Source organism: Triturus cristatus, chromosome 8, assembly GCF_964204655.1.
Source record: "Triturus cristatus chromosome 8, aTriCri1.1, whole genome shotgun sequence".
Taxonomy (NCBI): domain Eukaryota; kingdom Metazoa; phylum Chordata; class Amphibia; order Caudata; family Salamandridae; genus Triturus; species Triturus cristatus.
The window spans coordinates 1,075,056,915-1,075,129,003 of record NC_140591.1 but is presented as its reverse complement, the minus strand read 5'-3'; positions in this window follow the sequence as shown (position 1 = coordinate 1,075,129,003).

Here is a 72,089-nt window from a genome sequence, read left to right as displayed (position 1 = left end):
GGGCACTACCCAGGATCGCTCCATTATCACAGGTGAGTTCCAACGACACATCCTTTTAAGTGTTGCCGACGCGTTTCGGGCGGAGAGCGCCCTTCATCATGGCGGGATGTGAAAGAATGACGGCAAACAAAACCACACCGGCAAGATCCTTCTTTTATTTCAATCAACGCCCAAATGGATGATACCACTGCATTCTGGGACCGATAGTGATAATTACGAACCCCAATAGGTGCCGCCAATCCTCACCCTCAAAGATCATTTGCGATGGAATGTCAATGTCATGTACAATGTCCTGTGCACTCTTACTGGCATCTCCTGCTCCGCTCAAACTATAAATAATTAATACAGCAAGCAGATCCGCATGGCTCCAGCGGCGGGACTCCTCTGCACCAATTGCACAGTGAAATCACCTGCTCCGTGTGGCCGCCCAATCTTAGCAGTACACGGACACGCTGAAGCACACGCAGCGGTGCCACTCCGTGGCCAATGGAGCGATCCTGGGTAGTGCCCTCCATTTAGGAGTAACTTGTGTGAAATATATAAACCCATACCCACCCTAATCCCTAAAAATGCCCTAGCCACCCAAAAACCCATACCCACCCTAAACCGTTCAAAGTCCCTTTCCAACCAAAAACCCATACCCACCCTAAACCCTAAAATTACCCTTGCCACCCCAAAACCCATACCCACCCTAAACCCTAAAATTACCCTTGCCACCCCAAAACTCATACCCACCCCAAACCCTCAAATTACCCTTGTCACCCACAAATCCATATCCACTCAAAACCCTAAAATACCTCTTACCACCCAAAAACCCATACCCACCCTAAACCCTAAAAATCCCCTGCCACCCAAAAACCCATGCTCACCCTAAACCCTAAAAATGTCCTTGCGACCAAAAATCCCATACCTAGTCTAAACCCCAAAATTACCCTTGCTACCCAAAATCCCATACCCACCCTAAACCCTAAAAATACCTTTGCCATCCAAAAACCCATAACCACCCTGAAATTTCTCTTGTCACCCAAAAACCCATAACCACCCTAAACCCTAAAAACCCCTTACCACCCAAAAACACGTACCCAACCTAAATTCTAAACATCCCTTACAACGCAAAAGCCCATATTCTCTTACCCACTCTAAACCCTAAAAAAGACCTTTCCCAACGAGAAGGACCTATGGAATAAGAGAACATCTTATATGCAAGCATTATTTATGTGATTCAGTGCCAAAGCTGTAAAAAAACAATATGTAGGACAAACAGTGAATGACCTCCGTACACAATTCAGGATTCACAAATTGGCAATAATTAATAAGAAACTTGACCAGCCTGTAGTCAATAATTTAAACCTTGTGGATCATTTACTATGAGATTTGAAGGTTTTCCCTGTGGAACATGTCTTAAACGAAGAACTACTGGACTCCAGAGAAAACTTCTGGATGCACTATTTAAAATCACTGCATCCAGATGGACTGAACATCACTGAAAAAACCCATCTGATTACTGCATATCTCAAGAGATCTCAGGACTGCATTGATTCCACATTCCAAATGGAATCTTCACTCATGATTCTTCTTTGAAAATTCAGCAGTGTCGTCTGTGCAGCCACTGAGCAAACCATCTTGTACTACCTGAGGAAGGCAGAATCTGAAATCTTTTAGTGGAAATATATTTGTGTTCTTTGGTGAGTCTATCTGTTTGAGGAGGACCGCCAAGGCTGTGGTGCGCCATCCGCTGGCTTACAAATGTAATCCACAGTGGGTGGGTGTTGCAGTGACGGTCTGATTACGGTGTTCTGTTAGGCTCATGGGAGAGCCTACCATGCAGAACTCTGCTGTGAGAGTGCCAACTGCACGTTCCTACACAGTGCAGCATGCGGGAGCTGTGTGCAAATTTGGGGAGACATGTTGTGCTCCCCACATGCACCCCCATGCCCAGAAGTGACATGGGGCCCTGTTGCCTCTCAGTCACCCTTTTCATGGCAAGCTCAACGTCATTAACAGGGGATGGATAAGTAACTGGTAATATGCTCTGGCAGTGCCACAGCGGCACCAGCAGCATATTGCAGATTCCTGACCACTGTGTGACAACCGCGGAATCCTCGGTCATTGGCAGATGCAATGGTCTTGTGGCAGTCCGACCTCCACACTTGCAATACTGCGGGTGAGTCCCCAGTGTGGTGGTAGTCAGACCACCACCACAAGTACAGCAATCCACTAATACTTAAAATACTTAATACTCATCTGTACTTACCTTTCAAACTTTAACAACAAATATGCCTTTACCATTCATGCCTTTGCAACAAAATGGGTTGCCGTGGCATGCGTGGTAAAGACATATTTGTTGTAAAGACTTGCGTGGTAATGGCATGCGTAGTAGTGTTGCATGCGTGGTAAAGCCTCTGTGGTAAAGGCATTCAGGATTCCTGCTTCTTTGCAAAGGCTGTTTCCCAGTAATGATGCCAGATGCTCTCCTGGGCTATTTTGTACTTACTGCAGACCTCTAATGCTATAGTAATTTATAAAGCAATATGTAGGGAAATAAAGCTTGGATGATTACATCGGTGATAATTGCTGATCAACTATAAATGAAGTAGCTATAGTTTTATGTTTTAGTTGTTTATCCTGCACTACACAGCACTTATGATATATCCCATTTTTTTTACTGAATCTCACAGCCAAAAGCCCCTACAGTTCTTCAATTGGCTGGTGTAGAACTTAAATGGTCATGCCTCACTGATTGAGCCCACAGCTTGCATATAGAATGAAAAATACCAGGCAGTCTGATCTTCACAATTGCTGTAAACCATTAGAGTTCAATAATGAAGGATTCCATCAAGCAATATTTAACATACTCCTGGGATTAAAGCTAATTCAGCTGTAAATGGCAACAATTGGCTTAAGCCAGTAAGCTTTGCTGCAAAGGTAGGAGTTCAAAAAAATGTGCCAACATATACATTAAATTAACAAAGTGTTTAAAGTGAACCCTAAAAGAATCACTATATGGCCAAAAATTGCCTATCTAAAATCACTTTCCCATCTCTTCAAATATCTCCAAGGAGCTCTTAAGAGTCATATGGTTTGGCTTGATAGTGCATCAATTGCCAGACAATTGTTGTGATCATCACTAGAGATGTTGGGAGCCAGGAGAATTTTTTTTTGATTGGGCATAAGTTGTGGGATACTCATTGATCTTTTGAGGAAAAAATGTACAAATATTTCCTTGCTAAGTCTTGTTTAGTCTGATAATAGCAGTGAACCTGCCTTTAGATCTGTATGTGCTGTGTACTCCGAGCAAATAACCTTCCCCTTTTATTGTGTTGGATTTTTAATGTGAGATTAATTCAATAGTATCCCATTTGTTTGTCTTAATCATCTATTGCTTCCTGTTAGGTATAGTGTGATTCAAGTTGAAGTGAGCAATTGCCTCTAACCCACCTTAAGAAACTTATTTAACATCTATATGATTCAATTGATTTTCGATCCATTTCTCCATTGGAAAAGTCAAACTACCAACCTATTCTGAGGAAAACCGCATACCTGACAAAGGGGCTGTAGATAGATCAGGAAGGAGAACAAATAGGTAGTGCTATTACTGTTGGGTGATGTAGGAAGCTGGCTCTGTATATACTATACCAAAGTGAGGTATAGGGTGCACAGGAGCCACTAAACTGGGGTGGTGTAGTGGGCAAAAGAACGATGGATTTAACCCAGATTTTTTGACTGGGGGAGAATGTTTGCATTGTCAGCATTCCGTCCATCATTTGTTTGCTGCAACACTTTTTGCCCTAAGTGGGATGGGTATGCCCAGACGTGGGTCCCTTGCTCACTGCGCCACTGGATTCAAGCTAGCCTGGCGGAAGAAGGGTGACATACCCTGAAACCAGTCCTAGGATGCTTGTTCCGGTCCAGGGTGGACCTGGCCTGACAGTTCGGTCTGAACTGTTCCCATGGGGCACAGGGTCAAGACTGATTTGCATATGGTTGGGTCCAAACTGGGGTGGAGTAGTGGGCAAAAGAACGATGGATTTAACCCAGATCTTTTGACTGGGGAGAATGTTTGCATTGTCAGCATTCCGTCCATCATATGTTTGCTGCAACACTTTTCGCCCTAAATGGGATGGGCATGCCCAGACGTGGGTCTCTTGCTCACTGACCACTGGATTCAACCTTGCCTGGCTGAAGAAGGGTGACATACCCTGAAACTAGTCCCAGGATGCTTGCTTCCAGTCCAGGGAGGACCTGGCCTGGCAGTTTGGGCTGGGCTGGTCCCCAGGGGCACAGGGTCAAGAATGATTTGCATATGGCTGGGTCCAAAATGGGGTGGTGTAGTGGACAAAAGAACTGTGGATTTAACCCAGATCTTTTCACTGGGGGAGAATGTTTGCATTGTCAGCATTCCGTCCATCATTTGTTTGCTGTAACACTTTTCACCCTAAGTGGGATGGGTATGCCCAGATGTGGGTTCCTTGCTCCATGCGCCACTGGATTCAAGCTAGCCTGGCTGAAGAAGGGTGACATACCCTGAATCAGTTCCCAGGATGCTTGTTTCGGGTCCAGGGAGGACCTAGCCTGGCAGTTCGGTCTGGACTGTTCCCATTAGGCACAGGGTCAAGACTGATTTGCATATGGCTGGGTCCAAAATGGGGTGGTGTAGTGAGCAAAAGAACAATGGATTTAACCCAGATCTTTTGACTGGTGAAGAATGTTTACATTGTCAGCTTTCCGTCAGTCATTTGTTTGCTGTAACACTTTTCGCCCTAAGTGGGATGAGTATGTCCAGACGTGGGTCCCTTGATCACTGCGCCACTGGATTCAAGCTAGCCTGGCTGAAGAAGGGTGACATACCCTGAAACCAGTCCCAGGATGCTTGTTTGCGGTCCAGGGAGGACCTGGCAGTTTGGTCTGGACTGTTCCCATGGGGCACAGGGTCAAGACTGATTTGCATATGGCTGGGTCTAAACTGGGGTGGCGTAGTGGGCACAAGAACGATGGATTTAACCCAGATCTTATGACTGGGGGAGAATGTTTGCATTGTCAGCATTCCGTCCAACATTTGTTTGCTGTAACACTTTTCGCCCCAAGTGGGATGGGTATGCTCAGACGTGGGTCCCTTGCTCACTGCGGCACTGGATTCAAGCTAGCCTGGCTGAAGAAGGGTGACATACCATGAAACCAGTCCCAGGATGCTTGTTTCCGGTCCAGGGAGGACCTGGCCTGTCAGTTCAGTCTGGACTGTTCCCATGGGGCACAGGGTCAAGACTGATTTGCATATGGCTGGGTCCAAACTGGGGTGGCGTAGTGGGCAAAAGAACGATGGATTTAACCCAGATCTTTTGACTGGGGGAGAATATTTGCATTGTCAGCATTCCATTCATCATTTGTTTTCTGTAACACTTTTCGCCCTAAGTGCGATGGGTAAGCCCAGACGTGGGTCCCTTGCTCACTGCGCCACTGGATTCAAGCCAGCCTGGCTGAAGAAGGGTGACATACCCTGAAACCGGTCCCAGGATGCTTGTTTTTGGTCCAGGGAGGACCTGGCCTGGCAGTTCGGTCTGGACTGTCCCCATGGGGCACAGGGTCAAGACTGATTTGCGTATGGCTGGGTCCAAACTGGGGTGGCGTAATGGGCAAAAGAACAATGGATTTAACCTAGATCTTTTGACTGGGGGAGAATGATTGCATTGTCAGCATTCCGTCCATCATTTGTTTGCTGTAACACTTTTCGCCCTAAGTGGGATTGGTATGCCCAGACGTGGGTCACTTGCTCACTGCGCCACTGGATTCAACCTAGCCTGGCTGAAGAAGGGTGACCTACCCTTAAACCGGTCCTAGGATGCTTGATTCCGGTCCAGGGAGGACCTGGCCTGGCAGTTCGGGCTGGACTGTTCCCATGGGGCATAGGGTGAAGACTGGTTTGCATAGGGCTGGGTCCAAACTAGGGTGGCGTAGTGGGCAAAAGAATGATAGATTTAACCCAGATCTTTTGACTGGGGGAGAATGTTTGCATAGTCAGCATTCCGTCTATCATTTGTTTGCTGTAACACATTTCCCCCAAAGGTAGGCAGAGGTAAAAGTAGATAGTCCTTACTCTCTATTTGTGGTGGTGTGGGCAAGCAGTAAGGCTTTATCAGAGGGTAGTGTTAAGCATTTGTTGTACACACTCTATCAGCAAATGATTGTCACACACTCAAAGACTGAACTCAGACCAATTGGTTTTGTATAAAAATATTCTTTTAGTTATTTAATTTTCCTAGAACAAAGCAAGCCTGGCACAGGTAAGCGATTTATACTTTGCAGTAACAGTTTGAAGTGTAGTAATAATACAATACAGTTTGAATTGCCGTTGAATATATACTTTGGTTGGATTACAGTAGAACTACTAGTAATGCAATGCTTTGAAATATTGTACATATACTTCGTATTGGGTTTTCTATAGGATGGCAAGTAGATTACTTTACAAATTACTTTTCTCACACAGTATAGTATACCTGTATACTGCACTGGAACATTTCCTGTAAACAGGTAAGTAAAAGCATTTTTGTTATTTGGTTACAGTTTTAAAGACTTTTATAGATTTTCCAACTCCACACTTGGAAACTTTTCATAGAAAAACAGTCAATGTTATCCTATAAGAGGAAATAGAGTTATTAGCTAACAGGTAAGTACTTTTTTTGTGGGAGTTGGATTTCTGGGGTTAGGCCCAGGGATCCTCCAGAGTCAAGGATGCACTCTTGTTACACCCTCAGCGGCACTTGGGTGGCTGGGTGCAGAGTGCTGAGGCCCAATGTTATCCAATGTGGGTTAGGGGGCCTCCGGTTGGTGCCTGCTTACGAGCAGGCCACAAGGTTGTGGGAGCAAAGCTCCTGGACTTAAGCTCAGGGCAAATGGAGGTTCAAGTTGGCATAAAATGTGCACCCTCAGCGGCACTAGGTGCAGGGTGATGGTTTGTCGTTGGGTGCCCTGTTACTTTCAATGGGGAGTCTCCGGTTTGCAAACACACTGCAGGCTCGGGTACGAAGGTCTTCTGGGTGCGACCACCACTTGGAGAGGTAAGTTGGGATGCTGGGGGATGGTTAGACTCTGTCAGTTGGGTCACCCAAGGCAGTGGGGTGTCGGGTACAAGGGTGTCTTTTAGGGTCGGATCTTCTTACCTGCTCCTGGTCGCGGTTGTGGGAGCTTCTGGATTTAGGCGGCAGGCGTCGGCTGGACGCTGGAGGCAGGTCAGGGATCACTGGATCTCAGGTCTGGATTGCTGGGGAGACCTCCTCATGGTGTTTGGCCACTTTAACTCCGGCCGTGGGCGTTGGGAGCGGAGTGGTGTAGACTCGCGGATTTTGCTGCAGTCTGTTTGTGAACAAATCCGGTGTTCATCGGAGACAGAGTCTTTTCTTTTGAAGGCAGGGCAGGTCCTCTGGGTTCTTGAGGCTGCTGGCTGCTGACTGCAGGAGACACCGGAGTTTCGCTTCTGTGGGTTCGAGATGGGGACAAGCCAGTAGGGCTGCGGCCAAGTCAGTGGGCATCCTCCTCTTCTTATCTTCAGCACGTCTGTTCAGTCCTTCTTCTTTTCTTCTTGTGGTTTCTTGTCTGAGGAGGCAAGGTTCAGGGGTGCCCCTAGATACTAGATTTAGGGGCGCTGCAGGTAGATGAACAGGTAGGGACCAATGGGTCCCTTCCCTGGGGTGGGTATACCCCCGATTATGCCACCCTCCAGTGGGAGGGGAGCATATGCCTCACTCTGGTTGGCTGGGTCCCCCATCTACAAGATGGCAGGGAGTGAGAGTTGTGCTTCACCTCGCCTCCCCCACCTGAAGGGTGGAGTTGGCAGAGGTGGACACACCTTCTTTCCTCACTTGGTTTTCCTGCTGGTTTTCCTGCCAAAAGTGGGGGTCAGAACCGGTGGGGACCAGTTATTGGCAGCAGCAAAAGGCCTGGGGAAGCTGACAAAAGTGGCAAGCCTTTGAAGCTTCCCCTCTGTGGAACCTGCCCATCCTGGGGGAGGAGGCTTGGCACCTCTTCCCAGGATGTGCATTGTTTCAGGTCCCTGAGAGCTACAGGCTCTTGAACCAGGCATCCAGAAACATGTCTGGTGGTGGCAGCTGAAAGCAGCTACTCAGCCTGGACACTAGTGGTAGGTCGGTTTTCAGGGGGCATCTCTAAGATGCCCTCTGTGTGCATTTTTCATTAAATCCCATACTGGCATCAGTGTGGGTTCAATGTGCTGAGAAGTTTGATACCAAACTTCTCAGTTTTCAGTGCAGCCATTATGGCACTGCGGAGTTCATAATGACAAACTGCTAGCACCATATACTCTTAATGGCAGCACTGTACTTACAATGTCTAAGAATTGACTTAGATGCTGTAGTGGTTCAGGGCTCATGTACCTGTACCCTCACCACTGGTATAGTGCACCCAGCTAGAGGGGTGATTGAGCTGTGCCAGGGCAGTGGGCTGTAGGCATGGCACACAGGGATGTGTGCCATGTTGACTCTTCACTTTGTTCTGCACCACAACATGCAGCCTGCAAAGGCAGTGTGTGAGTGTAAAGGTACAGGACCTCTAAGGGTGGCACAATAAGTGCTGCAGCCCTTAGAGGCCTTCCCTGGTCACAGTGCCCTGGGAACCTGGGGTACCATTTACCAGGGGCTGACCTGTGGCCAGAGAGTGCCCATTGGTTTTGGTCTTCAATGCAGTTTTAGGGAAAGAACATAGGCCCTGGGTACCTGATTGGCAGGAGCCCAGGGCACACTCAGTCAAAGAACATCAGCGGTTCAGCTAAAAGTGGGGGCAACCATGCAGCAAGAGGGCACTTTCTCACAGGTGACATGTGAATGAATGTGAATATGGCTGTGCCAGAGACTTAAATCTTTTGAACCCTTTGGTGGCTTTTGACACAGTCGACCAGCCACTTCTACAGTAATACCAAACCCAGTTTGCCAACCAGAATTGAGCTTTGGAATGAGTTAAATCCTTTCTTATAGTGCTCAGGCAGTAGTACGGCCATCATGTGAATCCACCCCACAGCCCATAGAAAGGAGTATTCTTTAGTGACCAGTTTTACCCTCCTTCTTTTTGATTGGGACATTTACCCTCTGACACACTAGTTGTATGCATCAGGAGCACCTATTTCCATATACCTGGTTCACACCCAAAACATCAAGATCTTTCTTAGCTACTTCTAGGTTGTCTCAAAAATCATGGATATCTTTTCTGTGTCCTGTGGTGGATAAGCACAACGTGTTGAAGCTTAATCAGATCATGATGCTCATCCATCACAGAATGTATTCTGGACAGAGAGGCAGACAGGCATTTTTGGACAATGCAGAAGAATCCTGAAAAAAATCTTCAAGCAGTGGATGGTTAACAGAACGATTGTTACAAATTGGTTCAATACCATCAAGGGAGCGACATGCCCACCATCACCTTCATTACCAGGATGTTCTTAAGAGTCATCTTCCAAAGAGAGGATTTTGTTATACATCTTCAAATCCAAACAACAGAATGAAGGCACAGCTGCATCTTGCATTGACATGATTAAAGGTCTATATCCAGTGTATTACACAACCCATTTGTGTCAGGGGATGAAGAAAAGAAACAGAAGAGGAACCCACTAGTTTTTCCCCAACCCAGCAGCCACAGAAAACACAATCTACACTCTCAAGTACTCTGCAACACCCTCTCAGACTACTTCCACAGCAATATTGCCACCATCTCCTCTACCTTTGTCCTCTAACCCACTGCTCTTAACCTCAACAGTCTTGACCAATCAGCACCCACCATCCAAACGAACATCACTTTATCTCTGCTCACCACTCTGACCACCACAGCCATCATGTCATCAGCTCACTCCAGAGCACCCACCGACCCCTGCCCCCACCATCTTTGCAAACTCAGAACTGACCCTATCAGCGCAGAACTCACCAGCAACACCAACCCCTCCATCACACGGCAGCCTTCCTGGACAGATGGAAATGCACTAAGGTCAGACAAAGAAACCCTCTGCCAACCCCCAGCAAACTCTAAAATGATTGACTGATCTCCCTGCTGCTCCCCTGCCTGGCCAAAGTCCTCAATAAGGCCATCAACAAACAGCTTACCTTATACCTGGAACAAAACCACCTGCTTGACACCTCCTAATCAGGATTCTGTGCCTACCAAAGGGCTGAGACCAGCCTTATCCCTGCCACAGACAATATCAGAAACCTCCCTGATTGTAGATAGACTGTGGCCCTGATCCTCCTTGCCCTCTCTGCTGCTTTTGACACCATTTCCTACCACACCCTCATCAACAGACTACAACATCTGCATTCCGCAAAATGCCCTCATGTGCATCACCTGTTTCCTCATTAGACACACACGGAGCATTCGGCTGTCTCCCTTCACCTCCAAACCTAAAGACATTTTATGCAGCATACCCCAAGGATCATCCCTCAGCCCCACCTTGTCAAAACATCTACTTGACCCCTCTCGCAGACATCATTAGATCCACAACACTTAACTCATCTTTTCACTCACCGATGACCCCTCCACTACCAGAATCAACTTCTGCGACGCCATGACCAAAGTAATCAACTGGATGAGAGACAACTGAGTTAAACTCAACTCAGACAAGAGAGAAGTACTGATCTTTGGGAAGAATACAATATTATGGGACCAAAGCGAATGGCCAGCAGAAATTGGACAAACACCCACACCTAAATGGCATGCATGCATCCTAGGCATTATCCTCGACAGCATACTGACCATAAAACAAAAAGTCAACAAAGTCGCTTCCTCCTCATTTAACATCCTTCACACACTCTGTAGAATCAGATGGATCCCAGTCAACAACAGAAAGACCATCACCCAGACCCTCGTCACCAGCCGTGTAGTCAATGGCAACGCTCTCAACACCGGCATCTCCACCCAGCTCCTCAAAGGACTCCAGATCATACAAAATGCTGCAGCCAGACTCATTCTGGACTTCCCCAAATGGACCCACATCACCCCCTACCTCAGAAACCTCCACTGGCTCCCCATCCAGTAGAGATACCAGTTGAAGATCCTCACACACAGCTTCAAAGCTCTGCACAATTAAGGACCGGCCTACATCAACCAAAGATTGAACTTCCACCTACCCGTAAGACATCTCCACTCCTCCTCACTAACCCATGTGCACACTTCTCTGCATCCATCACTGCTACAGCGGGGACCGTTCCTACTCCTGCATCTTTGCCAAGACCTGGAAAAACCTACACCTCCATGTTCGAACAGCACCCTCCCTGCCAGACTTCAGGAAGAAACTTAAGACCTGGCTGTTTGAGAGAGACGACCCACAGTGCCCAGATACCCCTAGGGGTGATAGTGCTGCCCTATACAAATGCTGATTGAATGATTGATTTGATTGATTAGCAGCTGAGCATGCCAGTTCAACAGTATTATAACTCAATCCAGTGGCCAATTCCTCACCAGAAAATTATATTGTAAAGGTATAAATGACTGTGGGGCATATTCACAAGAAACCATTGCCAAGTCAATGGCACTTTATCACAGCCAAAGTTGAGATAAATCCATCACCCCATTCACAAGCTGGTGTTAACAGCCCACAACACCAGTTTACCCACGATAGCAGCTGCAAAAAACATCGCCACAGAGGACCCGCACAACTATCGCTAATGAGATGCAGAGTGGGCGTTCCCGTGCCAAAAGCTGCAGCCACATCACACCACAACATTCACAACGACCAGCCACATCGGCGATAAAAACACAAAACAGGCGCTAAGGTGCGTTAGCACCAGGAAATCTACACCTGCTCTGACCTGCTGTAAAGTCGGATGACAGCCTACACCACAAAAGGGAGACCAGCCCAGGGCCACACCTGAAGGGCAACAGAAGCCATGGAGACACCCAACATGCGGCCCAGACACCCAAGAGGGCCAAAACATCCACCGACACAACCCCCAGGACCACCCCTCCCTGGCACCCCCCGACCAAAGACATACCACATCAGCTACACCCAAACATGCACAAAATAATCCGCCTGACCTCGCACAATCACAACTGGTGACATGCATGTGTCGACACAGAAAAGAGCAGCACACATTCACTTTCGAAGCAACAAATGAAACTTTATTAAAATGAACACTGAAATGAAATGAAGACACATGGCGGCTCCCCTCGGGACAATCCATAGGTCCCAGCCTGCAAGACAAAAATCATGATGAGAAGGTGAGTCCTCTGCACATCAAAGGACAGAGAGAGAGAGAAGGGGAGAGAGAGGAAGAGAGGGGGAGAAAGAGAGAGAGAAGAAGAGAGGGGGAGAGAGAGAAGAAGAGAGGGAGAGAAAGAGAGAGAGAGAAGAAGAGAGGGGGAGAGAGAGAGAGAAGAAGGGAGGGGGAGAGAGAAGAAGAGAGGGGAGAGAGAGAGAAAAGAAGAGAGGGGGAGAGAGAGAAGAAGAGAGGGGGAGAGAGAGACAGTGCAGCCCCTGAGCACCGAGGCCACACTACTCACCTGCTGCCACTGGAGTGTCTCCAACCACATGCAGGTATGTATCGCAGTTCACCAGGTCACACATCTGAGTCAGAGCCGCCAGCTGAAACAAAGTCCAGATACATGACTGGAACAGAACACACCTGCACAAGACAACAGCGCCTGCCCGCCCATGCACACCCAGGCAGAGGTACCCCAACCCCTCCCGCCGCCCATCGGAGCATGCCCATCCATGCTCAACCAGGCAGAGGCACCCAACCCCTCCCGCCGCCCATCAGAGCATGCCCACCCATGCACACCCAGGCCTCTCTGCTCACCTTCTGCCACCGGCGTGTAGACCGGAGGTCCCACCAAGTGCCGCTGCAAGCCAGAGGCCTGGGGCCTGCGGACATGGCACCCTCCACACCATGCAGTCACGCTCTGCAGGCCACCAGGTCTCACGTCTGATGCTGGGTCTTGATTACTCCATGGCAGAGGACATACCAGTGCACCCTGCACCATCGCAGGCTGCACACCCGCTCAGCCCAATGGGTGCCACTAACTCTGTGATCCAGGAAGCGACGCCACGTGGCAGTAGGCCCGCTCTGCCCGCTGGCTCTGGCCTACACTGCGGTCCAGCAGGGCACACAAAACTTGAGCTGTCGGGACCGCCAGGACGGGGCATCATCGCAGGCTGCACACTTGCTCAACAGCTGAAGTTGCCACTGACTCAGTGCACCCAAAGTCACCGTCCCATGGCGGGGTGCCTGTGCCGGCCGCAATGCTCGAGTGCCACTAACCCTGTGCAACCCCAGTCAGCGCCACGTGGTGGCAGGCCTGTGCCGGCCGCAAGGCCTCGGGTGCCACTAACCCTGTGCAAGCCCAGTCAGTGCCACGTGGCGGTAGGCTTGTGTCGTGCGCCAGGCCTCAGATGCCACCAACCCTGTGCACAACGACTCATGGGCCCTTTATGAATGAGAAGCGTGGAGCGGCCGTCATCCAGTCACCACCGGAAGAGGGGAATGTGACGTCGTTGGCCCCTTATGTTGGTGGAGTCACATGGCCAGTGACGCCTGTGCTGGATGGGTTTTGTGTGTGTGCAAACCTGCCCTCAGGGAGTGGCTGTGACATGCTGACGACTAGACCAGTGACCTGCACACCACCAGCGAGTACGCCTGCGATGGGTAGCAATGATGGCCCCCCCTCAGTGCGTCATCGGAGTGGTCTGGCTTGCCGTACGCCGGACCAGTGCAGGGCTTGCCACAATGACTTGTGGGCTCAGGCGTGGTCCAGTCCATGTCCGGACAAGGAAGTGATTGATGCGTGTGTTCCTGTTGTAGTGTTCACGGGACCAGGTACACCAAATGCAATGCCGCACCCTCTGACTCGCATCCCACAGGATGAACATCATTGATGCAAGGGAAGGCACTGTCCCCACATTCATCCACACAGCCATACCTGAATGATGTAAGACATGACACAGCAGTGCGTCACTGGATGTTTATTTGCACATCCAGTGCAGTCCTGCAGCTGGAGCGGTACAGGTCAATGCTGAGCACACTACACAATATGGGCCCGTGGAGGGCCAGCCAGAGTCCATCCGGGATGACATGTACTGCGGAAGAGAAAGGGTACAGTCCGCTGTCTGTCTGCCGTGTCATTGGTCGTCGAACAGGATGTGGCTGTCCATGTCGCTATCCAAGGTGAGTGAATCGGAGTGTATTGGGGGTCAGTGGAAGGTCATGAGGCCATGTGCGGCACCAAGCAGAAACAGGCCAGGTGGCTGAAATGAATGCTAGTGCCTCCTGATCACAAACCCATCTACGTCCTTGTCCCCGGATGTGTGCCCTCCCCCCCCCTGTGGGTGTTGCAGTCCCGGCTGCAGCACTGTGTGCCACTGACACATCAGGGGCCTGGGTGAATACGTCTGCCGCACTGTGAGGCACTGACACACCAGGGGGCGGGGATGTGGATAGTGTGGGGGCAGCAACATTCATCAGCGCCACGCCTTGCGCCGGTAATGCCATGATGAGGTCTGCAGGGCATGATAGATCCCAGCTACATTCCGATGATGTGCAGTGGTGGCTGCCATCCTTTCTGCCTCCGTATGCACCATGTCCTCCATGAGCCACTGTATGTGTGGCAGCTCACGGCTGGTATCGCTGGAGCCACTCAGAGCAGACAGCTGTTCTACTCTCCGCGACATGACTCCAGCAATGTCAGTCAGGGCTCGTTGGAGATCATGGGCCGGACATAGACACCCAAGAATGGCGTCCAGTTTGGCAGCCATGAGTTCAAACCCCACCCACACCTGCTCAGCCGTCTCCCTCTGGCCCTCCAGCACACGGCGTTGGAAGGGCATTTGTGGTTCCTGGGGGACTTGGGAGGGTGTCGGGGCTGTGGGTGCCTCCTGCTGGGTGTTTTGGGTGGTGGGTGGGGTCTCCTCGATGTAGCTGAGCTGCCCTGATCCTGGAGGTGAGTCGCGGATGAGGTCAATGATGACTAGGATGGCTTGTGCGTCGAGGCTGGTGTTGTCCTCTTCATCATCAGTGAAGAGTGGCTGGGGCTGCTCTGCAGGAGGTGTTGACGATGCCCCTGCGATGTGAAGGGGAGATGGTGTAGTACAATGTGTCCACATGTATGTAGCCGCATGGTACAGGTTGGCATTCTGACAGCATGGCATTTTATATTGTGACAGTCTGTGGGTCTGTGCGAGTTGCCAGGGTCATTGTGGGTGTGTACTGTGCCCTGCTTGGTCATGCATGTGGGCCATTGTGGTCATCTCCACCCGTCCCCCCAGTAACTGGTGGTCACTCACTCTGTTGCGGTTGTGTTGTGTCCTGTCGAGCAGTGTCCGGTCCCCCGACTCCAGCCACAGTATCCACACTGATGACTGTTGCCACCAGTTCCTCCATGTTATCCAGCACGAGCTGTGGTGCTGGGCCCCCACCTCCGGTCTGCATTGCTGCCTTCTGTTTGGTGGAGAGTTTCTCCTTGGTCTTCTGCTTGATGTCATTCCATCGCCTCTTGACCTCGTCCATTGTCCTCTTGTTCTCTCCAACAGCAATCACCTTGTTGACAATGTCCTGCCATATTCCAGTTTTGGTGCCCAATGACATGTTGGAGGTGAGGAAGAGTTGTTGATAGTGTTCCATCACCTCCGTGACTATGATCCTGTTCGCCTGCGGACTGAACTTCGTCTTCCTTGTCTTCTTGTCCTTGCCCTTCCCTGTCCCCGATGTCCCGGGCTGGTCATCCGGGGTGCTTGCGGGGTTGCGCTCATCCTCTGCGCCTGCTCCAGCTGCCTCCATGGTGCCTGGGTGTAGGTCAGTTTGTGTGGGTGCTTTTTCTACTTTTATGGTGATTTTTTCGGCCTGCCAGGTGTGTGTTGCAGGCCTGCCGCTGCTTATCGCTAATTTCCTCATCGTGCTTTGGCCCATCACATGTTATTTGGTGTTGTGGTTTGTGTTTTTCTCTCCGTCGTGGTGGTTGTATTGCGCACATTGTCCACGGTGTCGGCGGACTATTGCATGGTACCGCCTTGTTGTGAATTCCACGTTGACACAGGGTTATTTTCCCGTGATGGGCAGCGATGTTGGAAGTTGCGTTGTGCTACTCTTGCGGTAGTTATCACACGTTCTTGTAAATATCCCCCTAAGATTTAGATTGATTGGTTGCATCCAGCCCTAAAGAAGCAATAGCTCAAAGTTTGCATATTTAAAGATGGGGACGGCTGGGTGTGTGCTTGCATGCATATCTCAACTGCAAAACAATCAAAAGCTCATTGAATCTTTATAAGACAATAAATGACAGCATGTACATCGAGATGCCAACATAATCAAAGTGTTCACACTGTACTACACAGAGCTATATATCAAGGATCTTACATAGCATCTGGACCATCTTTCACCAAGTACTGTTTGCAAACATGTAAGTTTCTGGTTAGTAACTTGGGGACCTAGTCACAATTTGAATTTTGTAGTACTTTTGCTGCTGTACAATTGTACTATTCAGTTAGAAAAATAAAAACTATTCACAAACCTAGCTGCAGAGGTCTGCATCTTCACTTTTCCTTTCTTTTCTGGATTGAGATCTCCGCCACGACTGTGGAGAACTCCACACACATTTGTAAACCTTTTAGTAGTAAAGGTAAAAGGGACAGGATGTGGCTGTAAAAAGGGGCTCTTGACTAAATAGATGGGATTTAAGAAAGAGGAAGGAGGGGTTTAGGGACAGCTCAGGATGGTTTAAGAGAGGGATATGCACCCACGCATGAAACAGTAAGCCCATTTCTATTCACAAACTGCACCTCTGAAAGCCACAGCTAAAAAGGTCCCAAAACAGTTGGAAATGACTCCAACTCATACCTGGAGCAAATCCAGCACTACATATGGCCAATCACTTGTATTGCAAAACCCTCCCATAGAATATAATGGAGACAGGGACCTCAAAACAGCCCTCATAGTAGCAAGTAATGTTAATATAAACAAAGTTTTTTCGATCCTTTTTAAAATAGGTATATATATATATATATTTATTGAGTTCAATACATGTACGCGGGTGTGTAAAAAAAAATATATATATGTATATAAATATATATATTTATATTTTCAGTATAATGGTATCAGCAATCAGTTTAATAAAAAATGGTAACACAATGAAAATAATTGACCTAATGTTTTTGTAGCTTTTAGTAGAGAAAAAAATCTAATTAATTGTACCCATTCTACACATAACTTTAAAGAATTTTCAAAACATAATAAGTAAATATAAACATTTGACTTTAGGTGGATTTTTAAAATAAATCAATAAAAATAAATGTAAATTAATATATTTAAATTAATTAAATATTAAGTTAATTGCATTGTAGCATTTATTTATTTTGCTCTACATTAAAAATAAATCTATAACATTAATTTATATTAATATTTTCCTCAAAAATGTTTTCACTAATTTTGTTTTTAACATTTAATACACTTTTAAAATGTTCCTTCTACATTACCATAGATAATCTAGTAGTATCTTTATACTTGTAACTTTGGCTCCTCCCTTTCTTCAGGAGGTAGAGACATGCAAGTTTACAAGTTGTAGTTAATTTACACTCAGAAATGATGAATAACCAATACATTAACTAGGAAGTGTAAGAATATATTTACACAACAATCAATCAATTTATTAAAATTGTTTTAGACCTCTAATGAGATCAACAATATAAACCTCTTATAAAAAGAACAATATTATAACAATAATTCCAATAATTCATAGGTTATATTTTATAATAGTTTCAGAAAACATTTGAAATTTAAAAAAAGATTATAACATGCATGTTCATTCAATGAAGACGTTATAAAAAAGCTAAATTCATCTACTCGTTATTTTGAACTGAGAGTATAGTAGATCTAGCTAGTGTTTATGAGGTTCTACAATTGCTGGGCAGATATATATTGTGTGTCTCATATCTCGCTTTCCTCCCCAAAATAAATGCCACATAGCTAAGGGGGTTTTTTTTGTCTGCCCATTTAGTTATGTGGGCATTCAGTGGTAAAAAGCCTAACCTTTCCTTTAGTATTAGTCCTCTTACACTGTACTCCAAGAATGGAAATTGGTATATTTGGGCTTGCCTTTAGCATACTATGTTTGGAAAGGTCTTATATATTTGCAGGTTTTATAAGGTCTTATATAATTGCAGATTAGTGAAGTGTTCGCTATCTGGGATTTAACTTAGTGTTGGGACTGTGCTTTAAAAAAATATTTGCTGTGTGGGAGATCATAGCTGCAGATATTACATTTTCATTCCTATCTTTCTAGTGCAAATTTGAGTTTTACTCTGAAGGTATAGTTTAAATTCCAATTTGGTAAAAGCTGTATAATGTTATATTTCCCTAAGAAAACCACCAAGTGTGTGAATTATGTAGTAAGATCAGCAAATATTTTATTTTTGCAATTGGTGGGGCACATAAACTGGCCAGTGCATGTTCCAGTGGCAAGGCCTGGGCTGAAACTGCTGGACTTCCTGTATAGAATTCTCAGAGGATCTTGCCTTCATATACATTTAAATAAGACAATTTGTCTATGGGGATTTATTCAAGTGCATAGGTAAGAGATGGTGGAATTTGTACTTTATAGGGGCCCTCTAAATGCATGAAAAGTCTCCGCCCTACAGAATTATCAAACTTATTTAGTGCACCAAGATGTGTTAATGTCTGGTTCCCTAGTTTCAAAGAATGTTGTTTATCACCATGGTTCTGAAAGATTGTTCTGCCCAAATAGGTGTATGCCATAGCCCTTTCTAATCTGGTACCACCTATATACCAACTATAGGATTTGCAATGCGTTCTACCCTTAAAAGCAACCATCTTAGTTTTGGAGATGTTCATTTTGAGAAAGTTATTCTTGATATATGTACTTAGTATGTTTAGTTGGCACTGCAATTGAATCAGAGTTATATCAAAGATGACTATGCTATCTGCAAACATCAATAGATGGGGAGCACAGGACGATATATTTAGAGGGATATTTTTGACTTGGGTAAATTGGGATAGCAGATCATATAGGAAAAGGGAGAACAAAAGGGGAGCTAGTATGCACCCCTGTTTCAAGCTATTCCTTGTCTTTTGGTGTAAGCCTTTACCACCACCCCCCTTCAGTACTCTGTACCACGTGGAAGGGTGTCAAGAAATTAGCAATCTTAAAAGATTCATGGGATGCAAAGCTTTACTCCTCAGCGTTGGCCCACCTTCTCAGTCGAATGCTGCACAAAAGGCGATAAAAGCAGTAAAAATTATTTGGGATTTCAAAATTTCATATTTGTGAATCAGTGTTTGTACGATCTCAATATTGTCTATTACTGAATGGTTGGATCTGAATCCAGATTGTTCAAGGAGAATTATTCCTTTTTCATGTGCCCAATCTTGCAAGTGTTCAAAGATGTATCTCGCAAAGATCTTTCCTTTTGTGTCAAGGAGGGCAATCTGCCTGTAGTTAAAGCAAAGACCTTTCTTATGCAATGGAATCACCTGGATCATCTTTCAAGACCTGCACTGGAATTTGGTATGAGCCAATTGGTCCGGGGTCTATTGATTTTTTTTTATATAGATCGCTCTTTGTTTACTTGTATTTGGCATATTCTCCTCAGACCATTGATTTAGGCCTTCATGGGGTAGCAAAGGGAGCTCCTTCTGTGTATACAACACTACTGCCAGCATATAGCTTAACAATATAGTCTATAAAAAAAATATAGTATAAAAACAATAATTTGCATATTTTGACCCACAATTTAATGCAAATAATCCCCAAAACTGCTTTTCACCAATTGTGCTCAACTATCTTTTTTTGGACATATTTCTATCTTTTCCCTTTTTTTCCTCAGATGTGGAGTTCCTTATTCCTGGCTGTAGCATGCTGTACAATTTGTTTCTGCATAAGCTTGTTTTTTTCTGCGTATAGTTACCACTGGCAATAATGACTTTAAATGTAGCATAAGAAGCCATCCAAGAACAGGGAGTAGGCAAGGTTTCTGGGACAGACAGAATATCTGATGAGGTGTACAAACTGTAGGCAGAAGTGCCTTCTCTTTGTTAAAGTGACTGAAGAAATCATTTCTAATGGCTGGGCCCCAGATACCTGAAAGGACCTTTGACATTTTTGTGTTTTTAAAGAAGGAGAAGGATCTTCTGGAATGCAAGTCCAAACACCAAATATCACTACTGAACGTATGCCAGTACATTTATTTGACGATATTGGCCCAGAGGTTGGCAAATGTTTCAGAGGAACTGATGTCTCAATTTCAACATGGATTTGTTGCATGATAAAACACTATCTCCCCCACACCCTTAGCCACATGCAGATTGATTGAGCTCAGAATTTAGAAGAGCCTATGGCGACTACTATTGAATGAATGAAAAACATTTGATTGAATATTTTTACAGTTTCTGTGGGATATAGTGCGGGCAATAAACCTTAGCTTGACATTTATCAATTGAATCAAATTGTAAAAATCGTAAGGCTCCTATTGAGATATTGTCACATCCTTTTTAGGTTCTGTGGGGCAACCCAAAGGGTAGAAATATCCGTGGAACATTTTATTTCAACATCACCAGCAGTCATCCCTCCAGTAAGAGGGCCTAATTAGTCAATCTAGATCTTTTCTTGTTGTGTTGGCAGTGACCTACAGAGTGTAAGATAAGACAGAAAAAACACAGAAATACAATCATGTTCATTTAAGGCACTAAATTTATCAAACATACTTTTACATTGGTTTGCTTTTTATTAACTTCCAATGGTGCGGATTGGCATCTTGTTGAAAGTGTTTCTGCATCACAACTGTGATTGAAATACTGTCCAACATATTCCTAGTGTATGGAATGTAAAACTTAATCAGGTGGTTCAGATATCCGTTACCTGGTGAGTATTGTTTTTTATATTATTGTTTTGAAAACTGTATGTTACTTTTTCTTTGGCCATCACTTAAATATGTGTGATGGAATTAAGATCCATAAGGAACATAGTTTTCTTTTTTTAGCCCAAATTACTCAATCCACTATAGTATAGACTCAGCCACTCTGGGGCCTGCGTGCCTCAATGAGACAAGGAGCTACCGGTGTAGATCGGAATCTGGTGGCTGAACAATCTGGGGCTAAGGTCCTGGCATGCCTCCGATGCTAAGCCTGAAGCAGGGTGGTGGAACTAGTGGTAATAGCCGCCTAACTTTTGAGGAGCAGCAGTTTGGACCTTGCTTGGGGTGCTCAAGTGGCTATTGAGAACTGTGGCAGTTGTTGTGCAGCCCACTGAGACCTAAAGGCAATGCTGCTGTGTCTGCACTTGCTGGTACCTGGCCAGTGGGCTGAAGAGCCCAGTCCATCTTGTGTATTGGCTCAGACCTTGACATTTTATTAGGCCTGGGTGGAGTTTGTAAAGTTCTGCTATGCAGAATGCTGCGAAGTGCTGAACAAACTCCGCCGTCCTACGCAAAGTTCCGCGAGCGGGGGAGTGCAGTAAAAGTCACGCTGCTTGCACTGATTTTTAGCACCTAGATTTGTCCCACACTGTAAAATCAATGCAAACGGCACCTCGTGCAACACAAGAGGGTGCTGCTTCTTTCAGCCACTTGAGAAGATGTTCTACTCAAGCAGTAGCTTCCTCAATGCGAGCAGCAGTATTCTCAACGTGAGCAGCAGCGACTTGCTGCAACTGCCCGCGTTGAGAAATCTCTCCTGGAGGTGGTCTAGCATTTGTTTTTTCTCACTAGCCAACTTCACATTGGTGAGCTGCGAGGGAAGACAAACTCTGCTCCGTGTCACTTTACTGAGTTTTTTGGAACTCAGCGCAGAGTGGGCATAACTCTGCAAACTCCACTGGCAAAGTGGAATTCGTCTCTCACACCTACTTTTTATATCTGCATCGATAAAAATGTGCCCGGAAAATATAAATATACTAACCACACCACAATGCTGCAGTCTCTTTTGGAAGGAGAGCAGAGGGGCGGACAGTGGAGCTCCCTGGTAGCGTGCTGTGAGCCTGGCACTGCCTGGCGCTATACACCCCTCAGTGATGGTCACTGAATAGCGCTGGATGTCCTATACCTCAAAGCAGTGCTATGGGTAATTCCAACCCTTCTCAACCCTCAGGTGACACAGCTGCAGGTGATAGTGATATGGATGATGTGGAGGAAAAAACTATTCTAGTAAACATCAAGCACAGCCTGCAGTCTATTGATAACAAGATAGACACTTGTTCACTCTCTTTAACCATATAAAAGAGAGGTTGAACAAGTTCACGGAGCACATAGATATGTAAAAGAGGTGTGTCTCAGACATAGAAGATGACCTTAATGGCGATGGAGGGAGTCGAACCAATAATGAAGACCTTGAGGAATGCTCGAGAAGGAATAATGTTCCCATCCTGGAGCTTGCGAATCAACGAACATGGGCCAAATGGAAAATTTAATTGAAAAGCTCCTCATGACCCTGTTTGAGGACAATACTTTTTCTCCCATTTTCGATGTGGAATGAGGTTATCAATCTGTGGCTCCGAAACTGCCTCCTGGGGTACCACCTTGCCTAGAGGTTTCACGGATGTTTACTACAGAGATCGTGATCCGACTTTGCAGCTGGCAAGAGAAAAAGTAGTTTGTAATTTGAGAGCTCAAAGATTGCTTTCTATCTGGACTTTATTATAGCAGTGCAGGAGCTGCAGAGGGTTTTTGCTACAATTAAAAAACAGTGCCAGCAGGCCAGTTTTGAATATGCCATGCTTTACCCTGCAAGCCTTAAGATGAAGGATAATGGCAAGCTCCGCTGTTTCACAGGATCTCAACATGCCAAACTTGTTCTTAAGACAGATATTTGTGGGCCGACCTCGTGGGTTGCAGATTCTCCAGATGACCAGCAGGATAGACCATTCCACAGCATCATATAACACTACAACATTATCATTTCATATTATATCCCCTAAGGAGGCCTCTGCAAAATTAACTATTCTTCTTTCTCTTGCGAGTAGGATCAGTGTGCCGAACATGGCACACGGCTGCGAGCTTGCCATGGATGTGCTAGTTCCGCATTCCCATGTAGGTATCTCGCCTCAATGACATACTATACCAACATCACCTCACTGATAGATGTGCCAGACCGCATGGATGCCCTTTCTAGGAGGGCTGACAGGCTATGTACATTAGCTGGACAACAGATGAGATGGCCTGGTGTCATCAGCTGCAATTTCTAGAGACCCCTAGTGGAACCAAAATGTAAAATGTTATATGGGCCTATTGCCCTTCATTCTTATGAGGATGATTGGTTGAGGATCTTTTGGAAAGGGGGTTTATTACACTGAGGACTGAAGTTTTCAGAGTAGGAGGAGAGGGAGAAATGGGAGGCTTATTTGCTTCACTCTCAATCAATCAATCAAGTTTCTTGTAAAGTGCGACTATTCACCCATTTGGGTTTCAAGGCGCTGAGTGGCGGGGGTTGGGTCTGTTGTTCATTCGAAGAGCTAGGTCTTGAGGTCCTTCCTGAATCCTTATCCAAGTTCACGATGAATTATATGACAAATTTCTTTCTACCTGTCATAATGTTTAAACACAGAGCATATAAAACAGCTGTCTCTTTTTTGTCCACTGATGGCTGTGATCACTCTCCTATAAGCATTTTATGAAGGAAGCCTGACCAGCACACACACTAAATCTTGATGATTGTATGGAATATCAGGGGGCTTAATAACCCGAGAAAGGCATGATACTTACATTCTTAAATAGACACAATGGTGACATTGCCTACTTGCAGGAAACTCATTTAGCAATGGAATTTGAAAAACGGTTTGCTGTTACCTAGGAATCCCACAGATACTTCTCTTTATTCAACTCCCGTTCCAGGCAGGTGGGGATGCTAACTAGACTCACTATAAACTTTTGTCATCTAAAAACAGTTGCAGATGAGGAGAACACATTTTTAGTTTCAAAAGAGAACTTTATTTAAAAGTAAAGAGGTGTCAGTATACAATATATGTGATTGATCATCAAACAATACATCACAAATATATTCCAGCATAAATACGTGAATGAAAATGAAGAATAATAAGCAGTACAATGAGAAAGTAAGGAAGAAAATTATATATATTTACATAATAGTTAGAGGAATAACTAGAGGATCTATGGAGGTTTGAGTACCTCTCGTTGGGAAGGATTTAGTAAGGAGTGTTGTTTGGCGCAAGTATCAAAGAATGGTAACCATAACTGAATTCTTTTAGTAACTATTAGTGTGGGTGAGTTGGAGAACGTATCCAATCTATGATTGTGGCATATATCATACCACCAGGCCTTATATGAAATTTTTGTGAAGTCTTTCCAATTTCTTGTTATTTGTTGAAAGGCGACTGCTATTAATAAATTAATCGCATTATTATCCCAAACTGGTGAAAGACTACCTAAAAAGATGTTTGTTACAGAAAGTGGGGCATGTGTGCCAAAAATTGAATTAATTTGAAACCAGACACGTTTCCAAAAATTATATACTGGTGAACATGAGAATAACATATGAAACAAATCGGCGTTTGGAGATGTGCAAGACCAGCAGGTGTCTGGTGTATTAGGAAATCGTTTGTTTAGGGCTTGTGGAGACAACAGAAGCCTATTATATATATAAAACAGTGTTTATGTCAAACTAGCTGCTCTTGAGGATTTGCGTATTTTAGTCCAAATATTATTCCACAATGTTAAAGGCCACACTGTATTGAAATCCCTCTCCCATGCCTCTTCAACGCTTGATTTCTGTCTCAATGTGTCAGTGGATTGGAAAAAGGCATATAAGGTTGATGCTTTAGGTTGAGTGTGTAAAAGAGTGGATAGATCTTTATGCAAGTGAGTGGTGTGAGCTTTGGAAGCCTTGTTCAATAACTGCATGTATATATCAAGTACAATTTTACATACAGTGTAATATTTAGAAATGAAGGAGGTGGGTAGGGTGTATAACTGTTTAAGGGAAGAAAAAGAAAGAAATTCTTTATTTAAGAATAGTTGGTGGATCCATATTAAGCCACGTTGTCTCCACGTTTTCCAGTAAAAGGGTTTGTTACATATTAATAGGGTTTTATTGTGCCACATGGTTGAGTTTAAAAAAGAGTCAAAAGTATTATGAGATAAGGGATATACAGGGCTCAATATTTGGAAGTAAGCTTAAACAAAGGAGTGGATAGTGTTTGGGGTTTACGGGAGAAGGAAAGGTATTCTTGAAATGAAAAAGGAGAGAGAAACGAAAGTTCAACAGATGTCCTTAGGGGATAATCTTCCGCAGAATCAAGAAACCAGTAGGAGGCTTGTTGCAATAGGAAAGCTTTGTGATAAGCAGAGAAATTGGGAAAATTGACTCCTCCTTCAGCTTTGGGACGTGTTAGCTTAGAAATAGACATTTGTGATTTCTTTTTGTTCCATAAAAAAGAAGTTAGTACTGAGTTGACAGATTTAAATACTTTAGTAGATATGGGGACTGGAATGTTGGAGATGGTATATAAAACTATAGGGGATAGCATCATCTTGATAGTATCCAGGCGGCCCCACCAGGATAAATAAAGGAGATGCCATTTAGTTGTGAGCTCTGAATTTTTTTGAATGCAATTGTTCATGCATAAAGTTACTGTGCCTTTAATAGTTGGTGTAAAATTTAAACCCAAATATTTGATATGAGATGGCTTCCAGGTAAAGTTAGTTGAGGAGAAATTAGCTTTAAAAGTATATTTAGTCAAGGGTAAGATTTCACATTTATCGCTGTTTAGTTTGTATCCTGAAATTAGTGAAAAAGAATGGACTTCCTCTAAGAAGGCAGAGATCGATTCATTGAGGTTTGAAATGAAAAGCAAAATAGCGTCAGCATACGCTGCAAGTTTAACATTGGTTGTGGGGGTCTGAAAACCTTTTATTTGTGCATTTTGACGAATTTTTGAGATAAAGAGTTAAAGGGCCAAATTGAAAAGAAAGGGGATAGGGGACATCCCTGACGCACCCCTCTGCCAAGGTCAAAGAATGGTGATATTAGACCATTAGCACATACAGAAGCGCGAGGATTAGAATATAATAGTGAGATTAGGGAAATGAAGTTTGGGCCAAAACTGAACCTTTTGAGGGTATAAAATAGGTATTGCCATTCCACTCTATCAAATGCTTTTTCTGCATCTAGTGCTATAGCTGCAAGGGAATGATTCAAATGTGAAGCTTTAGATAGGATGTTGAAAAAAAGTATTGTATTGTCTTCTATAACTCGTCCTTTCACAAAGCTGGACTGTTCCTTACCAAATATTTTTGGAAGATAAGGGTCTAAGCATAGGGCTAGTGCTTCAGAAAAAATCTTGTAATCTATATTGACCAACGAGATGGGTCTAAAGTTCTTACAATACTTAGGATCCTTTCTTTCTTTAGGTATTAAACATATATGAGCATTAGAGAAAGAGCCACCAGATTTTTTTTAAAGAGTAAAAGGATTCAGAAGGTGTAGTTTAAGCATTAATAAATTGGAGAAATGGAGAAAGAATTCAACAGTGAAGCTGTCTGGCCCAGGTGCCTTGTCTTTTTTAAGGTGTTTGAGTGCATCCAAGAGTTCTTGTTGTGTTATCTCAGTTTCCAGGAATGATAGATCAACAGAGAGCTGTTGTGGTTTTTGTATGGTTGAGAAAAAGTGTGAAAGCGTATGGTCTGTAGGATTTGTTTTGGAAGAATATGTTTTTTTGTAAAATAAAGCAAATTAATTTAAAAGTTCCACATCTTTGAACTTTAAAGTAGAACTATCATTGTAAATAGAATGAATATTCAATTTGTTATGCTTAGTTTTTAAATGGTTGGGCAAAAGTTTCCTGCTTTATTTCTACCACCATAAAATTTAGCGCTAGATTTCAATAAATATAACGAGGCATTATCTGTTGATTCCTTATTAAACTGTAACTTTGCTTGTATAAGGGCATTAAGAACATCTTTTGAATTGGATGTGTAAAAAGAATGATCCAGTCTCTTAATGTCTTGGAATAATGAATGTGTACGATTACGAGCAATACTACGTTTCTTTGCCACATAAGTTATAATAAAATCCCTTGCTGAAGCTTTAAAGGCGTCCCAAATAGTTGAAAACTGTAGGGATTTAGTTTGATTTATAAGGAAATAATCAACAAAAAAGGCATTAAATGAGGAAGAAAACTCTGGATCAAGAAGAAGAAAATTGTTAAATCGCCACCTTCTAGGAGCATTAGTCTTGGGTAAAATGTCTAAATCAATTGAAATAGGAGAGTGATCTGATAATAATATAGGTCCTATTTCTGCGTACATAAGTGCTTGCGAAATGTTATGAGATACAAAAAATAATCAAGTCTTGATTGAGAATGATGCACTGGGGAATAAAAGGTGTATTCTCTTATAGTCAGATTGCATAATCTCCAAGCATCAAGAAGTTTATGCTGTGTAATCGTATGGATAAAAAATTTGTGTGTCTTGTTGGGGATGAATGAGGCTTTAGAGTTTCGATCTGTGAAAGGATCGAAAATCTGGTTGCAGTCACCTGCCAGTATAAAATTATCTTCCATGTGAAGAGTGATCTTCTTAGCTACTGAAAGCCAAAAAGAGGAGTCACCACCAGTAGGGGCATAAACATTGAAAAAAGAGACTGGAACATCCTTCAACATCAACTTAACAATAAGCCAACGACCATCTGCATCTGATTCTTGTGAAATGAATTTAAAATGAAGAGATTTACGAAACAATATCATAACTCCATTACCTTTGCCATCACCACTGGAATAAAATATTTCTCCTATCCCACTTTTTTTTAGTTTTAATGACTCATTTTCTGTGAGATGAGTCTCTTGCAAGAATACTATATCTGCAATTAACTTAGCTAAATGACATAGGACCATTTGTCTTTTTATGGGGGAGTTTAGCCCTCTATCATTCCACGATACTAATTTTAACGGCATAACGGGTTAGGGAGAACAGACAATTATGAGAATAACCAATGGTAATCCGCATTAGTCAAACAAATAGGAGAAGTACATAGGATAGAAAATACCTTACAAATAATAACCATAGCTGGAATGAAGAAAGAAGATTGCATCAAAAATAGTAAAAGGAAAGGAAGTGTTTGATAAGAGAAATCAGTAAAGTAGGAGGATACATAGCTAAAGCTGTAATTTGAAAAAAGGAGATGAGAAAGTAAATGGAAAGAGACAAAGATGATTAACAATAGATGCTGGAAAATAACAACATCAATATTAAATTCAAACAGAGAATACAAGATAATGTGATGAAAAATATCACAGAGAAAAAGGGCATCAAAGACACCCAGAAAGAGAAAAGAAGAGTAGTTAGAAAAAAAGAGGAAAGAGAAGATTAGAGATAGAGTAGAGATGTAGGAGGGTGACATACCTACATAGGGAGAAAACAAGTAGACAAGGAGGAGGGGTGGAACTACATGGAATAGACGACACATCCAAGGTCGGCTGAACGTGGGGACCAGGAAGACATCATGAAACAGGGGTTGGGAACCTGTGGAGGCGAAGAGAATGATAAAAAATTAGGATAAAAAACTAGAACGGACAACAACAACAGTAATAGTAACCAAGGATAGCAATTAATAGTTGTACAAAGTCACAAACTGTGGGTAAAGCACGGTAAAAGTAGTACAAGCTTAAAAACTCAATTCTCAAACTATTAAAGATTGTAGTGAGGAGAACAAAAATTCAAACAGCATCTTTAGAAAGAAAGCAGCGTCGAGCTTCAAACATTAAATGAAGAAGAAGGACCAGAAGATTCCATGGCAGATGTTTTGCATGAGTTTATGAAACTTTGCAAGCGTAGCGGGTCTTCATATGTAGTTGTTCTGTTAATGTATGTAACCTTGAATAAACAAGGGTGAAAAAGACCATATCTGTCGATTAGCAGTGGCCTTGGCATAATCCTGAGCAAAAAACAAAGAGGAGCCTGGCCATATCATTTTTGGAGAAGATTTAACCACCGCCAATACCTTCAATAAGTCTGCATATTCTAAGAAATACAAGATGACTCCTCTTGGCCTTTGTGAGGATGAGGAATGAGATGGTATACGACCTAGCCGGTGCGCTCGTTGAATATTTAGTACTGTACCTTTTGGCATGTGGAGAATTTTAGGAAGAAATGATTTAAAGAAAGTAAGGGAGTCAGATCCCTCAAGTCCTTCTCCCAATCCATAAATATGTAAATTGTTCCGCCTGTTGCGATTTTCCAAGTCCTCAACCTGTTTTCGGAGCGTAGAAACTTGAGAGTGAAGGTGGGAGGCATTAACACAAGTTTCTTTTAAAGAAGTAACACTTTGCTCAACTGAAGAGACCCTTGTTCCAAATTGGGACCAATTGTCCATCAAGACTTGCAGTTTAGTATTAGTCTCTTCCATGAAGGGTCGAAGGGCTCTAATTTCCTCCAATAATAACTCCATGGACACTGGTGACGCTGATTTAGGAGGCGAAGGAGGATCTTTTTTCAGTCGCTTAGTATTAGATTTCCCTAAAGCGGCTTCAGAGGGTTCCATTGTTGTATCTAAGCTTTGAGAAAATGATGTTAGAGAATCTTCTAATTTGGAAAATTTGGAAAAAATCCTTGAGTTCTTTACAAAAATGTGTTTTGTTTTGGAAAATGAAGGGTGTGGCGTCTTTGTTCTGCCCATAAATCTCACACAACACACTCTTTCTCGGTGCGGATTAAGTGAGAATAGAACATCGTTTAGTGAGAACCACACAGAGGAGGAGGATTCGTGAAGAAGAGACTCAGTGTAACTGTGTAGAAGTAGACCTGTAGAGTTAAAACACATTAGTCACAAAACATGCAAAGTACCTCCTTTAGAATCATGGCGTAGGGACAAAAAAAAAAGTACACGGTGATATTATCTAGTGATGAACCTAAAATGGCCGCTTCACAACTTGCCTCATCAATGTTTAGGCGAGGATCAAATAGTAAAATGCGACAACGAGCAGTAAAATTCCAGCTTGAAAGAACCAAAATTAGAAATTGAAAAATTTCCCAATCCATGGTGTGCTGAGAGTGGAGCAAACAGTTATTATGCAGCGTGGTGGGGCATTGTGTAGTAACTTGAAGAAGAATTCTAGGGAGTATTATGCTCCTAAAATGGCTGCCACGAATGCTGCATTGGAAATGCTGAGAATGGGCTTAGTCAGTAGAACCCAGCGCCTAGTGCTGCATTTGCTGCATAGAAGACATACATTTAGTATTCATAACTTGTTGAAGACTTGGTGGGTCAGCTCTATCAATAAGGGCTTGTTTGCATGTTTCTTGTGAGGGAATGCGCAATCGCGCAAGCGATTCAAAATGGCGGCCGTAATTAAAACGGACCCCGAAACACTCACTGCGTTGTTAAAGCTCTTAACTTTCACCAAAAAGGTCAAAAAGCGTCTCAAAGCATTCCCAGCACCTTCCGACGTCCACTCATATCCTCGGCACAGGGGGAGACTGTTCGTGATTAAAGTCTTCTCGGTGAGCCGCGGAGCCTCACTCGTTTGCCGCCATATCCCTCGGGCGCCAAGCCACACCCCCTAGGAGAACACATTTTTAATCTTCCAAGGATTATTTTCATTCAACCATGTGACACTGCTCAATTCATATTGATCAAACACAGATTTACTTGATTTTTGTTTATAACCTATAGTTGCTACAATTTAGACATGCATATTTTACTATGAAGCAGAGATTTCAACACAATCTTGGATATAACCAGGGATAGGCTGACATATACCCATGGATTCCCAACTTTCCCAGCTCTGGTAACGTGTGCGCTCTTAGAGCTTATTCAGAGCCACACTCTCATTGATGTATGGTGTGCTAGGCATGCTCTCCTCAGGCACTACACATATCATTCTTTTGTTCATGGGGTGGCATCTCTCATTGATTACTACTTAGTCCTGAAGGATAGCTGTCATGAGCCTAGGGGTGTAGATACTCTCCTGTACACTGTCTGACCATCCCCCAGTTTCTCTGGAATTGTAATTTCTGTAAGTGTTGAAAGTATGCTGCTCCTTACTAATCGAAATCCACAGTTACACATGAGGAAAGGGAGGAATGGCTTTTGAAGGCCACGTTGACCACAAGATAGAAAACTTGAATTCTGCAATCAGAGAGAAGGAGAGTAAGTTGGTCAGAAAGTTCCTTTCTGGCAGGAAGGCACCCGGAGCTGACTGAGTCTCTTCCAAGTTCTATTAAGAATATGCAGACTTGCTGGCACCACATTTGGAAATGGTAAACAAGTAGGCTAGAGAGAGAAATTTTCCATCCACATTTACAGAAGCTGTCATTTCGGTTTGGCCAAAGCCTGGTAAACCTCCATGTGAGTGCTTCTCCTACAGGCCACGCTTTTTAATCAATACAGATATGAAAATTCTAGGTAAAATTATCGCTAATATGACACAGCATTGATACGAAGATTGGTGTTAACTGGATTGGCAAGCTTTATTCCTGGGCGTTCCACCTCTGAAAATTCTTTGCTCTCACTTGCCAGATTGATCCTGAGTTATCAGCAGTAGTCCTCTTACTAGTCACACAGAAGGCATTTGATTCCTTTGAAAGGCCCTACATGTTGGCTCCCCTCCTGAGAATGGGACTAGGCACTAAAATATTGAGCTGGATAACTCTTTTATATAAAGAGCCATAAACGTATATCAGATTGAATGGAGGAATGTCCTCTTCTTTCCAGATTGCCCAAGGCATGAAGCAGGGTTGTCCTCCATTGCCCCTGATACTTACCATAAGGCTTGAGCCTATGACATGCATTCTTAGAGAATATTGTGCCCTACCGGGCCTCTTGATCAGTGGCCCCCAGTATTTGATCTCAGTTTATGCTGATGATATTTTCCTCTATGTTATAGTCCAATCAAGGGAATATTACTCCCCTTGTAAGGTACATTATTCGATTTTCTGAGAATTCTAGATCAATTTGAAAAACCCTAGTTTATTCCTATCACACCCACCACAGACAAACCTACATTTGATTAACCCATAGAATGGTGCACAGACCCAGAATGCTACCTGGGTGTTTATATCAATCGTGATCCTGATAAAGTGCTCCAGGAAAACTACGGACCGGGCCTAGTCTCGAAGAGGCTACATGTTGTTGGCAGCTCCCACTGTCTCATGGAACGGACAACATCCTAGAGGAAAAAGGAAAGACTCTGGCTCACCCCAAACAGTGTATTTTATACATATTTTATGAATCGGTAATAAGCAAAAACTGAAAATTCAGCCTGGCATGACTAGCGATAACAGATATTGAGCAAATCAAAATAATGATCTTCATAAGCAAAATACAACACTAACCCATTTCTAAGGGAAAAAAGGGAAACACAATCAGCTTCCTCAGCAACAGCGCAGTCCAGAGATGTACAACACAATTTGAAACATTTTTAAACAAAGACTCATACACTAAAATGTGCTAGCAGGCCTACACCGGAAACCTCCAATGGAAATGTCCTTCAGAATTATACATTCAGAATACAAAGAATATGCCATTCACAATACAGGCTCTCTAAGGTAAATAACCAATTGAATCACAGTGTCCTGTTCTCTGCAAGCACTCTAGGGAGAGAAGACATGCAGGAGGACATTGATTGGGAGGGGTATTGAACAGAAGCAAGGTGAACAGAACATCTAAACAGCCTCCTTATTAATAAAATTGTGTTTCTACAGGCATGTTCCATAAATAAATTATGTTAATAAGCACACTTCTAAACCTCTAAATGAAGCATTTCAAGTGCAACAATAATAATTAATCGGGTATAACTATATTCATCTTAAAAATCATTAGTATTCGAAAATAACTTATCACCCAAAATTGCATATTTAGAAAAGGTTTGACAGCATTCTGACAAATATTTGCAGGTCAACTGCTGCTAATCAGTCAACTCTGGCTCTTCATGCCAGGGACAGGTGGCGACAGGACGGATTTGGGGGCTGACCTTTGAGATGAGGGATTACTCTTTTGCTGCATTCAAATGGGGGAGGTATCCTACAGTAGGAAGCATCAAATCATACACTTCAAATTTCTCGACTGATTACATTACTTACCTGCCAGACTAAGGGAAATGGGCTTAAATGTAGACCAGAAGTGTCCCAGATGTCATGTGCAAAGCACAGATTATCTAACTGTGACTTTCCTTTTCTCTTTGGTCGCACAGTATTTGATTCTGATGATCTCTGCTATCTCCTCTATTATACACACAGACATTGTCCCCTTTCCCCTCATTGCCTTGATACTGATGAGAGTGTGGAAATACAGAGGCCTGGCATGCTTAGTAGTTAAATGAAAGGTGGGACTCAGATGGTGTAGATGACCTGCTCCCATACTAAAAGATTGAATTGCAGACCTTGTATACTCTAATGAGATGACTGACAGTCACATGTCTATGCTTCCTATTATTTCTAGGTCCAGGAATATTTGGAATACCCATCAGGGATATTTGATTCTCAGAACCTGACAGATTGAGCGGCTCATTCTTCGCTGTTCAATAAGTGAGTTTAGGGGGTGATGGATTCAACCCCATCCCCCACTAGCCCTACACATCTTACAATGAGTGAACAACTAATGCAGCACATCACTTAACATCGGGGTAATGTTCACCTGTACTGTATTATCACTTCTGTATTGTTTTGGAATATAAACATAAAAAAGAGTGAGGTGAAGGCGAATTAGTCATTTAGTGGTGCAGTTGGTACTTACTGGTTTGCCGGGAATTCCTAAAATGTCTTCAGGGTGGAGCATAGACAACACTTCTTCAGATGTGAAGTTGAGGGGCCTGGAAGAACCACCAGCAAGAGAATACACCCTCTCAAATAGGTCATTCCATGGTTTGTGGATGTTCTCCTGTGAGTGGCAGGTATTGGAGACAGCAGTCACCTTATCCATGTAATGTAATGTAATGTAATGTAAATCTGCATTTATAAAGCGCACACTGCCACTCCCCAAGGAGCCTCCTGGCTCATTTCCCTTCTTCTCTGGCTCATGGTTGTTGTTTGTATTGGTGCTCTGAACAATTGTGGCTCAACACCATGCCGGTTAACTCATTTTCAGAGAACCTAGGTTAAGGTTGGACTGGGGACCATTGATGGAGGGCTGAGTTTCATCCGACTGGTCATCCTCCAGTATTTCAGAGGACGTCCAATAGGTCAAACCCTAAATAAGTCAAACAGATATCCACCAGCCTGAAGGACGGATCAGTCTCTTCATGGCAGAGGAACAATGGTCTGTTACCAAACTCTAAATCAAGCCTAAGCCTCAAATCATACTCATGGGAAGAATGCAAGCATCTGACACTTGAGTTACAATCAGGGTAAGACATCTATTTGTAATGCTTACCATTAAAATAGCATTGGCCTTTGGGCCTAATTATGACTAGATGCTTGTAGAAAGTAAGAATGATACTTATGCAGGGATTTGACCAACTCCCTACATCAATAGCTGGACTTATTAATAAGTTAAACATGTTAATGCTTCTAAATTCTTGTACTTATTTTTTCCTTGTTACTTGATTGCTTTTCAGCATTTTTTGCAAGCTAAATGGCCAGCATAAACAACGCATAGAGTACACATGGATCTCCAGCTGCCATGGTCATAAAGCGGATGGTCCTTACCGGTTATATTATTGGTGGCACAGGGGAAGAGACTAATTCTACTATCCGAGGGCCCAGCAACATTTTGTTCCTTTTTTGGATTTTTTTATACTTCATAGACTATATATTTTTTGACTCTCTGGCCATCCTGAGTGCTTCAAGAAAAGTAGGCTTAGGATTTTTGCTACCTCTCTCATGCCTAGTATGATCTAAAGAATATTTTACACATTACACCTCTACACGCTGAAAATATTCCATGGAGAATTTTGAGTGCCGGGTATATTCTACAATTTTTTTGTGTGCAAGGGCAAACCACCTAGACCTGTCAAATTCAGTATTTTAGATGATCGTGGATTTAAGCCTGTGACATAATTAAGCATTAATTGGCCTTCAACAATATTTCTTCAAATAGGGGAATATTTCAGCAAATACTTTGATATTTCGTTGTTGCTATTTGTGAGGGAGTCTACCTTTACCACATTACTAGTGCAAGTCAAAATCACCCTCGAATACAGCGACTTAATACTCCCATATTACAAGTTCTAGAGCGTTTGCGGGGCAATCTATGTGCCAATCTCTAGAATCCACTTTTCAAGTTGGTCTTGTGACCTGCTTCAATCAACCCTACAATCGAAAGTGTCTGCAGAAATGGGGTCACATTTCTTTTTTAAAACATTTAACTCACTGGAGACATACTGGTCACCCAATCACAAATCTAAGCAGATACATTTGTCTATGGGGACCGATGGAGTGCTTTGCACTGTGTAAATGTTTGAGCAAACTCTGGTTTAGAAAATGCTCTGCGATGAATCTTTAGTTCCGACTGAGGCTGGCATCAAATGTCTACACATTTCAATAATGTGAAGTGCTTTTGGCTCCACAAAGAAGACAGAGGTGATTAAGTTTCAAACCATAAACGTTTATTAAAGGATTTGCAAAGTTGCAAACTCAAATCATCAGTATTAGTTGCAATCGGTAACCAGTACATACATGCAATAGACAATGAATAATCAAATGAAATACAGTGACAATAACAGCAAAGGCAAACCACTAAAAATTATATCAAAAGGAAATCTAAGCAAAATCAGCTCTCCTGTAAAGAGATCACATTATTCTGCTAAATCAGGGAAAAGTCCTTCTAGTCAGTCAGTCAATTTAACTTTATTTAGTTTGTTACAACCATAAAAGTATATACATTACATCTTTTCTACCTGTTAAAATACATATATAAAATATGACGCATATTCAACACACCTAAATTAATCCATCTCCTTTTTTTTTTATTACAAAATATTCTAAAATTAATAAAACCGGTTAATTCATACATTTATACCTATACGTCCAATATTTCCAATAGATCAAATACAGTACTGCTATCTCTTAGTTGCGCCGTCTCTTAGCGACGTTACCATACACATACAAAAGTTACTCTGTGCCCTTAAGAATCACTTTAACCTTACACATAAATTTCCCCATGGCGCAAGCTATGTCTAAGTTCCTCATTTCCATTAAAAGTTCAACAGCTTGCGTCCTACTCATTATTCTGTATTTTATAAATATTGGGCGTAGAATCTCCTTTCGTATATCTAAAAATTTCATACAATCAAATAAAATATGTACAATATCACAAGAGGTCCCCAAAGTGCAAGTGCATTTCCCGCTATGATCTATCATGAGATTTTTCACCCCATTATTCATATAACAGGGATTTATCCCCATTCGCACTTTTAGCACCTCACGTCGTAAATAGTGACTTGGTAACCTATCTATATAAGGGTAATGTTTATCCTTTTCCCAAGCCAAAGTCATATGGGATACTGAGGTCTTTCACGAAAGATACTCCCGGTCATGTATACAGGACGTGTCAAAACCCAAGGACCTGAGTTCTTTCTTATCTATTCGGGGATAGCCTAGCTGCGGGTCAAGCCTTAAACCTAATACTCCATACGCTTCCTTTATTACGGTGTTTGCCTCTTTTGCCCAGGACAGCTCACTCGTGGCAATTTCAGCTTTACACCACTGGGAGACTTTATGAGACTCCTCTGCCCCTAAGTGCTGCCAGAAGCGTATTAGTGCCGTACAGGCTGTTATGGTCCAAGAGGTAGTTCCCAGCTCTAGTCTTGCTGCTTTTACCATAGATGATTTTGGCAGCGAGAATAAGCTTTTTAGGATATTTCCCTCTTCTTTATCCCAGCTGGATTTTGCGCTTAAGTAAAGTACTTCAGACCCGTACAGGAATTGTGGTGGGACCATTGCTGTATAGGCCTTTATAACCGGCCTATCCGACCTCTCTCCATATACGCTGTTGAATCTTTTTAGGCCCTTCACAGATGCCGCTGCCCTCATTTTTAGCGCTTCCAGATGAGTATTCCATTTTAAATTACTTGTAAACCACATTCCTAAATACCTATACTCCGTTACTCTCTCGAGGCGTTCTATACCAAGATTCCATAAAAACTTTGTTTTATTCCTCCCGAAGCATAACATTTTTGTCTTCTCCATATTCACTACTAATTTTTTATTCACACAGTAGTCTTTAAACCTATTTAATTTTCTCTGGAGACCTATCTCCGTCTGGTCCATAATCACCAGATCATCTGCATATAATAAGCAGGGTACGTGGTTCCCTCCCAGTTTCGGGCTAGCCCCTCTGACCTCTCTTAGTTTTTGAGGTAAATCTGCTATGAACAGGGAAAAAAGCAAGGGGGCAAGTACACACCCCTGCCTCAATCCATTTCCAATTTGTATCCTCCCTGACAGTCCTCCCTCCTTATCCAAAATTATCTGGGCCCAATTTTCAGTGTGTAAGGCCTGGATCAGGGCCAAGAGATCATCCTGTATTTTATACCCTATCAGGGTTGTCCACAACTGCTCCCTGTCCACAAGATCGAAAGCCGCGCGGAAGTCCACAAAGCAGCAGAATAAATTACCCCTCTGTTCTATTGACTTCCGCGCTATGGCCCAGAGAGCAAAACCGTGGTCCACCGTCGAGTGTCCTTCTCTAAATCCTCCCTGTTCTTGGGGTACTATCTGGTTATCAAAGTCCTTCTAGGAAGTCTGGAAAAATAATTCTGACACAAAGGCAATTAAAAGGGCATCTGCTCTAAAGGTATCTAAGTTAGTAAAATTGGGAATCTGCCTATGGGTCAGGGAAAGAAGCCTCCTTAAGCAAGTGAAAAGGGCATTTGAAACTGTGTGTACATTACATTAACTTAAATCACAAATATTTAACATTTTGCTACACCTACACATGATTCTCAGACAAAGAACCAATCAGGTTAAGGCACAAGCAGTTAAAGTAGCTTCATTATTCTTTTCAAGCTACTACACAAATAAGCTACTATCGTTTGGACTTGGAGTTATCTGCAGCAAAATGAGATGCATTCGTCCAAGGCTGTGCTTTGAAGGTGCTCCGCAACAGCTCGTTAACACATTCTACAAGGATTACATAAAACATTTTTTTAAATGGAACAGAACACAAAGGGCACAATGATAATATACATGGAGTCGACTTCTCCTCAACTAAAAATAACACCATAGGAAACAAGATGGCAACCAGACATTAACCATTTTAAAATGCAGCCTACATTGGCTATGGTCAATCTAAACATAAATAACACACAGTAAATTGTGTCAGCACATGTTAATGTCGATATGAATGCAAATAGTTTTAATATGAAAAATATTTCCATCAAATTCCTCTCTCTGGTGACTTTGGGATTCACCATATACCACTCCAAATTCTCTCAAATATCTCCCTTTATACAACAGTTGTTAACTTTTGCAGCTGGTGTCTAGTTCCACCATGTCTCTCAACTCATCATGAATGTGTCTCTGCAACACTTCCACCTCTTGGTCAGCTCAATTCCTTTTTCTCCCCTTCAATTCAGGGACCTGCCTTTATCCATTGCATCTCGACCCCCCCCCCCCGCCCCTTTGCAGTAATCATGTTTACTCCCTTATGAAAAGAAATAGACATATCACACAAATTGCAATTATTAGTATGAGGGTAGAATCTTTCCCAACATCCCACTACCAATACTACTAAGCTACTGTCCAACCTTGGAAAATCCCTTCCCTGTTGTCTCCTGGGCACCTCTCTCCTCAAAATCTATTCATTATCTAAAAACATTGGTTATGTTGTTGAAATCTTGTTAATCCTGTTACTGGTGTGTTAGGTTTGAAAACCCTATTCCTGCTACGCACTAGTTTCATGCTATATTAGGTAAGCAGTGTGTGGCTAAATAGATGCCACTTGTATTCACATTATATGACCCACTGAGTTATCCCTGTAATGTGAAAGCTTTAGTTAGCGAGTGTGACTCCATTTTGTATTTTGTAATCCCTATTAGGCTGTTTAGGATGTGCCTGCACTAGGCATCATTTCTTTTATTGCTTGCCTCAGCAGACCACTGTATTTCATTATTATTTTCTCTTCTGTTCAAGGCTGCTTCCCAACTTACTAATTAATAGGCCATTCTTCCCGCGCATATCAACCCGAGTGTGTAGTTCTGTTCCCACGTTAGGAGGGTCGCAGACTAACACCTGAACGCATAGCTGCTATTACTAATATGCCTGTTCCTAAGACCCAGCACGAGGTGCGCGCCTTCATTGGCATGACTTCGGATTATCAACACTGGATCCCTAATTATTATTATTATTATTATATTATTTTCTCTTCTGTTCAAGGCTGCTTCCCGATTTACTAATGAATAGAGCATTCTGCCCTCGCATATCAACCCGAGTGTGTAGTTCGGTTCTCACGTTGGGAGGGTCACAGACTAACACCTGAACGCATAGCTGCTATTACTAATATGCCTGTTCCTAAGACCCAGGATGAGGTGCGCGCCTTCATTGGTATAACTTCGGATTGTCAACACTGGATCCCTAATTATTTCTTACTAACAAAACCCCTCATTTACCTGACCACCAAAGAAGTGCATGAACCTCTGCCTTGGACGACTGCATGCCAGCAAGCTTTTTAGCAATTAAAGGTTGCTCTTTGCTCTGCTCCTGTGCTTGGTACTCCTGATTACCAGAAGCCTTTTGTGCTCTACGTACACATGGCGGATGGTTGCGCGCTTACTGTTATAACATAGGGTTTCGTTGGTAAGCAGAGACCCTGCGCTTATTTCTCTGCTATTCTTGATAACGCTGCCAGAGCTCTCCCAAGCTGCCTGAGAGCTGCCACAGCGGTGGCAGTTTCTATCAGATAATCGGTAGGGCTCGTCCTTGATACTGACCTCACAGTAATTGTACCCCATGCTGTGGATATGCTATTGAATAAGACAAAGACGCAGCACCTTACTAATGCGCGTCTGACTGGATATGAATTAACCTTGTTTGCTCCGCACATTACCATCAAAATATGTGCTACTCTGAACCCAGCCATGTTACTACCCCTCCCTTCGGAAGAAAAGGACAATGAAGACCATGATTGTTTATTTCGGACTGAGGAAGAAACGAAAGGACGGGTAGACCTGACTGACATTCCCTTATCTGACCCCCAAGAGGAACTATATGTCAATGGCTCTTGTTTCAAATTACCAGATGGCACTACCACTGCAGCCTATGCAATTACAACATTACACACTGTAGTCGAGACACCCCGTATCCCATACCAATCGGCCCAAGCTGCAGAGTTGGTTGCCCTCCTTAGGGCTTGTGAGTTGAGTGAGGGACTGTCTGTCAATGTCTACACCGACAGCCAGTATGCCTTTGGGGTGGCCCATAATTTCGGGCACCTCTGGGCGGAGAGAGGGTTCTTGACCTTGCATGGGTTGCAGATACAGCATGGTCCATTGATACATAGACTGTTATCAGCATTGACACTCCCTGATAAGATGGCAATAATAAAATGTAGCGCTCATAAAGCAGTAACGGATGACATTGGAAGGGGAAATGCATTTGCAGGTCAGACAGCTAAGGAGACATCTAGATCGAAGATGAAAAAGATGTCCGTGGCAGGTCCCGCTAGGTGGGTCCCAGACAATAAAATGTTCAAGGACACATTAGTAAATGTCAGGGAAATACGAGGTGACCTTAGATGAACTGGCAATATGGGAGAAGAGTACAGGGCGTTTGGACGAGAATGGGTGCTGGGCTGACTTGTCTGGGAAACAGAGATGGGTGCTGCCCAATGCTTATGTGCCCCCTGTTGTTACCATGGCCCACTGCCCAACACACATTAGTGCCAAAAGAATATGTAAGCTACTGGATCCAGTATGGCAGAACGATAATATCTCTAAGGTAGCCACACACCTAGTGAAACACTGCATTATTTGTTGGAAATATAATCCTGGGAAAGGTACTCCTTCACCGGTAGGCAACTTTGCAACGCCCTCCTTCCCTTTTGAGGTTCTCCAGATGGATTTCATAGAAATGGAACGAGTTAACAATTTGAAGTACGTGCTAGTAGTGATTTGTGCATTCAGTAAATGGATTGAGGCTTACCCCACTAAGGAGAATATGGCTATGGCGATGGCGAAGGCACTCTTAAAAGAGTTCTTCCCGCGCTATGGATTGCCACGTGTGATCTGGAGTGATACCAGAAGTCACTTCAATTCAAAAGTCATTGAATTGGTGTGCAAAGGCTTGCATATTAAGCAGAAATTTCATGCAGCTAACCCCCCCCCAGTCAGCAGGCCTGGTTGAGAAGTACAATGGTACTCTCAAACTGAAGTTAGCGAAGATTCAAAAAAGCACAGGATTGCGATGGCTCAATGCTCTTCTTTTGGCTTTGTTATCTACCAGAGTGACAGTGCATTCTAGAACAGGGTTTTCCCTGTACGAAGTGGTCTTCGGACGCTCTGCCAACATCTGGGGCATCCCAAGACCCTAGCGCTTCTCCGAGATAGAGTACCCCCTGCTTGTGGACTATCTGTATGAGTTGACTAAAGATTTTCGTTCTATCCACCTACAGATTCACGCCACGCAGCAACCAGTAGCAGAGGGGCCCGGGCATAAGCTACAGCCCAGGGAATTAGTCTTGGTAAAGAATTTTCAAGGAAAGAGCTGCCTGGAGCCTCGTTGGAAGGGGCCACTTTAGTCCTGCTCGCCACCCGCACCGCAGTGAAGCTTGAAGGCCAGAAGCACTGGGTGCACGGAACCCAGGTCAAAAGGATCCCTCTCCCACTTCCGTATGATCGGTGGGTCCTTGACGGTATTGATGATCAGGAAGGTGAGCGAGTGCCCCATTTCATTCCATTCTCTGACGCCCGATTGAGGTGGGTGCAGACAGACGAAGAAAGCGATACTGCCTTGCTTGAGGTGGTCCCCCAGAGATAAGGGCCCCCGGATTCTCTTGCATCTGGTATACAAGAGCCTGAGTCTCAATGCCCACCTAACCCTGAGTTTCACCCCCTTTCCATTGATGAAACAATGCCTGGAATCACCACGTATAACCTGCTGCCCGACAGAAGGACAGTGCATCAGTAGGACAGTCCAGGAGTTAGGGAAGGACTCAAGCTTAGGGCGTAGGTGCCATGCCTAAGGTGCCTGCATTAGATTAGAGTGAGCTACACTGGTGCACTGCCCTGGACACTGGACAGGATCGTTGAGGGTACTTGCCCAGGAGGGAGGGTGCCCTATCCTGAAAGAAGAAGATTTGTTTTCCAGCAAGGGCTGCGATTGTGCAGCTCCCCTGTGGGAGTGCTTCATAGCACCGTCCTTGATGAACAATAAACGTCTACCAGTGAGGCTCTAAAGGACACTGGGTGACTTGTGCCCCTCTGGTCGGTTGTATTTTTGTGGCTCCAATTCCTAAAGTTTCTTTCTATGTATCCATTAGGCCATGCAGCCATGAAGGAGGAACAGCCTCTAGTGGCCCCACCATTACAGCAGAATAATCCTGTGTGGTCTAGTTGGTCTACTGGGAATAGAGTAGTAGTGGTAGGAGTAATTTTCATAGTAACGCTAACACTATCTGGGGTGGTCTGGTATGTAGAAGAACAGCATCCTGTGCACACCTTGATAGGGACTACCCCAGGTCCACCTGAGCATCTATTTGTTACACTGGCCTGCATAAAGAGATACTTGGGGGCATATTATCAAGCACGGCGATAAAATTATCGCCGCTTTAGCGGCAAAAAACCGCAGCTAAAGCAGCGATAATGGGCTTGATAATATGCCTTTGAGAATTCCAATAGAAGCCCATGTTGACACCAGAACATGGGCTTCTATTGGAATCCCCAAGGGCATATTATCAAGCCCATTATCGCCACTTTAGAAGCAGTTTTTTGCCGCTAAAGCGGCGATAATTTTAACGCCGTTTGTTGATAATATGCCCCATAGACAGACTTATGTCGAGAATTCGTTCCTGCAGATGCTTCATCAGGTACACAGCACCACTAATGCCACGAACTCTTGGGTGTGTGGGTTACTTCCCTCAGTTATGCACAAGAATGATTTACTGGTGTCATTACCCCTGTCGTATTTAGGTAATTGTGAGGCCTGGTTCCAACTGCTTTCTATGGTATACATGCACTATAATGCTGACGCTATGAACATGGTACAGTATGATTACGCAGCAGTGTTGGAGTAGATATTCATACACCAGGGATATACACCTGGGACAGATGGAAAGGAGGGTACCCTGCATCCAGATACTTGTGTGAATATTTAAGAAGAAAATAAGAATGTCACTAGGTTACAAAATGAAATGTTGGAATTCCAAGGATTTAATGTTACCGAATACTTTAAATGTTTCCAGGAATGAAATATCACTAAAGACAAAGCCATGCGTCCCTGTGATCAATACAGCAGTTTGTTTCTGTGTTGAAGGTGCAGGGAACATTCCAGTAGGACAGAGCAAGTGTAACTACACCTACCAATTGAACGCTACTAGTAGCCCACCATTGCTTACACCTCCAAATGTATATTTCGTTTGTGGGGAACAGGCTTATACATGGCTTCGCAGGGGATGGTCTGGACGGTGTTATGTCTAATTTCTTTTACCCGCACCATCCAATTATCACAACAATCATAGGCTATAACGTAGTGATCTATATTTGCACCGGGTCAAAAGATTAGTCAATCCAGAGGATATACAGATCAAACAGATACTTCCCTACAGCAATATACTGACATAATGGAGGGCATTCTGCCGTTCTGGGGCCCCATGTTCAATAGTCATAATATTTGTCACCTTGCCAGAGTAGTTGAGGGAGTTATTAATACTACTGTAGGTATACTGACTAATCTTACAGTCGAGCATCAGACTACAAGGCTTGTTGCTCTTCAAAACCGGTTGGTTTTAGATGTCATTCTTGCTGATAGGGGTGGAGCCTGCTGCATCATCGGCAGCAGTTGTTGTGTTTACATTCCTGATAACGCCCCTAATGTATACTCCGCAATACAGAAATTACACAGGCTTGCTTCAGATATCCATCAGGATAATGGTTCATGGTACCTCACAGGGTGGTTCTGGGGTCTGCTGACATCATGGGGTTGGACGATATTACTTTTCCTAGTAGGTATCACAGGTATCATCTTTACATGCTGCTTATGTATTAATTGCCTTCCAGCCTGTTGCACTTATTTTGTGAGCAAGCTCACCCCTACCCTTAAATTGACAGGACGGGATAATACGGTCTATACTATGACGATGCAGGATATACAGAACATGATGCTTGTTGAAGAAGGTATTTTTAAATACTGAATAGATTTTGATGCTCATGTGATGCCATATTCTCCTTTGTAACTTGAGTGACTATGCATTTTATTTCTCCCACTTAGAAGTGTAAAGAACCTACCGGTTAGCCTCAATAAAGCATATGGCCACCCATGCTAAAAGAAGAGTCTGTTAGGTTTGAAAACCCCATTCCTGCTACGCACTAGTTTCATGCTATATTAGGTTAGCAGTGTGTGGCTAAATAGATGCCACTTGTATTCACATTATATGACCCACTGAGTTATCCCTGTAATGTGTAAGCTTTAGTTAGTGAGTGTGACTCCATTTTGTATTTCGTAATCCCTATTAGGCTGCTTAGGCTGTGCCTGCACTAGGTGTTATTACTTCTATTGCTTGCCTCAGCAGAACACTGTATTTTGTATTTCGTTATTATTTTCTCTTCTGTTCAAGGCTGCTTCCCGACTTACTAATGAATAGGTCATTCTGCCCTCACATACCAACCCGGGTGTGTAGTTCTGCTCCCACGTTAGGAGACGCTGAGACTCAGAGCGGTAACCTTGAGTTACCGATAGCATGTACCCATCTGGCAGGTGGTAGCCCATTCTTCTGTGCCTCATTTGTTCACGTTCGGCCCAGGTCGGTAACTTTCCACTGTGGGCATGGTTGGAGGCTTCTGGGAGGAATGATTATATGTTGTGGGCTGTTGGGGGGCCAGTCCCTCGGCAGACATCTTAGGGTGCAGGTCAGATTGGACTCCTCCGCAGAGTATTGCTTATAAAAGCTTGTTTGTTTTCTCTACTGTCTGACCGACTCTTCAGTCTTAAGAAGGCATAGCAGGTGGTTGTAAGTAACCCAACTTCCTTCAGTTGTCCTGAATGTATGCGCAGTAATGCTGAACGTATAACATGTGACAGACTTCACCCTCTTTCATGAGGAAGATATCTAGAGCAAGCCTATTCTATAAAACCATTGCCCTTATTGCCATAAGTTCAGAGTTAATAGCAGCTAAGCAGGAGCGAGGCAATTGACCTTTCAAATTTTCAAATCACTCACAACTATACCTACAAAAGTAATCATAGCACCACAAATATCACCTAGTACTTGTGAAGCACTATGTGCAGCTCTTCCATAAGTTACTACTCCCTTTTCATCTATTTCATCTACATGATACTGATAAAGCAGAAAATGATAACAATATTAATTACCAGTTCAACCTGTGACTTTCGACAGAGATCTCCAACTCCGTACTAACTCCACCTCTCGGTCAGCAGATCTTTGCCAATGTGTTAGAATGGAGCACAAATCAAATTCCATCAATTTACAGTTTTTTTAGAGTTCGGTCAATGATGAGAGGTTTGGTAAAGTTTTAAAAGCTTTATTTCTCATTAAGATATTAGTAATTGTTTTTGTTTCTTTTATTCAGGTTAGCCAGATAAGTCTGTTTACAGAACTTTCAAGAGTAATTTGGTTAGAGTCAAAAAGAAAAATAACAGCGCGTTCCATAAAGGAAAGAATCCCTATCTTAATCTAAAGGACCTAACCTATCCTATGAATAAACCATCAAGAGTTCCACTGGGAAAAGAGCAAGATTTTCTAGGAGCCACAAGTTAAAAGCTATAAAGGATCAAACTCCCTATAATGAGTAGTTTTGGATACTCAGCCAAGTTTCCCCAATAGTTGCAGTAGCAACCAATACAGGTAAAAGGAAAATATCCCAGCAGTAGCTATGATCAACACAGAGCAGGAGCATCTCCTATAAAGGCAAGGAAAGAGCTAATTCACTGTTTGAAGTAGCTTACTGCAATTTGGGCAACAGTCAAGTGCTAAGGGGTATGGTGGCGGGAAAGGTGCATAGAATGCCTTAACTCACCAGCTAGGAACATGTATTCTACAGAAGCGTGAAAACATATGTTTCAAACTCCAGGGTTTAAGTCATCTTCAGCCAATGGTGAAAGATCTTCTGATGTTCTGTCGTCTCTCCCCACAGATCCCACGGTAAACTCTCAAGTCAACATGGTGTTATCTGTACTTTGCTAGCATTTTATACAGTTGATATAAAAGAGAAGGTTCTCACGAGAACTTTTGCAAGCCTACTCTGTTAGTTGTTCAGTGTATCATTGTATTTTCAATGGACTAGCCTATGCAACGAAACATTTTCTATCTGCAATGTCCTGGGTAAATCATGAGAACTATAAGCACATAGCAAATGCATTTGTCTAAAACTATGAAATCATATGGTGTGAGGAAGAAAGGAATACATTTTCTTTAATACAGCACTTTGCTGACCAATGATGAGTCCTGCAGTCAAATACTAGCACTAAATTAACATTTTCAAAAAGCATTTATTTTATTTAAAGGGAAGGTTAAGAAAATCCGAAAGAAAATAAGGCCTAGTCGTGAAAGGTCAGTAGAAAGGAGAGTTTTCTGCAAAACATAATGCTGCAGGTAATTATTAGAACATTTAAGAAAGGCACATTTTCCACATTTCACTTTGTTATGCATTTTCTACATTAATCTCAGGTCACATTTTCCTTTAAGGTAAGGTTATTTTTCTCTAAAATGTTCTGCCTTTCCAATACACCTTAGGAAACACCAAAGCTAAATAACAGCTGTCAATCCAGTTAACTGGAAATTGGAAATAAGCATTTCTTCTGCATACATAATAAACTCCCCTAGTAATAAGTTCCTTTCTTGTTAAACGGTCAGCTCTGGCTTAAATGCCCAATCACCATCACTCTATCCCACAAATTCTGGAGTTTGAACTTGAGCTTTCCCCCTTACATTACAAAGGATCCCTTTCTTCTTTCAGTCCACACTCATTTTTTGATGTACTCCTAAATCCTTCATCGCTTCTTTATCCTTTCCCCAACCATTCCCTTCTTTGGCTTTAAAAGTGCATGTCCTCTCTTTTAATTTTTTCTAAAAATCCTTCTCATCCCTGCTCAGTTTACATGAAGCTTTGGACCTAGAGAAGTTAATAAACTTAGTTTATGTGACAGGTCGCATGTAAGGAAGCATTTGAGCAGCAATCTTGGCTCCTACCCGGAAATTCAAAATCCTAATCATAGGTAAAGTATCCATTGACAGATCATAGTTTGAGAAATAATACTCAAAGTGTGAATGACAATGGAAGAAATTCATGGGTACAGTACAGGTCAAAGCACAGGGAATGGTACATGGTGGTAAGTCACACCAGATGCCGTTGAGGTGGGTAAGTAGGTGTCAATATAGCACCCTTTTACCTTCATTAATTTTCAATATTTATATAACAATCGGATAAATACATTTTCAGAAACTTTCCCTTGAATCTTCTCTATGTACTATCATGATAAATCTATGTTACTCTTCTAAATAAACTAAATTGATTCTTTGGAAGCATGCTCAACAGAAGAGTTAAGACTGAAAAGCAGACCAATTATTTGTAAAACTAAGGCAACTGCCACTATTGTTATTATCACTTTACATCCTTTTGATGTATTTGACACCATGGTTGCTTTAAAGTCAGATCGAAATGATGAATACAATCAAAAAGCAAAATTCAATGTGTTGTTTCTACTGTGGAAATGAGCTAAACCTTCAGTCCATTTCATGTAAGTATTAGTTCAGTTGACGTCAGGATTATAATGTAAGCCTACGGCTGGTTAAATGCTTTTCTACTGGTGCCTGGGTCCAAATATATTCTCAGGATACTGATATCATGTTTTAACAGTGTTTCCAGTTTTTTCTCAACAGCTTACTGCAAGTGAAAAGCAATTTGACAATGTCATTGAGCAACAGGGCAAATGTCCTCATCGATGTGAAGTTGCACTTTCCAAGTCAATGAAACAAAGATGGGAACTGACTTACTATGTCTGTATGTGTATTTATGTTCTAGTTAGTGCTCCCGGTTTTATGGTATTTATTTTTTTGCCATTTCCGTCTGTATTTATCCATATTTATTTTTTGCTAATATTATCTGTATTTATCCCTATTTCGTTTCGGTTTTGTGGAAAAATTAAGCTGAAATTAGTATATTTCCAAATGTATTTAACTGATAAATATCTATTCATGCTGGAATGTCTGCCAGGTTTCAATGCTGTGAACAGCCGCAGAAGATACATCAGTGCACTTATATGAACATATGCAAATTTCAGTATCAACCTTGTGCATATCTATTGCTGTTACAACCTCTTTACCAAAATGTCTTTCTTTTTTAGCCTCCTTACCTAGCAATCCACACAGCTATTGGCCTGGTAGCCATGGTAGACAGTATTTAGAATGATTCAAAAAGCAACCAATTTCCATTTTTATCCACATTTAAAAATAAATACAGACAAGAATATGAATGTTTTCAGTCTGTATTTATCTGTAAAAATCCGTAAAAACAGAAAACAGGGAACCTTAGTTATAGTTAATGGAAATCAGACCCATGTCTGCAGCAGTACTGAAACTAAGTAAACATGCACTTGATGAAGTACAGTTAAGAACATGAATCAGTGCTTATACCTTCGTGTTCTTGTGTAACATGGTTGCTACAAATGATCCTTGACTTTGTAATGGTGTGGAGGCATCCCAGGTGTATACCTTTGTCTTTGAAGGTGTGAAACGGTGCACAAGTGACAGTTCATTGTACTTCTCTGCCGGCATGATGTTTATCGATGCACCACTATCAATGATAAAAGGTATAGAACAAACATTCACCTTTAATGTGATCTTGGGGCAATGTCCAAAGAAACGTGGTAGTTTCACGTAGCGATCTCACTTGGGCTTGGACTCTTCTCTCCATGAAGCCAAAACCACATTATCATGTCATTCACCAGTCGACGCCATCATCACACAGCCATCTTCTTCACTTTCACTCAGCAATGACGTTGAAGAACCTTAGGATGATTTATTTGACGACGATCGACTTCGAAAGGTTTTCACTTGCCTCACTTCTTGTCACCGCTTGGTCCTGTGGGCATGACTAGAGGATTTCTTGAACGTTTGGAGGTCCACTTTCTGTATTCTCAACGTGACACATTCAATTATTTCTTTTGCTTTGCAAACCGTTACAAAAAATGGTTTTCTTTTCTACAACCCTTTCATATTTGTCCAATGGCAGGACATTTATCTTTGTGCAGAAAGGAGAATCTGCATTGGAAACACAATTCTTTTTTCTTTGAGACATCACTTTATGGCTGTCATGACCCTGTTCTCCCCTGCCATCTTGCTGGTTCATAGGAATGGTCCGCCTCCCCTTGAATGTTGTGTGTCACAGGTATGATTAGTCCTTAGTATCCTGTTGGCACGTAGTGGTTTTCATACTGTGTTTTACTGTAACAGGTTGTGAGGACTATTCTTCAATATCCCTGGTGGCATGCGGTAGATGTAACATGTCTTGTTTACGCATTCAACACTGCACAGCTCTTCAGATACTGACACGTGTACAAATTGCCTTGTAACACATGCACAAAAACTGCCTTTCCCAATCATATTTAACACGTGCCTTGTAACAGTAAACGGTAAACATGAGCACCTGCGGCCGGTGGCAGGACCCACCACATGCGTTTCCAGGAAGTTCGAAGACTCCTCTATTTAAAGACTCCAAACTGAGCACAAGACGCTTGGCCTCAGCTCGCTTGGTTATTCATCTGCTCTCCTGCCCCATCAACATCATCCTGGTTGTCCAGCATCAGCGGCTCCCATCATCTTCAGGCTCCTGGCCACGACCCCATCTCCTCAGCAATGTGTTCAGAGCTTCAGGATCTTCTGCTGCATGCCTCCGAAAAGAAAGAAAGGACAAAGAAAAGAGAAGTTTAAAAGGTATTTCTTGGCTCTTGCTTCTTGCGGGATCCAAGCAGCAAAACATTCCAAAGGTAATTACCTTGTTTTTTGGTTAGTGCTTCAACTCAATACTTCAATAGGAGAACAATCCTTAGAGCCAAGATACCTAGAGTACTCCACTCTCATGGACATTCATGGACAAAGGTCTAGAACTGTATGGTGTAAATACCATTTGGCACAGAGACTTGGCAGCAAGGTGCAGTGTCTGTATCACATGCAAAAGTGTATAACAGTGTATGTAGTTCCATGTAACGTACAGCACAGATTGGTTAATACTGACCTGCAAATCACATATCAAGGTGTACCTTATTTTCCAAAGCGTATTTTGACCAGTTGCAGAGAAAATACTGTACAAAACACTTCACGTGTCCAAGAAGTCAAGAGACTGCGTTACAATACAGCACTATAAGGCACATGCCCTGCTTGGTGGTTTTAGATTGTTATTGTTAGAGAAAGTATATGAATGTGTTACTAGCTTTCCTGAGAGCTAGATCCTAATTCTGTATGTTTCTCAACCACATAACTCTAGCGCTGCCTTAAGATACACCCTATCCAGTTCACTGCAAAACTAACCATAGGCACCTACCCAATGACTGCCAAGCGTTGCCTTGTGCAGTGTGGTTTTGTTTTCTCTTTTTCTCTCCCAACTCTCGAGGACCAGCCCGAAGGTGACCAGCCAGGTTCTTTTTGTGAAGCATAGTCCTGAACCTCCCCAAGTCTCACCCCTCTACAACGTTCCCTGAACTTCTGAAAGAAGATTTGCTTTATTGCTACATTTACCGTGGCCAAGGTTTGTTTGTGGTCTGGCTGACTACTAATTGCTTTACTTGACGCTCCAAGAAGAGGTAAACATCCTGCATCAGCTCTATTTTATAAACTGGTGTTGGATTTCTTTCAAGTCGTGTCAATTAATTATCATCCATGTTGGTACTCTGAAAGGTTTAACACAGGCTCCTCTATGTAAGCCTGACTGCTCTTTGCTACTCTACCAGGACTAACCTAAGGATTACTAGTGCGAATCTGACGTCCACTTTTTGGTATTGTGTTATTATTTCATGGTAGGGCTGCCCAGCTATACCACATAATATTTCCACCTTGCTTCTGTCATGAAGAGACGAATGATAGGACTTCTCCCTATTTGTGTAGGATTGTGGAAATGCCTTGCCATAGAAGACAACATAGCATCTGTAAGGACTGGTCTCCCAACTGTCAAAAACCCTATACACATCCTGACTCTTTACACACCATGACCTTACCCACTTCTCTTTTTCAGATGATGGGACTTCCTCTTGAATAGATTTTAGTTATTTCCTAGTATGAGTAGCATTTAACAGCATGTTTGAAACAGAATCCCTCTCAGATTTACATGAATGTTCTCTGCTGAATGTACAGGACTCAAGACAGCAGTACCTTGTCATCTCATCCGCATAACAGTTTCCGGCAGTCTCAACATTCCTTCCAGTCTTTTGTGCTGCACATTTGACAACAGCTATTTCTCTAGCCAATTGTAATGAATCTAATAAATCCATGATTTCATTTCCGTTCCTTATAGGGGAGTCAGGGGAAGTCATGAAACCCTCCAGAGACCACAACTGTACAAAATCACAGACCATGTCAAAATTGTCCTAACTATCAATATGGATAGTAATTTTTAGACTGCTATAGACACAGCATGCTCTGGTAAGAGTATTCAGTTCAGCCATCTGTGCGGACGTTACATTGCACAATAGGAAGCTTGCACTGTACTGTCTAAGGAGCACACAGCATAAGCTGCTTTTAGATTTACATGTCCATTTTTCAAGCAAGAGCCATCCAAAAACAAGGTAAAATCAGACTCTTTCAAAGGGATGCCTTTAATATCTGATCTTGGCTTAGTGTACAATTCCATTATATCCAGACAGTCATGGTCAACCTCATCATCATCCTTATCAGGCAAATGTAGTAGCAAATGTGTAGCTGGGTTTAGGGTATTTCAGTGCTTCAAGATAACATTTTCAGCAGCTAAAATCACCTTTAATATATCGTATAAATCTGCTGTTTGTCATATTTAGTGTTTGAGTGTGTGTTAACAAAATCTCAATTGAATAGGTAACCATTACCATGAGCGAGTAACAAATAATGACACCCTCACACTGCGGTATGCTGACACCAACTGCATCCACTTCCTTAAGGCATCCATGCAATGCTGTGGCTACCGAATCCAGTTTAGCAAAAAAATACGCAATGGGTCATTTGGCTTCACTGTGAGTCTGTGTCAAAACAGACAGCGAGCACCCTTTGTGTTCATAGTATTAAAGAAAAAAATGTTGTCGTAACCAGGAATTCCTAGTAAAGGAGCGTGGCAGAGTTTCTCTCTCACCTCTAGGAAGGCCCAAATACATTAGTGGCCCCAGGGTAGCGAATCAGACACATCCTTGTGTGTAAGTCTCTGTAGAAGCTTTGCCACTAGGGAAAAGTTGGGAAGCCATTGATGACTGTATCGCACCAGTCACAAAAATATCCAGATTTATTTCCCTCATATAGGGGTTCATTCTCAAGATTGTAGATATTCTTTCTTGGAACACTTTCACAGCTCATTTATGAATGCGATGGCCGAGATATAAAACGTCCCTCTGACAGTGCTGCAATTTTATGGGGGGCACCTTGTGTGAGTTATCTGCCAAATGGCTCAATAAAGTGATGGTATCTTGCTTGCATGCATCTTGTGCTGTTGACGTCACCTGTAGGTTGTCGATGTACTGAACTCGAACTAAGTTGCACAGCAACTGTAATGTCTCCAAAGTTTTCTTTTGGATCTGTTTAAGATTGAGTGGCTTTCTGTATACCCCTTTGGGACTCAGTGCCATGCCAGAATTTTATCCAAATGAGTATCACTGAAAGAGTATCACTGAAGGCAGGATTTGGTGCCCCCTGGGCAACTAGGGACAACAATGTGGTTACCTTTCTCAAATATTGAAAAATCCTACATTCTTTAGTCAGCTTCTGCAAACCCATCACAGGTGAATTGCAGGTAATCCCTAATATCTAATTTAGGATGCCTTGCTCTAGGCTGGATTCAGTTATGGGAATAATTCCATTCACTGCCTCTGGTGAGAGGTTGTATTGGGGTGTCCGGAGATAGATACCCTGCATTAGGATTTATGGTTATTTTTAGGGGTTCAACATCTTTAATCAGACCAATAATTTTGCCTGTAAAATCCCAGACTTCCTCTTTCATTGAATCTCTTAAAGTGGGATGTAAGTCTTATCTTGCTAGACACATCTTTGTGTGTAAGTCTCTGTAGAGGCATTGCCACTAGCTAACAGTTGGGAATCCCTTGATGACCTTATCATACCATTCACAAAAGCATCCTAACTCTTTTTCTGTGTCGTCTAGGGGTTCATTCTCAAGATTGCAGCGATGTTATCTTGGGACACATTCATAGCTCATTTCTCAATGTGATGTTCCAGATGCTAAACTTCCCTCTGACAGTACTGCAACTTTGTAGGTGGCACCTCATGTGCATTATCTGCCAAATGGTTCAACAACGCAATGGTGTCTTGCTTGCATGCATCTTGTGTTGTTGATGCCACCAGTAGGTTATCGATGTACTGGACCAGAATGAAGTTGCATGGCAACTGCAAGGTCTCCAAATTGTTCTTCAGGATCTGCTTGAAGAGTGAGGGGCTTTCTGTATACCCCAGTGGGATTCAGCCCCATGCCAGAATTGTATCTAAAAATCAAAAGCAAAAAGGCACCTACTATTGTCATGGAGACATATGGCAGTGACTGAGAACCATTCAGCGTGGCAGGGAATTTGAAAGCATATTACTGCAGGTAGGACTCAGTGCCATGGGACAATGTGGGACAACAATTTGGTTACATTTCTCAAATGTTGAACAATCTCCTACTTTTTGTTTGGTTTCTGCAAACCCATCACAGCTGAATTCCTCAAGAGACCCTATTTTCACAGGGACGTTAGCTGAAACTGGGTTTGCACTCTGTTTGCAATGCCTACAACTTAGATATTTTTTCCAGCATGAGGTAGGTTATGTACCGCTCTCATTTTAACAGAAGAGCATGTAGCTCCAGTATCAACGAAAAATGACACGGAGTAACCATTTACCTATCCATCTATATATGGCTCCCTCTGATCTACCTCTAGAACTGCACCAAGCATGCAATATTCCTTCCCTCTCAGGCACTGTCATGGTGATTGATCAGAATCCTTTCCACTGGGACTGTCAAAACACAGAAACTGTTGGGGACTTTCAGACTCATGAAGGGATTTGCATTATACCTTTGGTTGGTCATATTTTCTGCATTATTGGAACTTGAGGCACAATGGCATTATATGTTTTTTAAGCGTGCATATTTTGCATTGACACAGCGTTTATATTTGGCATTTGAACATCACTTTGCATTCAGTTTGGATTCAGTCTACATTCATGTTTCCAGTGGCCAACCTTGTTACAAATATGACATAGAGTAGTATTTGTCAACATGTTTTATGCCCATTCCTGAATTTAGATCAACAGCCATCACCTGGCCTCTGCCTTATGAAACAAAGTTTCCTGCCTGCAATCATCTGACCACCACCTGATCACTAACTCAAAGCATTTCTGTACCTAAACTAGGACCAGAGCTATATGCTGAGTTTGCCACATATGGGTCATTCTGGCATTGTTTCTAGCCAATTTAGTTTGTACTAACATGTATAATCTTTTTCCTCTTTACCTCCAAATAATACCTGCAATACTTCACATATCTCAATATCCAATCACGAAACTTTGAATGCCAACAAATCACATTCTGCTGTACATGGGTACTAATTTCTTGGCACACGCCAAGAGCGAACTGCAACAGGAAACCACTATGATTTTTAACACTGCTTTGGAAAGATCAATTTGACGGTACATGCACATAACTACTTTTATGCACCTCTCTCAGAGGGTAGGCATTTACCTCTGTATCGCTCTAATTAGGTTCCTCCTCTGGCCCAACTGTGCCATCCTTCTTTTTCTGTTTCTATTCCTTTTGGGATCACCAGTCCTTGTGTTTTTATATGTTACTCCATTTTCTGATAAGGGTCGGCGGAGTTCTCGTAGCAGCGAAAGAACTCTGGTGTGCTACGCGGAGTTCTGCGAATAGGCGGAGGTCCTTGTCCCACGGATTGCGTGTTCGGGTGGAAATATCACGAGAACTGCACCACGCGGTTGTGGATGGGCACAGCCATCTCGTTTCTCACTTATGGTGCTGGGGCCTACTTTTTGATCCTTCTTGAATCTTTGCAATCCTTGTGTTCTAAAACTTTTTTTGCCATCTTTTTTATCTATTATCTTTCCCTTCGTATTTCTGAGCATGTACTTTATGTATTTTCTACTTTTTTGTGAGTTTTTGGTGAGTTTTGTACTTTATTTTTTCTCTTTACTTAATTCCTCATTTATTTTTACTTCCTTCCCTCTTATTCCTGTTTCTATAATTTCTAAATTTTCTCTCTTCCGCCCCCAGCACCATGGCAGATAATGGTAGTATTAGTAATCTGGTGGCGCATGTCCTCTCACTTCAGTTCTTAAAGCCTTTTTTGCAGCTCGTACAGTGACAGGCAACCAACCGATTTGGTGTATGCATGCATCCATCTATGCATTTAAAGAAAAAGTGCAGACTTAATGAATTGAGGGGGTTGAGATTGCGAATGAGATGCGAAGAAGCAAGCATCATTAGTGGTAATTTATTAGTAACTCCAAAATCTTTGGAATAGGGCTAGGTAGGTTTAGGAAATTTGGAATAGGATAGGACGGTCCGCTAAACTAGTCTACTACTAGTCGATCTGATTGAGAAAATTCAATGTTACTGCAATTGCCTTTTCCTGTCAAAAAATCTTTTTTGAGAGATTATTTATTTACACCAATATCTTTTTGTATTTATCTCTTACATCAGCCTCCAGGGGAAAGAAGAGGTCTGATGCGGGTGAGGAAGCTGGAGGTTCCTCTCACTCTGAACGTTCCTCGGCCGATAGCTCTGCTGGCCCCAGTAAGTCCTCCTGTTGTCAACATCAATATTTATTTCTCTAACTTTTAACGCTATTTATTTTGAATTATTTCTACCCATTTGCTATTGTTTTCCAAATCCTCTATCTGTTTCTAAATTCTTGTTATCCCCGCATTGTCCTATTTACTTACTTTCTATATTGCTAGTGTGCTAGTGACTACTCTGTACTTTACCTCAAACTGTCTCTCTGCATACTAGTCTGTCTATTGCTTCCTTTCTTCTGCTTTGTCAGTCAGCTTTCCCTCTACCCTTGTACTATATTTTGTGGACTGCCTAGTGGTGGTATTGTGTAAGACTCTGAGAACCCATTGGTCATGTACTACTACTGCTACTCTGCTGTGCAGATTGCATGCCTAAGTAAGGTATTATTCCACGCATTTTTGTTGAGATGAGAACAAAGGATTTCTTTCACTTTCTCATGCTCAAACAGCAAACCGAGAGAGTGGCAATGGTCACGTTGGACAGACAGTTGTGTCCTCTTCTTAGCTAGCCCTAGTATTATTAGAAGCAGTTGGTGAATTGATGACCTTGCACTATGGCTGGAACTGGAAGGAAGTAGGCGGAGGATGGCCCCATTGCATTTTCAAACCAAGACCATATGTCCAGTTGTCCACTCTTTTATTTATTTTCAAAAACTCAGATTCATCAATAGCTCTAGCCAATCCTTTACAGTTTTTTGAGGCGTTTCAAAAACTGCCACCAACAAAATGCCCAACCTGATATTTACAATAGAAGACACTGTCTGTGTCTGAATTGTAGTGATGTGTGTGGTGTATGTTGCTACAGAAAAATAAATAGGGGGAGGCGTATCTGGCATCTAAAGAAATGTGTAATGTTTTGTCTAGCCACACTGACCACCAGTGCCGGGGCCAGCAGTGATGGCAGCGCCAGCCAGTCGGCACATGCGGTAGTGGTAGGGGGTGAGCCAGTGGCAGTGGCGGGTGGTGGTAAGCCATAGTGCTTGCTTATTGACAATTAATTATATACTCACTGCAAGGGTGTACCTTTGAGACTTGTGTGAACAGTTGAACACGCCCCTCTTTAGTTAGCATATACAGTGGGAGTTGAGTAACTAATGGCCTCTTCTATCAGAGCACAGAAAGTTTTATGAAGACCTTTAGCTACGATGGTTTGATGGAAAAGGATGGAAGGAGAAAGGATGGGTCAAATTTAATATGACCAGAACAGAAGGATGCGTGGGTGAAAGGATGCATATACTATAGGTGGCTGATAGAATGCATGGGTGGATGAGGGATGGATGAAAGGTGAAAGGATGCTGGCCTGAGTGGGTGAAAGGAATCCTCCAGTGGGTTTGATGGGTCAAAGGAAGCATGGGTGGGTTGAAGAACCGGGCTTTTAGAACCCAGCGGCGCCAGGGGCATGCCCAAAGTCTTCGGGTTCACCTGTCTTAGAATACAGAGACACAGGATACTTCTGGATGGCGTCAGAGATCGTATTTATTGGCTGCAGCCAGTACCAGAAGTCCTAGAAGTCATCACAGTATGAGTTCTCAGGAGACTGCTCAAATTTACAAAGCAAGTCATCCCTTTTTATGCCAGAAACATCACATTCCAGACAAACACCCATTATTTTACAAATTGTCCAATCGCATGTAACCACACCAAAAGTATCGCATGCCGGTAAAACCCACTTTTCAGTTTTCCGGCCCATGATCAATCATCGAACAATCCCAACATTCTTCTTTAGACAAGCCGGACAGACCCATAATAAAGAGACCACAACCCATATCGTAAATGGACCATAAAAGAAGAAACAGAAACAGATAGAAGTAGGATGGGGCATGTTTGTGTGCAATAAAACTTTACGAGATCCCGTGCTCTGACCCTTAATCAAGATCAGCTAGCGGGTGGGAACGGGTTTGGCAGGGTCGGCCTCAGGCAACGAGGTCAGTTCACTCAAGTCATGTAGGAGTCAGCACAAACTCGAGCTAAGGTACGCCTGACCAAAAAAGGCTCGTTTGACCACAGTCATCGGCCTATGTGAGGGCAACCACAAAATGGCTACCATGCGCAAAATGGAACCCAGGGTTCGGAACGAAAACCCTAAATACGCAGTGAATCCATTGGTGTAATGTGACGGAAACACACGTACTAGCCGAACTCACTAGTTACGGTTCGCTGTTACCAAAATCGTAACGGAACCATGATATTTATAACGCAGATTCAGATTTCACGGAACCTCAGACCCTCCTTTTGCCCTTACATAGGCAATCTCAGTCTGCATCTGAATTGATGTCTATATTCATCAAATCATCAAGGTGCTGTTGAAGCATCATCTTATCTCTCTGTACCTTTCTCAAGACAGGCGGTCTCCTAACACATGTAGTAGCACAAAGGCCACATATGGCCGGACCACACTGTACACAGAGACAACACAAGAAAAGAATCGCTAAAGCCACACCAATGATCGTCAGAATCCTCCATCCCCAAGCGGATAACAGTCCCCAAAACCATCCAGTTAACGACCAATCTCCTCCATCCGTATGTATTGACTCGGAGATCTTATGTAGCCTGGAGATGGCCTCGTATACTGTCGGAGCATTATCTGGAATGAAAACGCAGCAACTCGATTGGATCACTTTACATACTCCACCTCGATCTGCAAGTATGACATCTAAAACCATACGATTCTGCAATGTCATAAGGCGATCCGCTTGAAGCTCAGCTGTCAAATTACTAAGGTCACCGGCAGTTTCGTTTATGGTGGATTCAACCACTCTCGTCAATTGCCGCAAGCTCCTACTGTTAACCATAGGTCCCCAAAACGGTAGGAAACCCTTAAAGAAGTCTCCCACTTCTTGTCCAGCGGTATCTTCCTGATCGAAGACACCCCTGACAACTCTCGTCTTGTGGTAATCTGCGGCAGCAGTATACGTAGGAGGCAACAAATATCCAACATAACACGTTCCCGAAAAATCAGGGGGCAACCATGTATATGCTCTGTTGTAGCAAACAAAATACGTACCCTTGGCTGCCAAAAACGGCGGGGAAGACTGAGACGTAAAAACATACGTCTGAGTACAAACACTCTTCCCTAACTGAGCTTTCGGATTCCTGCCAATACCTTGCAGACAAAAATGACCTATAACAATTAGTGATGTTCACTACCAACTGATGTTGATGCAGAAGCTGTACAAATGAGTTATTTACAAATTCTGACCTTCTAATCTGCTCGTGTTCGGGTAAGATATGAAAAGAATGCAAAGAAGTAGTAATAGGAAAAGACGTAGGTTGGGAAGTGGGTGCAGAAGTCAATTGGGTAGAAAAAACAATCCAACCCACCAAAGCTAACGTCATGCTAAGAAACATCATAATACATGTGATCGGAATACATTTGAGAGGCTTTATCCTGCATAGTTTCATCTTAAAGTTCGTTTTCTCAACAGCTCTCTTGACCTCAAAAAATGCCATCCTCTCACCGTGCTGTTCGCGGCGGTTGGTTTTCTTCTGCTAAGGAGTGCGTCTGTCAGTCCAGGGAATGTCCTAGGACCAACCAGAACCATCGACCTTGTGTCTACACGGCTGCAATCCCAAGTCTTTACACCGCGACCTTACAGCTGAACCCGGATGGTGGTTCGAAAAAAAGGAAAAAAAGGATCAAAAACGGTTCCTTGGCTGAGAGAGTGCTGTTCTCGAAATGAAAGGAATTATTTGTTCTTTATTAGTCCATTGTCTCTAGACCGCAGGTTATAACGACTTTTACCAGGCTCTGTCTGACTTTGAAACAACAGTTCAGGTTCAGTGGTGTCCAATCTTAAAGGTGAAGGCACAGCTGCTTGCAAGATCTCGTAATTTCCTTTCTCAGACCTTGTCCATACCAATTCAGCATCGCTAAACGGTGTGAGTTTCGGTAATCTCTCAGTTTCGGTGTCTGCGATGCCTTCGTGGATCCACTGGTCGTACGGCAGTGGTAAAGGTACCCTCTTACAGTGTACGCCGTGGATCCAATTTCTTTTTCCGAAGACTTTAACAGATGTCCTTGTAGACAACAACACCTGGTGAGGGCCCGTCCAACGGGGCTGATCATTCTTGGTCCTCTGAAAATTCTTTACCAGGATCCAATCACTAGGATTGATAGTATGACCTGGGTCCACAGATGCTGGTGGCAATCGATCATGAACCTGTTGATGCAAGACACGCAATTTAGCCGTCAGGTCATACAAATAGTCCACCAACACAGGATAATCAATGTCACTAAATTTTGTTGGTCTCGGCACTCCCCACACATTTGCCGGTCGACCAAAAACAATTTCATACGGACTGAGTCCAATTCGGGAATGCACTGTAGTTCTAGTTGACAAAAGTGCCAATGGCAAGGCATCGTGCCATTGGAGACCAGAACTCGCCTGAATCTTGGCTAACTTCAGCTTCAGAGTGCCATTATAGCACTCCACTAAACCAGCTGATTGGGGATGATTCGCAGCATGGAACTTCTGCTTTATGCCCAAACCCTCACATACTCTCTTCATGATCCTGCCCACAAACTCACTTCCGTTATCACTTCACACCATCCTTGGCAACCCGAACCTAGGGAAATATTCTTTGAGCAAGACTTTAGCTGTGGACAAGGCAGTATTATCTTTTAGGGGGTATGCCTCTACCCATCTAGAAAAGGCACAAACAACTACAAGGACGTATTTCAAATTGTTGCATCTTTCCATGTGGATAAAATCCAATTGCAAAACCTCAAACGGATACGTCGGAGGCGCGAAGTGACCAGCTGGAGTTGGGGTCCCCTTACCAGGATTATACATCAGACACACCATACAATTTTTGACCACATTCTCCGCACACTTGGGAATTCCTCCATTCTCCCACACTGGAGCCAACAGCTTACAAATCCCTTTTGCACTGATGTGAGACATTCCATGTGCCATCGTAACCACCGCAAGCACATACGCATCGGGTAACATCCATCTTTGGTGTTCCGACAACTCAACCCAACAACCAGTCGAATCCAATCTACCCGTAGTTTCTCTCCACACGTTTTTTTTCACTCTCCGTAGCTTCGGCCTGAATCGATTTCACACTCTCAATCGTATCCTCACACATTCCAACCGCACCAATCCATCTCGCAGGGCCTGCAACATACATTTGACCCATCACATTTTTTGCTGTTTCTTTCGCAACTTCGTCCGCAAATGCGTTACCACGGCCAACATCATCCGTAACCTTCCGGTGAGCACTACACTTCACAATCGCAACTTGCTTCGGCAGAGTAAGTGACTCAAGAAGCTCATTCGCCAACTGTCCATGTTGGATTTTAGTCCCATGCGACGTAAGAAATCCTCTCTCTCTCCACAAGCGCTCAATTCCACTGCTTGTGCTGAATTAAAGCTCACTCGTGCAGTTTCAACAATCGTACACAATGTCGTCACGGCATATGCTGCAGTCGTATCACCATTCAGGAGCTTGTAGCATGACCCATCAACCCATAGCGTACCATCTGGATTTGAAAGAGGAGTATCTTTTAGATCAACTCTACCCTTTGTTTCCTCTTCTGTCCTAAGAAAGCAATCATGCTGTTCTTGACCATTCCTATCCACAGAAATCGGCAACAATGTCGCTGGATTTAATACGTTACACCATTTAATGTGCACGTGACTGGCCAAAAGCGTCAACTCATAACCCGACAACCTTGCACTAGTAAGATGCTGAGTCTTTGTTCTGTTCAATAAAGTATCCACTGCGTGTGGAACCATCACCACCAACGTATTATCCATCACCAACCCAGCAGACTGTCGGATGGAAACAGCCGCTGCTGCTGTAGCTCTCAAGCAACTCGGCAACGCTCTGGCTACCGGATCCAAAGTCGACGAGAAATACGCACATGGACGCTGCTTCTCACCAAACTGTTGCATCAAAACTGACAATGCACAACCCTCTCTCTCATGAACGTAGAGTGTAAAAGGCTTACTGTAGTCAGGAGTACCCAACACCGGAGCAGAACACAACGCGTCACGCAATTCAGAAAAACTTTTATGACAATCGTCAGACCAGGGAAGAGGACTCGGTGTATCCTTACAAGTCAAAGCCAACAAAGGTTTTGCCAACAAGGAAAAATTCGGAATCCACTGTCTACAGTACGACGTGATACCCAAGAAAGCGCGTACCTCTCTCTGCGTACTAGGAACAGTCATTTGAGCAATCGCTTGGATTCGTTCTGGGGTCAACCTTCTTCCCTCCTTCGACAAGAGATGACCTAAGTAGGTGACTTCTTGGCGACAGTACTGTAGCTTTGAAGGTGACACTTTATGATGCAAATCAGACAAATGTTGTAACAACGAAAGAGTAGTTTCTTTACAAGTTTCCTTATCATCAGCAGCTACTAACAGATCGTCAACACACTGAATAAGAGCAGCACCCGCAGGTAACACAAAGGTATCAAGCTGAGTTTTCAAAGCCTGACTATAGATGGACGGACTTTCGCAATAGCCTTGAGGAGCGCGCTTAAACCGGAAGCTTCGTCCTCCCAAAGAGAAGCCAAAAATATCTCTACTTTCTTCGGCGATTGGAATACTAAAGAAAGCGTTCTTCAAGTCTATGACGGAGAACCAGGCAGCTGAAGCTGGAATCAAAGTCAACAAAGCAGTAATGTCCGGAACAACAGGAAACTGGGGCACAACAATCTTATTAACCTCTCGAAGGTCAATCACAAAGCGATACTTAGGCTGCTGAGAAGAATCCGTACGCTTCAAGACAGGCAGAACAGGACTGTTACACACGTTACCTCTCATCTCTTCGATCACACCTTTCTCAATTAAATCATAGATGATCGCTAGAAGCGTTCTTTCACCATCATTCGAAATCCGATATTGGGGAATACGTGGCAATCTAACATTCGATTTGAGCATCACAACATATGGTGGAATCCCCAAAAGACCCACATCATTAGGACCAGTGGCCCAAAGAGTATCAGGGAGACAACGCAATTCCAGTGGAAGCTGATCTCTAGACAGATACATCGGAGAGGTCACTCTCTTACCCAATGTAAGGTGTACTCCCGAAGGAGAACAATACAATGTTGCGTGCAGTCTCTTTAACAAATCCAGACCCAACAAATTCTCACCACAACCTGTCGTTAAAATAAGGGGTGCTTCCAATTCACGAGGCCCAATAGAAAGAGACAAGGGACTAGAAACTGGATTACGAACCGGGGCGCCAGAAAATCCCACTGAAATATTCGTTAAGCCAGACAAAGGTGCGCCAGGGAGTTTAGAGTGCATGATAGAACTCTTCGCTGCACCAGTATCCAAAAGAAAAGAAGGCTCTACCACACCCGATGTAACCACTGCAACATAAGGTCCATCCTGGTCTACTGGAACTGACACTACTCCCTCTCTTTGTCCTTGGCTGTCCTAGCAATCATTATAGCCAGTACTCTCACTCTCAACATAGCAATCGTCAACGTAATATTGCGGAGATCTGCCAGTCTGTACGTTCTGCTGATCGAAATAATTCATAGATGTCTATGGGGGAAAAGAACGTTCGCTCTGAGGGAACGCGCCGCGTCCTCTACCCCTAGAAACCTGCTGGAAACTACCACGACCTCTTGGAGCCAACATACCGCTCGCACGTTGTCGTAAAACAGGGCACTCATTCTTGTAATGACCTTCCTCTCTACAATACGCGCACTGATTCAGACCCAAAGGTGGTCTTGGAGGAAAATACTCAGGTTTCTGTGACAGTCTCTGAAACGATGGAGGTTGCTGAAACTGTAGATGTTGCTGTGATTCTTGCTGATTCGAGCGAGGCGGATACGCCTGCTGCAGAAGAACCTTCGTTTTTAAGTCTTTTGTCTTTTTCTCTAATCTATCTTTCTCATCCTTATCCCTATTCTCATAGTACTGTGCAGTCGCCAATATCTGGGCCGACGAAGAGACAGCCCAAGAACTCTCAGAATCTTTCAACTTATTACACAGTTCGGGAAGTAAATTAAAGACAAACTTATCTACAAACAGTCTCTGGCCACCTTCCGTACTCATATCTTGACCGCTATGATCTATAAAAGTCTCTTCAAACCTGGTGAAGAAATCAGACACACTTTCATCCTTCTTCTGCTTACATGCTGTCAACTTGTCCCAATTCACTCGTAATGCTGGCATCATCGTTTTCATCATATTAATAATTCTACCGGGTAAATCCGCAATCAGAGGCTCAGGTTTAGCTCCTCCTATCTGTCTGGCATCTGCGGCCGCAATATTCACCCATGTATCACCTAATTCTACCATATGATCCTCGTAGCGAATCTACGCCCACAACGTTTGAGGTACTACATTACCCAATAACATATCCACATCAGCTAGATTCATAATGCATGCGTCGACTGTCTGGGACAACTCCTTATAATACCCGCGGGATTCTTACGGGGGTCGGGTAAGGTTTTCTTAAGAGCCAAAACCTCAGCTCTCTTCCAAGGGACATGTATCCAAACTCGTTGGAAATGAGCCAAAATAGGTGGATTAGCGTTTGCGTCTCCCTCTCTCCAAACTGGAGGAACCTCTCTCATTGGATATTGTCGTACCTTCTTTCTAACTGAGGCATCAGGCTCAAACAATGGCTGGGGAGGAAGTGCAGATCTATATGTAAGAAGTGTCACTACCGCATCCTCGACACCAGCTCCCACTATCGTCCCTTTGGCGAACTCACTCTGAATATCAAGCAATCCAACAGGAGCCAACTCCAATTCATCATCTTCCCATTGTTCCTGAAGCAAAGTACACATCGTATCAAAAACATACCGCTGCGTCGGCTCTTTCCACTGTAGGAACGTATTCAAAACCACTCCGGGATCATAGCTAGAAACATTCGTAACCCACCTACGAGCCAACGAATCCAACACTCCACGCTCCACAGAACCAGGGAGCTGACTACGTCTCTGTCTGTCATCAGAAACGGGGGTCGTGACTAGCGACCCAAATAGAGGAGTTAAGAAATTAGCAACAGTGTCAGCTACTCGCCGACAAACAGAAGGGGAAGCAGTCATAAGAACAGGAGAAAAGGTACCTTGCGATGGCAAAGGAAAAGACGCAGGAGTGGAGGAAGTCGAAGGGACATGAGCAAGAGGCACAGCAGTCTGAGTCAAGGCAGGCAAAGGTAAAGTAGGCAACCCAGGAAGAGGGGGTGCCGGAGGAACCTAAACCAACTGTGTAACAGGAAAAGGGGGTTGCGGAGGGACTAAAGGCTGACCAGCAACCTGTTGTACAACAAGCGGTAATATCGGTGCAGTAGCACCTTGCACGTAAGGGGGAGGTGACTTTAACAAATAAGACGTTAATGGATCCTTTTTGGGATCCTTAACAGGATTCACAGGAGGGGGTGACAAAACTGGATAACATTTGTCAATAGCCATATGATGTTGTCTATTTGACACCTCAATCGCCTTATCTTGTTCATCTTCTTTAAACTGCCTAGCAGCTTGCATTATCGATACACCCTTTTCTCTCTTATCTCTTTTAGCTTGTTTTATCTCTCGTTGTCTGGCTTCTTTGCGCCAAAGGCGGAAGGAGTCGAACATTGCCGGCCGGGCTTTCTTCCTAAATAATTTCGCTTCCAAATTGTCTAAAATCTCTGTATCAAAACTACCATGTTGGGGCCATCGTAAGACACCATCTTTCCTAGTGTAGTGGACCCATACTTCATTGAACGTAATGGGGCCCACGCCGTGTTTAGAGTAGAGCTCATAAGTCGGAATTCCAACTGGAGGTATCGGACACGAGTCCTCCAATCGGAACTTCCTGTTATAACCACATCAAAACCAAGTACCAATTTTGCTACGATTAGGCATCTTCGCTCACTAATCGAGCTTCAAACTTGAAGGGACTATCTCTACCGATACACTTGTAAATATAAAAGACCCTCGGCTTTGGAAATTGCAATTTTCAAATCAAAACTAAGGACAAAACAAACTAAGAACCAAGCAAAACCAAGAACCACTCAAACTAAGGACCAAGTAAAACTAAGAACCAAACAAGTTAGTGGGAGCGACCCACTTATACTTAACCAAGTTGTCTGCTACGCCACCCAGAAGATCCGTCGATCGTCTCGCCTTACGAAGTCTCACAAAAGGGGGGAGTTGTCCAAGACAGGGCGACAGTCAGGGCAGCGGTCCTTACGTAGCCGTCAGAAGGGGGAAATCTCGTTGAAAAGACCTTCGGTCCACGTTTTCGACATGCAGGGGTCGCTGAAGTGGGGGCCCTCCTCCAGAGTTTGCTCACAAAGTTCCTCTCGATCCTCGGGCTTGGACCGGTACCGCTTGTTGTCACCCCACGTTGGGCGCCAACTGAAGAACCGGGCTTTTAGAACCCAGCGGCGCCAGGGGCACGCCCAAAGTCTTCGGGTTCACCTGTCTTAGAATACAGAGACACAGGATACTTCTGGATGGCGTCAGAGATCGTATTTATTGGCTGCAGCCAGTAACAGAAGTCCTAGAAGTCATCACGGTATGAGTTCTCAGGAGACTGCTCAAATTTACAAAGCAAGTCATCCCTTTTTATGCCAGAAACATCACATTCCAGACAAACACCCATTATTTTACAAATTGTCCAATCGCATGTAACCACACCAAAAGTATCGCATGACGGTAAAACACACTTTTCAGTTGTCCGGCCCATGATCAATCATCGAACAATCCCAACATTCTTCTTTAGACAAGCCGGACAGACCCATAATAAAGAGACCACAACCCATATCGTAAATGGACCATAAAAGAAGAGACAGAAACAGATAGAAGTAGGATGGGGCATGTTTGTGTGCAATAAAACTTTACGAGATCCCATGCTCTGACCCTTAATCAAGATCAGCTAGCGGGCGGGAACGGGTTTGGCAGGGTCGGCCTCAGGCAACGAGGTCAGTTCACTCAAGTCATGTAGGAGTCAGCACAAACTCGAGCTAAGGTGCGCCTGACCAAAAAAGGCTTGTTTGACCACAGTCATCGGCCTATGTGAGGGCAACCACAAAATGGCTACCATGCGCAAAATGGAACCCAGGGTTCGGAACGAAAACCCTAAATACGCAGTGAATCCATTGGTGTAATGTGAAGGAAACACACGTACTAGCCGAACTCACTAGTTACGGTTCGCTGTTACCAAAATCGTAACGGAACCATGATATTTATAACGCAGATTCAGATTTCATGGAACCTCAGGGTAAATGACAAATGTATGTTGGTGAAAGTTTCGTTGACACTGAAAAGTCTGAGAGCCATGTTTGGATGGATGGTGGTTTTCAATGGTGAAGACTGGATTGAGAGAATGCAAAACTTAAACGGTGAGTAACGAAGCCAAGGGTAAAGAATGAAAAGACTAGAAGAACAATGCAATGATGAATGGAAAAATCCCTGGGAAGTAGAACAAACAAGGGACTATGGTTCTCCTATGTAGTGGTTTTCTTCTCATCTTTACTTAATTGGAATGGTTTTTATCAAGGTTTTGATTCAAAGTTTTGAGTGGTATTTCAGACTACTCCCTTGACTCGCAGTAGTTTTCGAGTGCAACATATATTATGTATCCTTCCTAGTACCCACCCATCATCATCAATACCCTCCCTCCCTACCAATGGCATGTCGCCAGTGACACCTATGGGTGACCTATTGGCTGCATAGTTACATCAGCGGCACTGCATTGTTGGCTGTGCAATGTGCCTCTGCCTCAGATAATGTGAGGCCCATGTACAAATGTCATGGCAATGCGAAAAATAGTTGTGTTTCCCTTCACTCCCAGCGCCCACTCAGTCACTTCCTAGTACATAAATCCTTTCCTAAGTTCCTTCTGTCCCAGCCTTCGATAAAATTTGAAAAAACGATTCTTTGCATGTGCCACTTTCCTCTGGCCAAGTGATATATTTCATTAGTGCTTCCATAACGGATTACGTCAGGTTCAAATTTTTCTCTTTCAACAATTGCAGAAAAAAGTGACTCACTACTAGTAAAGGTTTAGGCACTTGATGATGATGATCAGTGAACCGTCTACCTATCCAGCCTAACCCTTGCAGTAGACTAAGTTAATAATTATTTTCCTATTGCCAAGCAAATCTCTTTTGTTGGAAAAAAGTAATGTCAAATGTGGTGATTGTGGGTGAGGCCAAGGAGTAAAGTGGCGCTAAGAGTAAGTGCCTTTGCATTTTGTCGAAGGGGTAGTCTGTGATGAACGTGCCAATTACAATATCCTGTTCCTTAATCCTTTCCCTGTACTGCAGTGCTTTGCTTTTCCCATGGGCAGACAGGAGGATGTCTGTCTGCATAACAGTTTTTATATAGTACGTAACGTGACATATATCATTCATAGTAAGTAACTATTCATCTGCCTTGTAGTCATGGTGAAATTGAGGCATTTAACAGAGAATGGCCATGATAGGAATAAGATAATTGTCTAGTACAGCTGCCCCAACTGCAGACAGTAGCAAAGTAGTGCGACAAAGTATGTCTGTCAAGGGTGCCAGTTAAGTTAGGATGCCTACATTAATTTAGCTCAACAAGAGAGAAAAGAATACTTGTATACTCCATAGTGCATAATTCCTGAAACTCTAACCACATCAAAATCGAATGGCCCAAAGATACCAGCAAATGTACTGCTACTGTGCCACTATATTATTTTTTGTGTTTTGCTAAGAGCATTGTTTACAATTTGTCATTTTTCTTTCTTGATATAGCTAGTCCTGCTGATCCAACACCTAGCAGGCAGGAGATAGCAGCCCGGACCCGGCAGAGGAAGCTGAAGGCCATCAGGGCAGAGTACCAGCGGCTGGTGGCTAAGGAGGAAGATGAGGCAGCAGCAGGTGCAAATGCCCCGGGCCCAAGCCAGGCCCCAATGCCTCCGGCACATCATCGCCATGGTCCAATGGCAGACACCTGCCACCATTCCACTACCGCAGCTTTCCCCTATTTTCGAGCATTTTAGTGGCACATTCTTCAGGAGGAACGTCTGGACACATTGGAGAGGCAAGTTAGAAAGCTCCTAGCTCGCTGTTATGCCTACTCTTCTGCCCCTTTTTATTCCTTTTTTTGGTGGGTAGGACTTGTGGGGGAGAGGGTGGGAATGTGGGAAATGGGGTATTTGGGGGATTTTCTTTATGGACAATTTTGATTTTGGACTCAGTCACTACTTGGGACATTGGTTGGGGTTAGGGAGAGGGGTGGGCCAATTGTGGGTTTACTAGTTTCTTTATATTTGTTAGAGAAATGCATTTTTATAGTTGTACATTATAATTTACATATTTTTTGGGGGGTTACTGTTTTACTTCACACTGCTGCCTTTACCGCAGCCAGTTTTTAAAATCTGCTGATAGCGTTACACTAAAATAGTTGTGCGGTAGCCTCCCTTGTCCTACTACTTTCTCCTCCTAGTCTCTGCAGTCTGCAACTATTTTAACCCCTAAGGACTCGGAGGGGGTGGGTGACTGTGTGAATTTCCATTGTATATAGAATACTTGCAGTTCAACAATGAATCAACCACAGTTCTCTTACCTGGTTAGATGAAGCGAGGACTGCATGGTTTCCCAAGGTGCCATGTTGGTGGTAGAAGTAGCAGGATGCTAGTGCACTAGTCTAACAGTGAAGGTATACAAAGCAAGGCCCCACTCCTTACTAGCCAAACTCAACCTGTAGGATAAGGACTATTCATCGCATTGAACTAAACAATTAATGCCGTTATTATATGCAAGCTTTAAAACCAAATTAGACAGTACCAGAGACTAGACTACTAGTACACAAGAAGTGAGACAATAGAGAAATATGATAAGCAATACTAAATTGAATTAATAATCAGAATTGTGAGCTAGTAAAAAGGAAGTTGACTTGACCTATGAAGTGGACAAGTGTAACCTTTTATGCAATAGTGTCTGAAAGATGATGCTGGCAATGATGTTCCTCTGACAAAGATATCAAACATTGTGCTTGGATGACGGATATAAATATAATATTGGCATGGGCTATACTTAGAGCTGAAGATCTGAGCCCTGCACTGAGTTGGTGCTGTTTTCACCACACATGCCCCACCAAGTGTGTGCTCAATTAATGGTGTAAATTATTAAGTCACACCTCAATAAGTCACACAGCCCGGGGAAGAGGGTTAGCAGTTCAATGAATGGATGGGAAGAGGGATTGGGGAAAGGTTTGACAAAGACAAACACTACACAAGGACAACATTCATCTTGGCAATGAGCAGCCAACCATCATAAATCTGTTATAGGAGGAAAAGGAAATGAAGGTATGAGTAGTAAAGGTAAACCAAACCAAATTGTCTGTCTGCTTCCAGAGAGACACAAGTTACATTACATATCAAAAATGTCCTGTGGTACCGACCTTTGAAAGACAGCAAATATATTACAAATTAAATTATCTGTAGGAGTCAAGTAAACAATACACACAGTTCCAATGATTACAAAGAAAAAATGATACTGTATTGACAAATTGGGAGTTGCATCTTTATTCCTCTAGGACTTTCCTTCAATCTTGGGTGCCTGGCAGATGCGGTTCGGTAAGGTAAGTATGAGTATGAAATGCTGTTTTTCCAGTAGAGCGCAGGGTACGGGGGCCTGTAGATTGAAAAACAAAAATGCTATTGAAGAATCAAGGAGAAAGAAGTAAAACTGTATAAGGATGGCACCGAGAGGACTCAGAGACAGCAGAAGATAAGAGAGAAAAGAAGAATAGACCTTTTAGCACTCATTCATTTTATGCCTGGTATGTGAACAATAAGGTGAGGGCAATTTTACAACAAAGAAAAATCACACAAAAAGTGGCTGCATGTAACTATCAGTATCGGGCTGATCAAATTTGCAACTGTCATGATCAATTCATCAGCATGAATCATAACAATAATATGTAGCCTAAAAGTAACAGCAACATCAGCACGTGCATAATGTGATTATTATCATTGTTGACTTAATGTCTGTTTCCAGTTACCTTCAACAAAAGGCCCTTCGAATTTGAGCCAGACAGCACTGAGCACACACACACCCAGCAACATGGCATTTGCCATGTTCCCAATCGAGGAAAATCAATGCACTGCCTTCACCACTCACCACCACTACAGAGTTGTGTAGGTCTGTTGTTTAACTTTAGGCCACTTCAAACTTATAACGATATCGGTTGGTTTCAGTGAACTTTAAAACTTCCTTCTTCTGGTGGCAGTTCTTGAAGTAGTCACACCTTGATTCATTGCATCATCTCTGATTCCCCTGAGTCTGACTTCGAGTAAGGTGTCCAACCTAGAACAAACTGTGTCTCGAGTCCTGACTCAAATGAAATAGATCGATCCGTAGTACAATTTTGTTGTTGCACAGAAAAAGAAACATTGAGTAATTTTTTGTGTTGACTAGATTTGTGTTTGCGTTATCTATGGGACTGGTTAGGTCTGACTCTTTGAGGAGTATAAAGCAGAAAACAATAAAACAAAGCCGTGTGTAGTGGACCCGGAGAAGGAATCTTGTGATCTCTTAAAGGGAAAGAAAAAAATAAACACCTTCAGGGGAAAATTGATCTACCGTCGGTAGGCGACCAACATTGTAAATGATCACAAACAGATTTTAAGTGTAATAGTTACAGATAAACAAACACCCAGTGTCACACTTCCTGCCACCACATAAATAATCTCTTAACACACATCACAAGTTCCACCAAACAACAATCACTCAGCGTGCAATACATGCCATTTACATGTTCTTCAGGCATGCTCACCATGTTTGATTCATGGTACATTGCAAAATGTACATACATTGGTAAACGAAGCAGAGATTGACCAGTGTAAATCAAATAATATCACATGAGGGGCAGTCTGACTAGGGTAATAAACTAGGAAGGGATAGATAGTCACAGCACAGGGTTGGAGGCAGGCACACATTTGTTTGTATTCTCCATCTAATGCCCTAAAGGGACATTGGTGCGGGGGGAGTTGGGCCTTCTACACTGCACACAGTTGCAAATCCAATCTGGCAATAAAATGTGTCTAAGAGTAAGACAGTGGGGATGAATTAGTCAACAAGACACAAACAAATAAAAGTATATATTAATGTTCCCCTAGCTATATCTTTTTGTTTTTGGGGCATCAA